The 66,043-nt window shown below is 36.1% G+C and overlaps 14 protein-coding genes across 16 annotated transcripts; 7 read left to right on the top strand and 7 right to left on the bottom strand.

The window, feature by feature from the left end:
* Nucleotides 1-5,607: 5,607 nt before the first annotated feature.
* On the bottom strand, nucleotides 5,608-6,096 carry BDBG_16668 (uncharacterized protein; the record flags this gene model as incomplete). Its single annotated transcript, XM_031724571.1, has 1 exon — nucleotides 5,608-6,096. The coding sequence occupies exon 1, from the start codon at nucleotides 6,028-6,030 to the stop codon at nucleotides 5,608-5,610; it is 423 nt and encodes a 140-aa protein (XP_031577360.1). The 5' UTR covers nucleotides 6,031-6,096.
* Nucleotides 6,097-14,973: 8,877 nt separating this feature from the next.
* Nucleotides 14,974-16,749, top strand: BDBG_02873 (mitochondrial protein Fmp25; the record flags this gene model as incomplete). The annotated part of the gene is made up of 1 exon (XM_002626650.2): nucleotides 14,974-16,749. One exon carries the CDS (start codon nucleotides 14,974-14,976, stop codon nucleotides 16,747-16,749), a length of 1,776 nt encoding a protein of 591 aa, XP_002626696.1.
* A 430-nt stretch (nucleotides 16,750-17,179) lies between these two features.
* On the top strand, nucleotides 17,180-19,228 carry BDBG_02872 (rRNA processing protein Nop9; the record flags this gene model as incomplete). Its single annotated transcript, XM_002626649.1, has 1 exon — nucleotides 17,180-19,228. One exon carries the CDS (start codon nucleotides 17,180-17,182, stop codon nucleotides 19,226-19,228), a length of 2,049 nt encoding a protein of 682 aa, XP_002626695.1.
* A 1,611-nt stretch (nucleotides 19,229-20,839) lies between these two features.
* Nucleotides 20,840-22,708, top strand: BDBG_02871 (glutamate decarboxylase; the record flags this gene model as incomplete). Its single annotated transcript, XM_031720997.1, has 3 exons — nucleotides 20,840-20,908; nucleotides 21,039-21,518; nucleotides 21,608-22,708. 3 exons carry the CDS (start codon nucleotides 20,840-20,842, stop codon nucleotides 22,706-22,708), a joined length of 1,650 nt encoding a protein of 549 aa, XP_031577359.1.
* A 56-nt stretch (nucleotides 22,709-22,764) lies between these two features.
* BDBG_02870 lies at nucleotides 22,765-25,995 on the bottom strand. 2 transcript variants are annotated; one of them, XM_031720995.1, is made up of 5 exons: nucleotides 25,742-25,995; nucleotides 25,438-25,685; nucleotides 25,076-25,381; nucleotides 24,867-25,020; nucleotides 22,765-24,807 (listed from the first exon to the last, which is right to left on the bottom strand). In XM_031720995.1, the coding sequence occupies exons 1-5, from the start codon at nucleotides 25,889-25,891 to the stop codon at nucleotides 23,194-23,196; spliced, it is 2,472 nt and encodes an 823-aa protein (XP_031577357.1). In that variant the 5' UTR covers nucleotides 25,892-25,995; the 3' UTR covers nucleotides 22,765-23,193. The 2 variants fall into 2 exon arrangements, with proteins under 2 accessions (XP_031577357.1, XP_031577358.1); XM_031720996.1 differs by having other exon boundaries at nucleotides 22,836-24,807; nucleotides 24,867-25,012; nucleotides 25,742-25,938.
* Nucleotides 25,996-26,100: 105 nt separating this feature from the next.
* On the top strand, nucleotides 26,101-28,686 carry BDBG_02869 (DNA ligase 1; the record flags this gene model as incomplete). The annotated part of the gene is made up of 1 exon (XM_002626646.1): nucleotides 26,101-28,686. One exon carries the CDS (start codon nucleotides 26,101-26,103, stop codon nucleotides 28,684-28,686), a length of 2,586 nt encoding a protein of 861 aa, XP_002626692.1.
* Nucleotides 28,687-29,229: 543 nt separating this feature from the next.
* On the top strand, nucleotides 29,230-29,964 carry BDBG_02868 (macrophage binding protein; the record flags this gene model as incomplete). Its single annotated transcript, XM_002626645.1, has 1 exon — nucleotides 29,230-29,964. One exon carries the CDS (start codon nucleotides 29,230-29,232, stop codon nucleotides 29,962-29,964), a length of 735 nt encoding a protein of 244 aa, XP_002626691.1.
* Nucleotides 29,965-29,973: 9 nt separating this feature from the next.
* Nucleotides 29,974-31,797, bottom strand: BDBG_02867 (uncharacterized protein). The gene is made up of 3 exons (XM_031720994.1): nucleotides 31,725-31,797; nucleotides 31,000-31,631; nucleotides 29,974-30,925 (listed from the first exon to the last, which is right to left on the bottom strand). The coding sequence occupies exon 3, from the start codon at nucleotides 30,740-30,742 to the stop codon at nucleotides 30,278-30,280; it is 465 nt and encodes a 154-aa protein (XP_031577356.1). The 5' UTR covers nucleotides 30,743-30,925; nucleotides 31,000-31,631; nucleotides 31,725-31,797; the 3' UTR covers nucleotides 29,974-30,277.
* Nucleotides 31,798-32,228: 431 nt separating this feature from the next.
* Nucleotides 32,229-32,675, top strand: BDBG_02866 (uncharacterized protein; the record flags this gene model as incomplete). The annotated part of the gene is made up of 3 exons (XM_031720993.1): nucleotides 32,229-32,253; nucleotides 32,277-32,389; nucleotides 32,412-32,675. The coding sequence occupies 3 exons, from the start codon at nucleotides 32,229-32,231 to the stop codon at nucleotides 32,673-32,675; spliced, it is 402 nt and encodes a 133-aa protein (XP_031577355.1).
* Nucleotides 32,676-32,765: 90 nt separating this feature from the next.
* Nucleotides 32,766-35,147, bottom strand: BDBG_02865 (transmembrane transporter; the record flags this gene model as incomplete). Its single annotated transcript, XM_031720992.1, has 8 exons — nucleotides 32,766-33,026; nucleotides 33,514-33,755; nucleotides 33,856-34,004; nucleotides 34,070-34,282; nucleotides 34,341-34,399; nucleotides 34,472-34,572; nucleotides 34,636-34,731; nucleotides 34,790-35,147. The coding sequence occupies 8 exons, from the start codon at nucleotides 35,145-35,147 to the stop codon at nucleotides 32,766-32,768; spliced, it is 1,479 nt and encodes a 492-aa protein (XP_031577354.1).
* A 733-nt stretch (nucleotides 35,148-35,880) lies between these two features.
* Nucleotides 35,881-37,024, bottom strand: BDBG_02864 (glutamine amidotransferase subunit pdxT; the record flags this gene model as incomplete). The annotated part of the gene is made up of 4 exons (XM_002626641.2): nucleotides 35,881-36,111; nucleotides 36,306-36,722; nucleotides 36,804-36,880; nucleotides 36,964-37,024. 4 exons carry the CDS (start codon nucleotides 37,022-37,024, stop codon nucleotides 35,881-35,883), a joined length of 786 nt encoding a protein of 261 aa, XP_002626687.1.
* Nucleotides 37,025-37,337: 313 nt separating this feature from the next.
* On the bottom strand, nucleotides 37,338-41,993 carry BDBG_02863. 2 transcript variants are annotated; one of them, XM_031720991.1, is made up of 3 exons: nucleotides 41,266-41,993; nucleotides 39,588-41,105; nucleotides 37,569-39,521 (listed from the first exon to the last, which is right to left on the bottom strand). In XM_031720991.1, exons 2-3 carry the CDS (start codon nucleotides 39,648-39,650, stop codon nucleotides 38,496-38,498), a joined length of 1,089 nt encoding a protein of 362 aa, XP_031577353.1. In that variant the 5' UTR covers nucleotides 39,651-41,105; nucleotides 41,266-41,993; the 3' UTR covers nucleotides 37,569-38,495. The 2 variants fall into 2 exon arrangements, with proteins under 2 accessions (XP_002626686.1, XP_031577353.1); XM_002626640.2 differs by having other exon boundaries at nucleotides 37,338-39,521; nucleotides 39,588-41,730.
* A 236-nt stretch (nucleotides 41,994-42,229) lies between these two features.
* BDBG_16667 (uncharacterized protein) lies at nucleotides 42,230-42,421 on the top strand (the record flags this gene model as incomplete). Its single annotated transcript, XM_031724570.1, has 1 exon — nucleotides 42,230-42,421. One exon carries the CDS (start codon nucleotides 42,230-42,232, stop codon nucleotides 42,419-42,421), a length of 192 nt encoding a protein of 63 aa, XP_031577352.1.
* An 11,507-nt stretch (nucleotides 42,422-53,928) lies between these two features.
* Nucleotides 53,929-54,491, bottom strand: BDBG_16666 (uncharacterized protein; the record flags this gene model as incomplete). The annotated part of the gene is made up of 2 exons (XM_031724569.1): nucleotides 53,929-53,976; nucleotides 54,282-54,491. The coding sequence occupies 2 exons, from the start codon at nucleotides 54,489-54,491 to the stop codon at nucleotides 53,929-53,931; spliced, it is 258 nt and encodes an 85-aa protein (XP_031577351.1).
* Nucleotides 54,492-66,043: the final 11,552 nt, after the last annotated feature.

The following is a 66,043-nucleotide window of genomic DNA, read 5'->3' as shown; positions in this document are numbered from 1 at the left end:
ATTTTCCAAGTTTTTTGAACTGTGTTTGAAATTCTAAGTTTGAACTTGATCACTTTCTGTAGTTGTCTAGCCTGAGTATGAAGAATTAACAGAACTTCTTCATTCATCTCACTCAGACACTGCTTTCCAAGAATTTTACTTGCTTTTTCAAGTTTCTGTATTTCAAGAACTTGTTATTTCTCTATTTCTTCTTTCTTTCTTCTCTTCAGAATTTCAATCTCAGAAATAGCATTTGAGAAAGCATCTTTTTCCACATTAACTGAGTGTACTTTTGAACTCATTGTTCTTACTCAATGAAAAGTTGGTCAGACTAATTCAATTGAGATATTTATTAAACTCTTTTGAATTGAAAAGTTGATCAGACTGTTTCAATTAAGAGATTTCTAAGCCTGTTTTCAATTGAAAAGTTGGTCAGACTATTTCAAAAGAAGACTAGCAGACTTTTATGTATAAACACCTGATTTTTTTCACACTAGTTCAGTAACTAGGTTAGATTTTTGAAGAGAATCTAATAAACTAAAATTGATTTTTAAGATAAATTAATAAAATCTTTACAATCTCTTTCTTGGGATACAGTGAGGAAAAGTATGATATCAATTGATAGTAAATCAGATAATATGACAGTTTTTGAGAGAAAAACTGACAAAAAATAAATCAATTTTTTGCAGAGAAATTGATTAAAACTATTCAATTTTATTCTAAATTATTCAATTCTCCTCACACAACAAGTGTGCAACTCAAATCAGTTAATAAAGAGTGTAAAAAAGAATTAAGTATTAATAAAAGCTCTTCAGCCACTGAAAAAGTAATTCTTACTTAAAAGAATATGAAATTATGACAGAAAACAACTCTGTTTTTAATTCTTTGTAAGAATATTGTGTAAAACCCAGAGAAAAACACCTTACTTTTTTAAGAGAAGTAAAAAACTATTTCTAAGATCTTTTTTTTTTTTTTTTGCATTAACTGCTGCAGAAGAATGAGATAGAAACTGCTAAGATATGCACTACTGTATACTCTCTATCAAGACTTTCTCTCTTCAGAGTCTTGATATTATAGAGAATATAAGTCTGTTTCTATATGATAATGTAAATATTGCCAGCAGAATGTAGAGGAACTGGTTATTTATATCTCAAAATAGAAGACTTTGTCAATGATTATATCAATATAGAGTTAATTCTCAAATTCAATAGAAATCTAGTGTTGCTGTTCTCAATCCCTTGCAGAATCTATTGAATATTGAGATATTAAAACTAGATTTAATATATCTCACTGTGCAGGGATCAAAGGCTCAGTCAGATCTTGAGATATACTGATTTTATAGTTGTTGGTGTGCTGTTGACTCGTTGTCCATTGATTATGTGCTTGATATTATCGCCGAGGTATCTTTTTGTATTTTTCTGCTGAGGATGGGCCAGATTGGGAAGGGCGGTACGAGGGTGGGACTTGGCGTTGGTGTTTTGGAACATCAAAGATGGACAGGGTTTTCGCGGAGGTCGCTCCTCAGATATCTCCACAACTACAGATCGGGGATCTTCCAAAATCGAGAAGATTGGTGCATACGGCTAGGTCTCTTCACCTTACAATTTGTATGGCAATTTGGCCCGGGGTTGTGGTGTGATAGGGGAGAATGGGGGATAATCCCACACAGGAGCTTCGAACAACGTCCGGTTCACGTTTGGCTGGATAACTCCACCACCACACGGGGTATGCGGTCAGCGATGGGGTCAAAATGCTCGTATGATCGAGGGCTTTTCGATGGATCTATCGGCGGGTTCTTATTCGAAAAATCGAGCGAGTTCGTGGTGGAGCGGTTGATATCTCTGGAGAAAGATTCTAGTTATCACTCACTGAGCTTCTTACACAGTCTTATTGTCTTGATATTCTTTACTGAAAGTAGCACTTGATTCTCTATCAAGAACTTCATTGAAAGATGTTTTCAATTATAGTATTTTATCTACTACTTGAGCTCAGTAGATGCTTTTCATCATCTTCTTATGAATTTTATTTAAAAGTTTCAATCTCACTTTTACTTCTGACACTGAGAGATACTCTGTTCTCTATATCTATTCAACATTCTAACTGTCTATCTCTCTCTTTAAAATGTCATCTGTGATGTCACTGAGTAATAAAGAATTATATTTATAATAAGTATAGAAAGAAGATATCTTTAAGATTACATTCTTTATATTATTATATATGAATTCAGTAGTTAGAAGATGTTTGAGTCAATCATTCTAATAATATAAACAGAATACTTAAAGATACTATTTTAGTATCTGATTCTAATATTCAGTCTGATCATCTGTCTGCAGATGAAATACAGTACTGAGAAGATGTCTTATTATAAGATAATAGTAAAAAGTCAATTAGTATTTACTGATGAAGAGGGATTCTTAATCTATTATTAATGATTTCAGAGCACTGTGATCACAAATGATAGTATCTAAAAATAGATCAGTTAATTCAGAGACTTTAATCTTTTTATAAGTAGAGATATATCTAGTCATCTTCATGAAGCAGTTAACAATGATTAAAATTAAGTCATATTCTTTGACTCTTATTAACTTCAGCAGATCAACTATGAAATTTATTAATAGATTCTATTATAAGCTCTTTGAAACAGACAGTGATATCAACTCACTGTATTACTTATATTACAGAATCTTTATTCTTTAACAGATATTATAAGTCTTAATATACTCTTTGACATCTGTCTGAAGCTTGTCTCAAATATATTTATATTTTAGAAGCTTCTCAGTCTTCTCTAATCTGAAGTGTCTTATATAAGAATTATTATAATAAATTCTCAATAACTCCTGATACATCACTCTACTATAAGAGATAAAGACTGAATTATTCAGCAGTAGAAGTTTATATTCTTCTAGTTATCAGTAACTTGATTTCTTAGCAGTATTACTCTACTCAGAGTCTGTCTCTTTCAAGTTTAAACTGAATTCTTTCTTCTTCAACTTCTGAATTCAAGCTGTAGTAGAGATATCTCTCTTCTATAACTTATTAATAAATTTCAAAAATAGTCAGATTAAAAGATTGTAGACTGTTTCATTCTTTACTAATTCAATGATTGTAAGATATAATATAAGAAGCTTATAATCTTCAGTGTCAGTTCTCTACAGAGATCTGAGTTTTCTTTTATCTTCTATACTAGATCACATAGCTGTCTTTCTGATACTGTTCTCAAGCTTCAGAGAATCTTAATTCTCTGCAGTCAGCTTCTTCTACAGTGATGACAGAGATTCTTTTATAGAATTCTTCTTCATATCAATAATATTATAATCAGATTATTTAAATAGTATATTAGCAGAGTTAAGCTAATCTGAATAATATCAGATATAGAAATTATACTCTGAAAGCAGCTTCACTTATCTGACTTAACATTCTATCAAGCTCTTTGTTATTAAGAAGTAACACAGATTTGTATAATCAGTGAGAACTTACACTGAGTACTTACTACTCTGAAGATAATATTATCAAATCTTAAAGAATTCAACAATTATTAATATCTTCTGATTATAATTATCATATCTTCTCTGCATGAGTAATAACTTCTTGAAGAAGAAGATCACTAATCTTTATTCACAGTGTCTTATAGACTTTATAAAAAAGTCTTCTCTTATAGATAATTTATTGTCTGTTTTCTCAGAAGTGATTATTCTCTAATTCTTTCAATATTGAAAGATCTTCAGTGTCAACTGTGAAAAGATTTCACAGACTTCATTCTTAGATACATCAGTCTCATACTAACTGAGTAAGTCAGAGTTAAAGTGATTTAATATTATAATATCTATAAAAGCTTATTTCAATTCTACAAACATTTATACAGTGTCTTGAGTGAGAGTAAATAATCTTATTTTTCTGTCTTTCACACTTCTCTTTAACAGATCTGTAAGAAGAGCAGTAATCTGTGAATATATATAGATGAATTATCTGTAGAAATTTACAAATTCTAGAAATATCTACATCTCACAGTACATCTGCAGCATCAGTCAGTTCTTAATAACAGAGACTCAGCTTCTATTCATTAAAATGCTATTCATCTCAATAATATAATCTAAGAAATCAATCTTCTGTATGTAGAATGAGTATTTTTCAGTATTTATATAAAGTTAATACTGTCTCAAGTAACTCAACACTTCTTGAACATGAGTATCATATTCTTTCTCTGGTTTTAAGAAGATTAGAATGTCATTCAGATATACTATATAAAAGATATTAATAAAATCTTACAGTGTTTTATTTATATAGATCTGAAAGATGACTGAAGCATTACAAAGATTAAAAGATAAAACAAGATATTCAAAATTACTATACTTAATATAAAAAGCTGTTTTTTAAATATTATCTTTATTAACTCTGATTCTATGATAGATATTCTGTATATTAATCTTTGAGAATATTTTTACTTCAGATAATTAATCAATTATCTTGTTAATTAGTAGTAATGAATAGTGATTCTTAATCATCATCTTATTAAGATCTCTGTAGTCTATGTATAGATATAGTCTATTATTCTTCTTAAGTATAAAGAGTATAAATGTCTCTGCTGAACTCTTTAATAAATATATTCAGTTCTTTGATTACACTTCTTCAAGATATTTGTACAGAACATTTAATTTCTTTATAAACAAGTTATAAAGAGATCTGTACAGCACTGTTACACTGTCTTTAAGATGAATCTTATATTATATCTTAATATTAGAAAACTTCACTGCTTCTCTTTCTGAAAAGATATTCTTAAAATCTGTAAAAAGATGTTATATATATTTATCTTTAATAACAGATACTGCTGCTAATCTTATAGTAAGAATAATAGCTTCTTTATCTGTTTTCAAGTCTTAATCATCTGCTATACAGTATATTAACTCAATCTTTTTCTTAAGATTCTTTCAATAAAACTCTTCAGATTTCTTTATCACTGTCTCTTTATTAGTAAGATAATACTATCATATCTAAGTAACTCAGTCAATGAGAGAATTGTTTTCTCTTAACTATAAAAGATCTAAAATGATATTCTTATCTATGATATTAACTGTATGAAGAAGCAGACTGCTTTTCTTGAAGATTTCTTTGAAATCTGTGATTATATACTTTGCTTAAATTATGTTAAAATGATGATATTTCATTTTATCAGTAAATTTTATATAGTCTGACAGATCTATCTTCTTTTAACTCTTCATTAAAGAAAAGAAATAGAATATAAAGTTAGTATTCACTCTGAAGTTGAGTAGATATCTCACTAATATCTTCTTATTTGAAGTATATATTATAATTGTAACATAAACTCAGAGATATAAGAATTATTAATTCTATATTTCTTTCTCTTCTTTATCTTTCATGAGTACATTTATCAGAAGAGAAGTTAACTTTAAGAAGATATCTTCTTAGTTTCTTCTCTTCTTCAGCTTCTTATAATTACTAATATAGTAATTATCAGCTTCACAGTTGAAATAGAGATCTTTATTAAATCTTTTTTAACATTTCTTCACAGTGAGTGAAGAATTAAAATACTTGAAATTCTTCTTTACTTTCTTTACACTGAAGTTATCATAGTACTGTTCATCTTTTTAATTTCTTCTCTTGTTCAGCTTCTTATGGTATTATATACAACCGCTCCACCACGAACTCGCTCGATTTTTCGAATAAGAACCCGCCGATAGATCCATCGAAAAGCCCTCGATCATACGAGCATTCTGACCCCATCGCCGACCGCATACCCTGTGTGGTGGTGGAGTTATCCAGCCAAACATGAACCGGACGTTGTTCGAAGCTCCTGTGTGGGATTATCCCCCGTTCTCCCCTACCACACCACAACCCCGGGCCAGAGTGCCATACAAATTGTAAGGTGAAGTGACCTAGCCATATGCACCAATCTTCTCGATTTTGGAAGATCCCCGACCTGTAGTTGTGGAGATATCTGAGGAGCGACCTCCGCGAAAACCCTGTCCATCTTTGATGTTCCAAAACACCAACGCCAAGTCTCACCCTCGTACCGCCCTTCCCAATCTGGCCCATCCCCGGCAGAAAAATACAAAAAGATACCTCAGCAATAATATCAAGCACATAATCAACAGACTCTTCTGAAGTGCAACCTCCACGGTCCGTCGCCTGTGTATCTAGACTTCAACACCAAGTCTCACCCTTGTACTACCCCTCTCAATCTGGCCCATTCTCAGCAGAATGATACAAAAAGATACCTCAGCAACAGCATTCAATACATAATCAGTGAATAATGAGTCAACAGCACACCAACAACTATAAAATCAGTATATTCTAAGATCTGACTGAGCCTTTGATCCCTGCACAGTGAGATATATTAAATCTAGTTTTAATATCTCAATATTCAATAGATTCTGTAAGAAATTGAGAACAGCAACACTAGATTTCTATTGAATTTGAGAATTAACTCTATATTAATATAATCATTAACAAAGTCTTCTATTTTAAGATATAAATAACCAGTTTCTCTACATTCTGCTGACAATATTTACATTATTATATAGAAACAGACTTATATTCTCTATAATATCAAGACTCTGAAGAGGGAAAGTCTTGATAAAGAGTATACAGTAGTGCATATCTTAGCAGTTTCTATCTCATTCTTCTGCAGCAGTTAATGCAAAAAAAAAAGATCTTAGAAATAGTTTTTTACTTCTCTTGAAAAAGTAAGGTGTTTTTCTCTGAGTTTTATACAATATTCTTACAAAGAATTAAAAACAGAGTTGTTTTCTATCATAATTTCATATTCTTTTAAGTAAGAATTACTTTTTCAGTGACTGAAGAGCTTTCATTAATACTTAATTCTCTTTTACACTCTTTATTAACTGATTTGAGTTGCATACTTGTTGTGTGAGAAGAATTGAATGATTTAGAATAAAATTAAATAGTTTTAATCAATTTCTCTGCAAAAAATTGACTTATTTTTTGTCAGTTTTTCTCTCAAAAACTGTCATATTATCTGATTTATTATCAATTGATATCATACTTTTCCTCACTGTATCCCAAGAAAGAGTTTGTAAAGATTTTATTGATTTATCTTAAAAATCACTTTTAGTTTATTAGATTCTCTTCAAAAATCTAACCTAGTTACTGAACTAGTGTGAAAAAAAAAATCAGGTGTTTTATACACAAAAGTCTTTCATTCTTCTTTTGAAACAGTCTGACCAACTTTTCAATTGAAAATAGACTAATAAATCTCTCAACTGAAACAGTCTGATCAACTTTTCATTTGAAAATAGATTAATAAACCTCTCAATTGAAACAGTCTGACCAACTTTTCATTTGAAAATAAACTGATAAATCTCTCAATTGAAACAGTCTGATCAACTTTTCATTCAGTGAGTAAAATGAGTTCAAGAGTACACTCAGTTGATGTGAAAAAAGATGTTTTCCCAGATGCCATTTCTGAGATTGAAATTCTAAAGAGAAGAAAGAAGGAAGAAATAGAGAAATAACAAGTTCTTGAAATACAGGAACTGGAAAAAGCAAGCAAAATTCTTGGAAAACAGTGTCTGAGTGAGAAGAATGAAGAAGTTCTGTTAATTCTTCATACTCAGGCTAGACAACTACAAGAAGTGATCAAGTTCAAACTTGGAATTTCAAACACAATTCAAAAAACATTGAATTCTTTCAGTACAGTCACTGACTCTTTTTCATCTTCTACTTCTTCATCTTCTTCTTCAAATCAGAAGAAAACATATGCTCAAGTAGCAGAATCTGCTGTCTTCAAACCTGCTAGTTCAAAATCTGCTCAAAATTCTGAGAAAACTGAGAAGAATATTTCTCAGATCTCTGTTCATAGAAAGGAAAAAAAAGAAATGTAAAAAGAGAAGAACTTTCAAATCTTCAGAAACAGAAGACTTATTCTCAAAGTCTCAAATCAGGAGAGCTTGCAAAAAAACAAGCTAAACTCAAATCTCATTTTCAGAATTAGAAATGAAATTAATCAGCAGTTCTTTTCTCAGTTAATGACTGATATTGAAGTTCAAAAACCAGTCATAGCTTTAATTGAGTCATCTTTCTTTGAAAACTCTATTATTTTGACTACAATGTCTGAATTCAGTGCAGAATTCCTCATTCAGAATAAGAATCTCTGAAAATCAGTAATAGAATCTCTACTGAATACAACAATTCTATCTGAAAGAGATGAAAAGTGAGATAAATTCATTCTTCATGATATTTCAGTTGAAATTTTTGACTGTGAGGAAGAAATGCTGCTTCTCAAAAATGAATTAGAAGAATACAATTCTATTCAACTGAGAAAAGAGTCTGTATGACTTAATTCAATTGAGTTCAGACAGAGCAGAAGAAATGCCTCTGTTCTAGTATATACAAAGACACTTGAACAATCAAGAATCTCTGAAGTAAGAGTAGCAGGTTTGAAAATGAGAGTTCATGAATACAAAGATTCAAGAATGAATCTCAAAGCTCAAACACAGTGTTCAAACTGTCAAAGATATGAACACTTTACAATCTCTTATTTCAGAGACTCAAAATGCGCATTCTGTGCTAGAGATCACAAAACTAGTGAGTATAAATGTGAAACATGCTCAAAAAGAGATGAAATATGTTAACATACTCTGCTTAAGTGCTTCAATTGCAAAGAAAAACATGCATCTAGCTCAAAAGAATGTGTATTTACTTCAAGAACTCAGAAGAACTGGAGAAAAGATGAAGCTCAAAGTGAATCTAAAACTGAAGAGAAAAGTCAAGCTAGTAAATTCACAACTGCAAGCTTAAAAAGAAGAAACTCTCAACTATCTAGGTCTTCAAACTCCAATTCTCCAGCTAAATGTAAACAGAATTTGAATTCTCAAACACCTGTTAAGATTAGAGAATTGAGAAATGACTCTGATAATAAACTAGATAGAATGCAAGCAGTTGAGATTCCTGCTTTTCAAAATAGTTATAATCTACTATCTGATGATAGTGATTAGATTCTACTATATCTTCACTCTCTTTTAGTATGAATGTACAACAAAAACAACAAAAAAAGTTTAAAAACTCTTCAAAAATCACATTTATTCAAAATAATGTGAATAGAAACTTAAATTGCATTTATTCTTGTCTTCAGATTGTATTTGAATAAAAAGTTGACTTTGTACTTCTTCAAGAACCAAATTTTGATACTGAGTAAAAGTATATCATTTCTCATTCAAGCTATTACTGCTTTCTTCCTGAAAAATCTGAGATAAAATCAAGAGTAGTAATCTATAGAAGAAAAAGATCAAGATATCAATTTAATCTGAGATTTGATATCATATCTGACTCTGACATTCTAGTGAGTGATATTATAGATAAAGATAATGAGTTTGATACTATTCAACTTATAAATATCTATAATGAAAAATCATTGAAAGAAAACAATAATACCTGGACAATTGATAGAGGATTTTTGAATATAACTCTCTTAAAAAACTCTATAATTGCAGAAGACTTCAATGCACATCATCTCTGATGAAACTCAGAGTGTATAAGAGCAGTAAGAGCAGATAAACTGATTGAATGAACTTTTGAGCATTTAATAGATTTAGTTAACAAGTCTGATCAACAAACATTCTTTAGAAAAGACATGAAACAGAAATCTATTATAGATCTAACTTTCATATCACAAAATCTAATTGAAAAAAGACTTATAAACTGATTTATTGATTCAAATGAAACCTCAGGATCAGATCATGAGATCATTCAATTTGATATTGAACTGAGTGAAAAACAAAGAAGTGAAAATCCTCTTCTCTCTAATCAGTATAACTTTGAAAAAGCTGATTGAAAAGCAGTTGAAGAAAGAGTAAAACAGCTGAAATCTGAAAGACAGAATAAGCTCTATTGAAATCAAAGTCAAGATATATCAAATGAAATGCTTGAGAATAGAGCAAAGCTGATTACATCTATTCTTCTAACAAGTATTGAAGAAAATATTCCAAAGAAAAAGTCTTCTGAGTATTTCAAATCTTGGTGAAATGAGAATATTACTTCTAAAAGAAAGCAATTAGTCACTGCTAAGAGAGATTGAAAGAATCACTTAATATCTGATGAAGAGTTCAAAGCTATTTGAAATGAATATTTTTCAGATATTAAAAAAGCCAAAACAGATTGCTGGAACAAATTTCTTAAAGAAGCATAAGAAAAAGAAGTTTTCAAAGCCTTCAACTATACTAAAACAAGAAGTGTAGCAAAGCTTTCAACCTTAGAATATGAATTTCAGAATGAATTATATACAGTAAATTCTTTTGAGAAAAAATATCAAGCTTTTATGAGAATTCTCTTTCAAAACTCATCATCACATTTAGAAGAGGAGAATATGTCATTTCATGAATATATTGATGAAAATAACTGGGAATGACCTGAGCTTACATATGATGAACTAGAGTCAGCAATATTCTCAAGTTCAATTAAAACTGCTGCAGGGCCTGATTCAATTAATCACTCAATTATTCAAAACACATATTCCTACTTAAAGAATGAATATTTTGAGCTCTTTTTCAATCTCTTAAAAAATGGTTATCATTCTGAATGCTGGAGAGAAGCTACTGAAGTAATCCTTGTAAAACCTAATAGAAAGACTTCAATTCCTAAGTTATATAGAGTAATATCTCTGTTGAACTGTTTAGAAAAAATTCTAGAAAAGATAATAGCTACTAGATTATCTTTTATAAGCTCTATTAGTGATTCTCTTCTATTTAATGAACAAATGAGAGATAGAAAACAATGTTCTGCAATTGATACTGTTCTCTCAGTTGTTCATGATGTTCAAGTAGCAAAGTATGAAGATCTGGTCTCAACTGCAGTTTTTATTGATATAAAAGATGCATTTGATCATGTATCAAAGTCTAAGATGATTCAAACTTTGAAGATGTTAAAACTGTCACTTTCTCTAATAAAATGAGTCAATTGTTTCATGTCTAAAAGAATTATACAACTATTCTTTGATGGAAGAAAACAAGATAAAACTGAGATAAAAATAGAAGTATCACAAGAATCTCCAATCTCACCTGTTTTATTTGCAATATACACTGCATATCTATTCAAGAATAGAGAGATGAAAATAGTGAGATCTTCAAGTTATGTAGATGATATTGATCTACTCTACAGTTCAAAGACAATCAAAGAGAACTTAGAAGTGATTGAGAAAGCAGTAAAGAAAATCTTTGTTAGAGCAGATATCAATCTAATTCAATTTGATATGAATAAAACTGAGTTAATTCACTTTTTTCCCAGGTTTAATGAGAAAGAACTAAGTCTAACTCTTTTGAATAAAGAGATTAAACCCGGTTTAAATGTCAAATGGCTAGGAGTATGGTTAAACTCCAAGCTGAATTTTAAATATCATATTCAACAAAGAATCATCAAGACAGAGAGACTACTGAATAGTATAATCAGACTATCAAATACTGAGAGAGGTCTATTCTTTCAGGCTATGAGACAGTTATACATAGCCTGTATTATCTCAGTAGCTGATTATGAAGTTCAAGTTTAATGAAACAATCAAGAAAACTTCACTGAACTCTTTCAAAGTCTACAAAACAGAGCTTTGAGAAGAATTCTGAATGCATTCAAGTCATCTTCTATTAAAGCAATGGAAATTGAAGCTTCAATTTCACCTCCTGCTATTTGATTTGAAAAGGCCTGTATGAACTATGCTCTGAGAGTCATGAAGATGAGCTTAAATCATATAATTAGAGAAAGAGTCTCTTCTTCATTTTCATCAGTTAACTCAGGAAATGAACTGGATTGAAATAGATTTCTTGATTGAAATGAGAATAATACTTTAAAGAAAATGCCCTCTCAACTGTATAGACTATGTTCACTTATTAAGAATCAATTTTCTTCATTAAATGTTGAGAAAATTGATTATGAGAAGATATCTCTCTGAAGAGAAAAGCTGGAATCTCTCATAGACTTACAAATAAGTGAACTATCTAAAGAGAGAGAATATGAACAGCATTTGAAGAAGATCTCTACAATTAATATAAAAGACTCTATTCTGATCTACTCAGATGGCTCAAAAAATGAGAATTTGAATAGATTAGGCGCAGGCATTGCTTATACTGAAGATAATATTAATTTTATCTCAGATTTCTGGAATTTAGACTGTGAATCTGAAGTCTTTGATACTGAACTATTTACAATAGTGAAAGCTTTCAAACTCATTGAAATAAAATCTTATAAAAGAGGAAATGATTTGAAAGAGACATGAATATTCTCTGATAGTCAAGCTGCTTTAAAAAGACTTAGAAATAGTCAGATTCATAATGATCAAATGAATCTTGAACTGATTTTAAACTCTGTTTTGAAAATTCAAAAGAGAAGAATATCAAAACTGATAATTCATCTACATTGAGTTCCTGCTTATATGAATATTCATAACAATGAATTGACTGATTCAGCTGCAAAAAAGGGTTCAGAATTAAGCAGATCTATTTAAAAAACAGTGTCCTGGTCTTTCATAAAGAGAAAGATAAAAGAATCTTGTTTAAACAAGTGAAATGAAAGCTGACAGAAACAAAAGAAGAGTATACATTATTCAAGATTTGAGACAAAACCAAAGTGGAAATCTTGTTCAATTAAATGTAAAAAGAAAATATTCTCATCTATAATTCAGCTGAAACTAGGACATGATTATTTCAAATCTTATATACAAAGATTTGATGATAGATTTGATTCAACAGAGTACTCATTCTGCAATGTGAATGAAAATCCTGAGCATATTGTAATGCATTGTGCATTATACAATAGTCTCAGAGTCAGATTAAAGAAGAAGTATGATTTAAATCAATTAAATATGAGGTTCTTATTCTCAACTGAGACAGGAACTAAATACTTAATAGACTTTCTATCAGAAACTAGAGCAGCTACAAGAAAATGGCTGAATTCAGAAGTATCTGAATATGAAGAGGTGGAAATTGACTAGATATAGTCTGTTAAAACAGCTATATATCATCTTTTAATAATTTTGTTTTGTTATAGTCTCTCTTTACTGTACTTGTTTCCTTCTGTTCTTTTCTCTACCTATTTAATGTGTCTATCTTTAAGACTATGTTCTCTTTTCTTTTGTCATAATATTTTCAAATGGTTTCAAACTATCAGAAGGTGTTGAAATACTGCAATTTGTAAACAGTTTTTGTATTCTGAGCTGGAATTTTCTGATTTTACATATTTGAAATTGATAAATGTATAATAGTTGACTCTATAGATATAGGAAAAACCCTGAGAACTAAAGATTCTCAGGTAAATGTCATAGTCTCTGACTGCATACATCTATAATTGAAGAATAATAATAATAATAATAATAATAATAATAATATCATAGTACTGTTTAGATTCTATTATTAATTACTTAGAAAAGATCTTATTAATCTTTTTCTCAGAGAATTAATTATTTAAATAGATCTAAGAAGTCAGATTAATAAGCTCAGTATAATTAATTAATAAACTCTGATATTATAATATTATTATTCATATCTTATAAGTCAGCTTTGTAAGATAAAGCTGTATTTTTAATTAATTTAAATTATTAGTTAATTTCTCTTAACATTCTTCAAATCTTATATTGAAATTAGAAGAATTCTTATTATCTTATTAATATAATAAGTTAAATCACTGTACTATTATAAAGCTGCAGTTATAGTAGTCTTTAATTTAATTCAGTAGAAAGTTCTTAAATTCTTCTTAAATTATAATAGTATTAATACACTCAAGCTCTCTCTTCTTAATAACTCAAGTAGTCACAGAGATGTCTTCAAGAAGATTGACAGCATATATTACTTATATCTTATAAGTATTATACTGACTCAGATTAAGGTGAAATTTCTGTTCAAGAATACAGATAAAGCTGTGAAATTCAGATAAGATATTTCTCTTATATCTTAGAAAATCTCTGATTTTAATCTCTCTATCTTTATAATAGATATAGATGTATAGAGGCTGCAGTAGTAACAGAGTAATTAAAAAGTCTATATTAAAATATACAGCAGATTTAGAAATCTCAGATTTCTATCAGAATAGAGATGTACATACTTTAAAGAATAATATAGTATTTTCTTCAGAGAGTGAGATCAGATCAGTTTTAATATAAATATATAAGATTATATCAGTCTGTTAAAACTTAACTGATTCAAACTTATAATCAGATTAAGTAATTCAAATTATAATATAATAGAGTCAAAGCAGTGACTAGTCAGTGATATTATATAGAGATAGTTATTTAAGAAGTTATATAAGTAAGCTTAACTATTTTATTTGAATAATAAGCTTATAGACTATAGAGTTATTGTAAGAATATCACAGATGTGATACTTAGTATACTAAGAAGATTATATGAGATATACAGTAACTCTTATATATATTTCAGTAGAAGAAAAACAAATCACTGACTTCTTTAATAAGAAGTCAGCATCTAGCTATTCTATATAGATAATGAGTGAATACTTTTCTCTTATTTCATAAGTAAGAATAGCTGAAGTAATACCTCAGCAGCATCTCATTATCAAGGAAGAGTAATCTGCTGACCTCATATAGAAGTGGGGTTCTCATATCCATCAATCGGATCTTCCTATGATATATCCAAATGATGTCATAGGGTGGTTGGAAACCAGTTCAGACGGGATGGAATCATCCGCATGGGATCGATGGGCCGTGTGGAACCGCAACGGGGCCTTGGCGCGGCCGGGAGCGTGACAGTTTATTAAATTGATTATGAATCAGCTATACATGCTTTGATTGATTGATGAGCTGAATGAATGAGTGAATTGAAAGATTGAAAGTCAATTATCAACTGATTATTACTGTATTGTGCGAGGTCAGGGTCATGATTATGTAACAAGGTCAAGTGGCGCACTTAGCGAGGTCAAGTTTTCTGTATACACCGGACTCCACGATTTGCATCCGGTTATCGCAAAGCCCATAAAACCCCGGTCATCACTCGATGGATGGGGAAGCATCCGGAAAACACGCATAATGTCGTTTACTCGAGGGAGTAAGCGACTTGCCTCGCAGCGCTTTTCGGCCCTGTCTAAAAGATCGCCTCTTTTTGCCCCACGATTACGCCCTTACTCTACCGCCGGGCCTCTGCAGTCCCAGAAAGAGCCTCGGGTGCCACCACGTATTCGTTCTTACATTGCCGTGGCAGGGTTGACGGCTGTTATATCCTTTGGATATTACTACATCAGGGATAGACCGGGAAGTCTTGGAGAAAAATCGCGGTATCTACAACCAGAAGTCATTGTGCAGGAGGCCAAGACCAGGCAGAATCTATCAGCGGAGGAAAACCGGGAGTCACTAAGCCCCCAGCATGTCCAGGTGAAGAGGAGTTGGGAGCGGCCAGGGCTGTATGCATGGGGTTCGAATACAGGGTTAGTCGCAAACCCGGACTCGAATGAATTCGTCGTGAAGACCCCAAGAAGAATACCATACTTCGATGGTATGGTTCTTCGTGATGTTAAGCTTGATCAGAATTTTGGTGCCGCCATCACGGAAAACGGAGATTTGATCCAATGGGGCAAAGGCTATTCGAAAACAGATTACAAACCAACGAAGACACTCAAGGGCAAAAATCTCGTGTCACTTTGTATTTCGTCAAACAGGATCATTGCGCTATCCTCCGGCGGAAACGTTTATTCACTGCCCGTATCAAAATCCGATCAAGAGAATGGGTTGAAACCTTCCGAAAACTCCTGGATTCCATTCTGGCGAACGCGCGCTGAATTGAGTTATCGCCCTCTGCAACCCCAGCTTGGGTTGGGCGAAAAGGTTACCGCGATCAGTGGCGGCCTCGAACATGTACTTTTATTAACGACTTCTGGACGTATATTTTCTGCTGCTATCGGCACGGAACATTTTCCTTCCCGCGGTCAACTCGGAATTCCTGGCCTGACGTGGAACAATCGGCCTAAGGGACCATATGACTTGTGTCATGAAGTTAGCGAGTTGCGCGGGGTCCGGATTACAAATATCGCAGCTGGAGATTACCATTCTCTGGCGCTTGATAAAGCTGGACAAGTCTTCGTGTTCGGCGACAATGCTTCGGGTCAGCTAGGGCTACAAACCAATGTCGCCTCTTCTTCCATTGATACCCCAACAATGCTTCCTCTCGGCAATCTCTACCCCGCCGATGGCTATGAAGTTAAAGCATCAAGTATTGCTGCCGGAGGCACAAACAGCTTTTTCACCGTCAGCGCCAAAAGGATACTTAGCCCGATGGAAGTTCCGACCACCGTTAGGGACCTTGGCCGAGTCACAACGGATGTCTGGAGCTGCGGGAAAGGGTTGTTTGGTGCCCTTGGGACTGGGAAGTGGACTCATGCCCAAGACAAACCTACAAAAATAAAGACTCTTAGTGGCTTGTTTGAGTACAGCGATACCGCGCAAAAGGTTGTCCCCATAGGGATAAGCCGTATTTCTGTCGGAGCAACCCATGCCGCTGCTGTACTGGGAAACTTAACCAATGTTTCTGCTTCGAAGGACGGCCCCCAAACAGACACCAATTGGGGCTCAGACGTTTTCTGGTGGGGTGGGAATGAATTCTATCAATTAGGCACGGGGAAGAGAAATAATATTGCGTCCCCCACGCACATCCGCCCTCCTGCCGATGTTGTTCCCCGCGAACATCAGCGAGAGGACAGTAGACTCCAAATTACGCCTCGCCGCACTGTTCAATTGGATGGGAGAACAGTGAGCCTGGAGCAGCGAGTCGAGTGCGGGAGATATGTCACTGCAGTGTATTCTGGTGTTTGATCAACTTTAATTGCTGTTGTGCTATGAAGCGAAATTTATCCTGTAATATATTGTCTGTACAGACCCCGATATGAGATATGAGAGGTAGGTTAGCTAATTTAACTCTATTCAATCACTATGTTTTTGCGATAGTACATGTATTTACTCCGAGTTGATATTCTGAAGCCCTTTCATCACATAGGTCTGATCTTTTGAGCTTACCCTTTTCCCGCTTGATTTGATCTCATGTTTGCATTGTTTGTTCCTATGATAACGTAAGCTACTCAGGGGCGCTTGGACGAACCACCACTAGGGAAAAAATTACTCGTGGGTGAAATCCTGGAAAGGTACGCGGGATTTTTTTCTGTTTATCCGCACAGTTACTCTTGTTCTTTTTGTTTTTATCTTTGTATTTGGTTAATTCGAATCCTACAAGAGCGTGGGCTTTACCATGCCTCGAGAAAGGCAAAAACGAGGCCGGAGAGCGGAGGCCAAACGAAAGCGCGATGATGAAGTAGGAGACCGCACAGCGCCAAAACGACAGAAAGCCTCGGAAGGCGACAATGACTTTAATCCTTTGCATAGCCAAGCAAAAATTGGAGATGACTATATTCCACTTGAGGAGGAGCCGGCGAGCTCCATGGACACGCCATTCTACGGCCTTCTCGACCCGGACGAACAGGAATACTTCTCCCACGCAAGTGGGCTCCTCGAACTTAACCAGTTTGAGACCGAGGAAGAAAAGAGCATTTTCATAGAAAGAGTTTATGAGGAGGCCGACGGGAAGGAATTAAAAATTGCCTGCAGCCAGTCATGTTCGAGGTTAATGGAAAAATTAATATCGGCCTCTACTGTTAGTCAGATAAAATCCTTGTTTAACAAATTTGTCGGCCAATTCCTCAATCTCGTCCAACATCGATTCGCGAGCCACTGTTGCGAGAGCTTGTTCCTTCGAGCTGCACCATATGTGACGCTGGAAATGAAGAAAAATTCTGCCGAGAAGAACGACAATGAGTGCGAAGATTCAAGCGCGAATTTACGACTCGAGGATTTATTCCTGGCTGTACTTTCTGAGCTGGAGGGAAACTGGGGCTATTTGTTAACCGAAAGGTTCGCATCGCATACAATAAGGGTACTTCTGTTGATACTAGCTGGCGAGCAACTAGACAACCCGTCTAAAGCAACCGTCATCGCGAGTCGCAAAAAGGAGAACTTGGATAAACCCAAAGTGACACAACGCGATAAGTCGGCGTCAGATAGGCGAGCTGTTCCGCCCTCATTCAACGCTGCCTTGGAGAAAATGATGAATGATTTGGTTACTGGACTTGATAATACCTATCTACGAGCACTGGCGACCCATCCTGTTGGAAATCCCGTTCTACAGGTCCTCCTCTCAGTCGAGCTCACCCATTTGGGGAAATCAAAAGCTAGGGATCCAGACTCGGTTTTTCGAAGACTTGTCCCGGATGAGAACCTGGAAGAGGGCAGTGAGAGTGCGGCATTCATAAAGGGCCTCTTTTATGACCCCGTTGGTTCGCGGTTATTGGAAACAATGGTACAATTAGCTCCGGGAAAGTTTTTCAAGACATTCTACAAGGCCCTTGTGCTGGAACGCATTGGATCGCTATCAAGGAACGAAATCGCAGGACATGTAGTAGCTCGGATTTTGGAAAGACTGAGCAAAGAAGATCTGAAGAGCTCCATGGACTTGATTTTGCCGGAAGTTCTGTCCTTGGTGAAACGCTCAAGGTTTACCGTTATTAAAACGTTGATTGAGCGAGGGGTCATCCGTGGTGTAGACCTAAGGCCGCTAGCAGATTCTCTTTTGTTGGCCTTTGGCACAGACCCTATCGCAAGGATTAATAACGTCCTAAAACTCCATCACCTCAACGAAGAAAACGACGATACAAAGCGGTCCTCTAAAAACTCGACTCCAGAACAGTTACATGGTTCTCTTCTTGCCCAGACCATGCTTAAGGCTCCCGGGCCCCTCAGCGAACTAATACAATCAAGTCTTCTCGCAGTTACGCTGGAGACTTTAATAGCAATTGCTAAGGACCCAGTTGCATCCCACGTCCTTCAGGACGCATTAACGCTCCCAACTTCTACTATTCAGTTCCGCCGTCAAATAACCTCGAGATTTTCAGGAAAGATGGCTGAACTCGCTCTGGATTCGAGCGGATCGCATGTTGTCGATGCTGTCTGGTCGGCGACGGAGAATTTAATTTTTATCAAACAGCGATTCGCCGAAGAGCTCTTGGCAAACGAACGACCCCTTCGTGACTCATTTGTCGGACGAGCTGTATGGAAGAATTGGTCAATGGATTTATACAAAAGGAGGAGAGGCCACTGGATTGCAGTAGCTAAAGGCCTAGAGAGCGTAAATCCGAGTAACTCCGAGAACCGACAGCCTCCGAAATCAAACCTTGATTTAGCGAGAGCTCGATTTGCTGAAAAGTCAAACACCAGCACACCGAAAAAGATATCTGCAACGTTCTAAAAAACCCGAGAAAAATGTTGCTCCGGACTGCAGTCACGTGTCCCATATTCTATTAGGTAGAGAACCTCGCTATCTTTGGTGGTGAGCGGCCTGGGAGTCGGGAGGGATAAGTATGACATCACTTTGAGCCAATGGGTTCAACTTGAGTTCTGCCTAGAAGATATAGAAAATGAAAATCTCATTCGCTAACCATGGTAACCAGTTACAAATCATCTACGCAGTAGTTGCCCGGTTATACGCAGAAGGGCCTGTTCTGGTGCATTGCATGGTGCAGTACATGTATGTACAGTACAGAGTACATGTAGGGAGGATTAAAGTTTTGATTAGTGCTAAGAATTTAAGCTATAATACTATTGTTACCATTTCATTCTCAAGCCCCTGGAATTTTACACTAGCTTTAGTTAAGCTGTAGCTGGTTATTCAGGTGCCAGAGACATTAATCTCTCTTAAAACTCTGATTAAAAGAGGGGATGAAAATACTTTATAGTAACAAAGTTACATCTTAAATTCTCTGTACACAGTCAGTGACAGTCACATATTTCAGTCAAAAATACACTTATTCAGTAAAATATACATTAATTCAATAATTGTAAATAAAAATACAGATAATATAAAAATAATTAAATAATTAAAATTTGATTTTTCTAGTATTTTTAATATTAATTAAAGTGAAAAGTGAAACTTTTTAATTAAGTAAAATAAAAAATAGCTTTATATAAAACTTTATTAATAAGAATAAACTATTTAAAGTTTATTTAATATACAGTGTAATATTTCTTTTATATACAGTTAATTTAATTTATAATATACTTATTCAGAAAATATATTTATTTTAATTAATTAATAAATAAATTAATTAATATTTTTTATTTAATTTATTTTTTATAAGTACTGACTGTAACTACTGTTAAAACTTCATTTAAAGAAAAAATTATTATTATTAAAATTTAATTAAAATAGTAATATTTACTTATTTTATAAAATATATTAAATAGATTTAATAGTTAGTTTATTCTTTTTTAAATGAAGTTTTTAACTATTTAAAAAGAATAAATAAAATAGAGCTACTTTTTATTTTATTTAATTTAAAGAGTGTTACTTTTCACTCTTAATTAATACTAAAAAAAATATGAGAAAAATCAAATCTTGATTATTCATTTATTTATATTTTTGTTTGTAATCAGAGTATTTTTTGCTGAATAAATCTGGGATCATAAAAATAATAAGTATCACAAGGTACGCTGCGTAAGTGTCAGCTATCTATTAAGCGCAATCTTTTTGAAGAATGTGTTCAGTATCTAAGTTCATGAATGTAGTGATAGCTTATTTCTAATTGCAAATTTGAACATGCTTACAAGACAGGTTCGGAAAAACTTACACAAGAGGATATGAATCAACTCATGGCATGATTGAATAAATGATTTTTTTCTAACCATGTTCAACTCCCCGGTTCAACTTTAGTGCGGCAAAATTATCATGCCGGACTCGTGTCCATCGATTTTTCATAGTCAAACCTTGTTATTTTTTTGCCGGCTATTTATTGTCCCAACTACCCCACAAGATGGAGGCTAGAATTGATAGATACGCCGTTTTGCAAAACTCACCTACAATATGTCTTCGAATAACCCTCCAGCGACTCCAGGGAATCAATGCCTAGAGCAAAGTGAGGAAGTACGAAATGTAAGTGAAGCAAGCCGCCTTATCATCAATAATAGACAAACCCGATCCTCCTCTCTGAGCCGAATCATATTCGGCGTTAAGTCATATTGTAAAGCAGTTAACTGATCGCTGTTAAATGCTTCTAATGTAGTTACTAAGTGCTGTCCAAGAGCGCCTCATAGCCTTTATCCGATCTGCAGATCAAGATGACTTTAGCTCTGCAAAAGTTGAGGACGCCCCAACACACAGGTCGGCATTGGTTCAGCCCATGAAACCAGACGAGCTGCAAGCCGCTCTGAATCTCGAAATTCCTTCTTCCGGCCAAGGTCAGGACGGCCTCCTTCGAATACTCGACCAGCTGCTACAGTACTCGGTAAACACATGGCACCAAGGGTTTATGGACAAACTGTATGCATCCACCAATGCTCCGGGTCTCGCAGCCGAATTGATTATCGCTTCGCTGAATACAAATGTTCATGTATATCCAGTGTCCCCTGCACTTACAGTTATTGAAAAGTATACTGCAAAGCAACTGGCAGCACTTTTTGATTTGAATGGGCCTCGGGCCGGAGGCATATCGGCTCAGGGAGGCTCAGCTTCCAATACCACCTCCATAGTCATCGCTCGAAATGTCCTTTTCCCAGAGACCAAGAAGACGGCAATTACGGATACAGATTTGTTTTATTTTCTAGTGCACACGGGCATTATTCTGTAGAAAAGGCAGCGCAGATGCTCGGGTTTGGAAGTAATGCTGTTTGGAACGTGCCAGTCGACCGAAAAGGCCAAATGATCCCCAAATCTCTAGAGGATCTGATTGTCAAAGCAAAGAGCGAGGGCATGACACCGTTCTACGTTAATGCCACTGCTGGGACGACAGTTCTCGGATCATTTGATCCCTTGGAGCAAATTGCGACCATTTGTCGGAACCACAACCTTTGGTTTCATGTTGACGCTTCCTGGGGAGGTTCATTTGCATTCTCTAGAAAGCAAAGAGCAAAACTTGCCGGCGCACATCTGGCAGACAGCATCACGGTTAACCCGCACAAAATGCTAGGTGTACCAGTGACTTGCTCATTCCTACTGGGTGCAGATATGACCAAATTCCACCGTGCAAATACTCTACCAGCGGGTTATCTGTTCCATAACGATTATTCAGCCGCCGACGTGAATGGCAATGCAACTATACCCAAACTGGAGTGCGAGCCTCCCGAAGTCTGGGATCTGGCTGATTTGACATTGCAGTGTGGCCGCCGAGCCGACTCACTAAAGCTCTTTTTGAGTTGGACTTACTATGGCTCGGAGGGGTATGAACGTCAAATTGATTCCGCCTGTAATCTGGCCGCTTACCTTGCAGCTGCCGTGTCTGATTGCCCAAACTTGCTCCTCATCAGCGAGAACCCACCCCCCTGTCTCCAGGTTTGTTTCTACTATGCTCCTAACAAACAACCCGTCTTCCGCCGTGGCCAGGAAATTGAGGGTAAACAAATTGACGAGGAAGAACGAAGCAAGCGAAACAGCAAAATAACCGAAGAAGTAGTGCAAAAGCTAGTCCGTCGCGGGTTTATGGTTGACTTCGCGCCACCAGCTGGAGACCATCCGCTAGCTGGCGATGGGAAATTCCTCAGGTGTGTGCTAAATTTACAGACAAAGAAAGAAACAGTTCATGCCTTGTTGGATGCTGTTTTGGCCGTTGGGTCAGAGGTTGTTGGACAATGTGAGCGTGAGAATGCAATCAATGTCCCGGAAACCTTTGCAGGAGCGAAGCCATTCCGTATGGGAAATCAAGGAGAGCGTGGACATGGGCCGGTCGTTCATCATTGAAACCCCATTCACGCGGATATTTCCCCCCTATTCTACTCTGACATGGAAAATTGTGTGTTATGGATGGTGGATACAGAATAGACGTTTGTTTATTGGATGAAGGAGGCGCCGTCATGACTCGACTATCCTTTCATCTTGGAATTACACCTGGATTATGATGTACATAAATGTACCATACATACCTATAGAGAAAAAAAAAGATAAAATCTATCTTATTTTATTGATATGATATCTGCCTCTGTGGGCTGAGCATGGAGCCTTGAGCTATTACAAGTCCTTTATATCAACATTGAATGACATCTCGTGCTAGGATGCTGCTATCAAATTCAATTTCGGGTATCGAGTACAGAAGTGTGAGCTAATACATTGGGTAGGAATTAATGTTTAGATCAAAGGAGCGAAGTAAATTTAGAGATGCACGAAAGCCGCTCATGAGATATGTTTCCCTTAAACAGGATATGGAGGCAACTTCAGGGGTGATCATCTCAACATCGTACTTCTACTCTCCGCTCCAACACTGCCCTCGCCTCCGCCTCCGTCAAAGTTTCAATGTTCAATTCGGCCAACAATGATCTCGCACTTTCGTTACTCGCAAAAATTCTCTTTTCAGCCTCCCACAGTGATAGATTAGGTGTTTTATCCCCAGCGCCAGTAGAGGCACCGTGATCTTTCTGTGTAGGCTTAATTTTTAAATTGAGAAGTAGCAAACCGTCTTCGAGTTTCCGCATCACGTTTCTGGACCCCATTCCGTCCTCTGTCGCAACATCAACGACTTTGCAGATATTATCGACATCAGCAGCAAATTGGGATGCACCAGTTGTCGAAAAGGTATTTCTCATTAATACGTTGTCCCATATATATGACTGTATGGAGAGAAGGAGTTGGCGAGTGATTCGCTGTAGTGGAGCCATCGCTAGTAGCCGATGGAGGAACGAGATCTCGGTAGGGAGCTCTCTAAGTATTGTGGCCAATTCGATAGATGGATGTGAGAACTGGCCGCTGGGATTCGTTGGAGGTGAAAGTGAAGACCAAGTCGATATCCGAGTGTATCCTCGAAGCGCTGACTGGGCACTTGATATCAAAACCGAGATTATGATTGACTCTGATCTCGTTTTTAGCCCGCGATAAGCGGATGCCGTTTCGTCAAAAAGAGCCCCTTCAGTTGGGTTTCCCCCGTCTTCATTGTGGTTCGCCACAGCGGACGAAGTCCGGGCAGCAACATCAGAAACACTCATTGGTCCTGCCACGGGTCTTCCTGTACGACTGTTTTGCTTGATGCGCTCTTGAAGTTCGGACCAGAGTTCCAAGAAAAATACATCGTCGCTCCAATCCTGCATTTTCCGTTCCAGATATTCTGCGCTCCCATACACTCTACAAAGCCGCTCCAGACCAGCCACGCCTTCAAGGTTAGCATCCGCACCCGTGGAGCCTTGGACCGTGCGGCCAATTGTAGATGTCATCGCAAGATATGCCTCTAGTCCTGATCGTAGCCTCTCATGAAACTGATCAAAAATAGTGATTTGAATGTCAATGAGAAAGCGCAGCTTCTGGCTGAAAGACGATAAAGGACGGTACCGCTCCGTTATTGTTTCAAGAAGATCATTGACCCGAATCGCAGCTTTGGTCGGCTTTGTGGCCGATGGCTCAACGCAGTAATAATCTATTTCTCCGCTGTCTGCACTTTCGATGATATCCTGATAGCGTGACAATGCAAAATCTTTCTCCACTTTCAGCCAGTGGTTGAACCAGCCTTGTTTAACAAGAGCCTCCCAAGTTAATCCTTTCCAGGTCTCTGACGAATATCTGTCCTGGGAATAATCCCACACGTCTCGGATTTCGGTATCAAAACTCATTAATTCATGAATAAAATGGCTTAGAAGCTGGGGATGATCAGCAATTCTGGGAAGAATAGAGCTCATCTTTTGGCGTAACATCGGGAAAAGAGAGGTAATGAAGGATGACACTGCATCAGAATATGACCAACGGAGATTGTAGTCAACAAGTTCAGCTCGTCTGTCGAGTATCGGCTGTAGATATATTGCAAAAAAGTCGCTATGTGTGTTGATGAGGTCGATAACGTGGGACAAAAAGTATTCAGGCTGCCAAAGTTAGAGGATTCCCCACATAGGATAAATATTGCGTAATGAAGGGCAGATACCTTGTCTAATCTATTTGTCGACCTATCACCACTGAAGTGGTATTTAAACCGGAGCTCAAGCGGACGGGCCATCACCACGAGAGGGAGAAGAACAGGAGGTTCCCATCGACGGGCAGACTCAGGGCTAGTAACTAATGCGCTATTCTCTAGTTCCCTAAATCAAAGGTTAGAGTAAATATGTTCCATAGCGCAATAATGGGATTCCTTACGGCGCTTGTAGCTCCAGTAATAATTCAACCGCATCCGACCACTCATTGATCAGGTCATCCGAAGTATTGAGCTCGTTACCCGGCCATTTCATTTTCGTGAGGACAGTTTCCAGGTTGTCATCTAGTACTTTGGTCATTTGATCTCGTAGGTTTTTCGCTATTTGCGAAGTGTAGGAGACTATGTGAGGCGCTGCTCCTTCCGCTGCAGGCTGGGCCAACTTGAGGCCAGACGAGATGTTTCGTAATCGTGTATAAGGTCGCAGTGCTAGGCGAGGCGATGTTGCAAGTAAATTAAGAGTTTCCTTGCTGCGCTGCCTAAGTAAAAATGGCCAATAAAGATCGCAAAGATCCCGTTCACTAACCTGAGCCCGTCTACTTCACACAATGTGCCCATATACCCCTTCGCAATTTCTAACCTGCGAAGACGTTCCATACTCATTTCGAATGATTTAGCCGCTTGCTCACTGGTATCTGACTTGGTTACCATCATGAGTCGTTTATCCAAATTCTGCTGTTGCTGCTTGAAGGCAGTCGCCTGTTTGCGCACACTTTCGCTATGCTCCTTTGACGCTGCGGTGGCATGGGCAAGGATATTTTTCGCTTCACGAAGCTGCGACGTGTTAATACTTGTTGAATGAAAAAGCCATAAGGTTAAGAGGTCTATACTTGTTTTCTTTGAAGTTCCTGCTGGGTCTGTAAATTCTGAAGGATGGTATCTAAGTTGCGTAAGTCCTGTCCGGTTTGGATCATATCATTCAAATAATCCTCAACCCGGACTGACTCCAGAAAATTATGCCGTATCAGTTCTTCCGCCATGGCTGCAATCCGAATTATAGCGAGATGTTAGGTAAATTGAAGTTGAACGGTTGTATCTGGAGAGCCAAAACAACCAAGCTCCAAGTGGCCGCAAGCAAGTTAAGACGCTCGGACCAAGCGAAGAATCCCACGTGCTTTCCCGTAGGTCCCCTGAACCTACAACATCCCCGATTCAAATATATCTCACTCTCAGCCTATGGAGACCAGTCATGCCTAGTCCCGCTAAGAAGCGCAAGACAAATGATGCTGGACCTGTGCCTCAACGAGTTCGGGGAATCAAATCATTCTTTCGACCTCAAAATTCCCCACCCACGACAGCGACCAATGCCGAAGCGCCCTCGTTGACTGACGAAGAACTCGCGCGTAAATTGCAAGCAGAATGGAATGAAGAAGCTAGTTCAGGCCTCCAGAACCCTAGTGTAGCTAGAGATTCTCTGGGTTCAGTTTCAAAGGAGGCCAAACTTGAAGATCGAGATCCTAAATTTGGCCTAGAACCACAACCGCAACCTCTGTCGCCCACCGATTTTACTATAGATAAGGCGAAAAGTGTACTGTCGCTACAAACCTCGTCTAATGATGAGGATATTATTTCCCAATCTATACCCTTTGACCAAAGCCCACTTACCTTTGATCCATCTGACTACCTTGATCAATTACGGACACACTGGGAGGTTGACGGGGGACAAGCGCCATATGCCATTCTGACCAGAACATTCGTCCTTGTCAATAACACCCAAAGCCGGAATCAGATCATTGACAGCTTGGTCAACTTCTTGAGAGTGATCATAGAAGCCGACCCTGACAGCCTTGCTCCCGCCGTATGGCTTGCAACAAATGCGATTGCGCCTCCCTACGTTCCTTTGGAGTTGGGGTTAGGCGGGTCTGCTATATCCAAGGCGCTTAAAAACGCATATGGATTAAACAACCAAGGATTGAAAATTCTATATGACAAGCATGGCGATGCTGGGGATGTCGCCTTCGAGGCTAAGAAGAGGCAAAAATTTACTTTGAGGAAGCCAAAACCATTATCGATAAGAGGGGTCTACGAATCGCTCTTGAAAATCTCCAAAAGCAAGGGCCCAGGAAGCCAGGAGACCAAGCAACGAATAATTGAGAAACTTCTCCAGGATACAAGAGGCGCAGAGGAAAGCAGATTTCTCGTGCGAACGCTTGTGCAACATCTTCGCATTGGAGCAGTAAGAACAACAATGCTTATTGCTCTTGCCAGAGCATTCCTGTACTCGAGACCTGCCACGAGCAGTTTCACTGTTCATCACCGAAGGGATCTCGCAAAACTCAAAAAGGAGGAACTCACAGGTATCTACAGTAGGGCAGAGGAAACTGTGAAAGCTTGTTTTGCTCGACACCCAAACTACGACGATTTAGTACCATGCCTTCTGGAGATTGGAATATCAGATGAACTTATTGTAAGATGTGGGCTCACTCTCCATATTCCACTATGCCCAATGTTGGGAAGCATAACGAGGGATCTTACCCAAATGCTCACCAAGCTCCAAGGGAGAGCATTCACTTGTGAGTACAAGTATGACGGCCAGCGGGCTCAGGTCCACTGCGATTCCTCAGGCACGGTGTCTATCTTTTCCCGCCATCTCGAGCTAATGACGGACAAATATCCTGACTTGGTTGCTCTAATCCCCAAAATCCGGGGTGAAGGTGTGTCGAGTTTTATTTTGGAAGGAGAAATCGTCGCGGTAAACCAGGAAACTGGAGAAATATTGGCGTTTCAAACTCTTACCAACCGTGCTAAAAAGAATGTGGGCATCGATAGTATTAAAATCAGCGTATGCTTGTTTGCGTTTGATCTCATGTTTTTGAATGGTGAACCGTTGCTGGAGAGACCACTTCGGGAGAGGCGAGAGCTACTACGAGGGCTATTCATCGAGGTTCCACATCATTTTACATGGGTGAAAAATATCGACGTGACTTCGTCTGATTCGGAAGCTGTGCTGAGCTTTTTCAAGGATGCCACTGATGCCAAATGCGAAGGTCTCATGGTTAAGCTGCTTGATGACGATGTTGTTAAACCCGACTTGTCCAAAGAAGAGTCAACTGCGGCACCGGCTTCCACTAGCAAGCTACCACCAACTCTTACCACTGTTGAGCCGAGTGGGAACGCCAAAAGCAGGGGTCGACGCTCACTTCTCTCTACTTATGAACCTGATAAACGACTTGAGTCGTGGCTCAAAGTGAAAAAAGACTACAGTGCAGCATCTGATACTCTGGACTTAATTCCCATAGCTGCTTGGCATGGGCAAGGTCGGAAAGCCAAATGGTGGTCTCCGATCCTTCTTGCAGTTCGAAACCCAGAAACTGGCTTGCTGGAGGCTGTTACAAAGTGCATATCTGGATTTACAGATAAGTTCTATCAAGCTAACAAGGAGAAATATGCCGAGGGGAGCGATAATATAATTACGAGACCAGCCTACGTGGAATATAGGAATGAGCCGGAAGTATGGTTTGAACCACAAGAGGTCTGGGAGGTGGCATTCGCTGATGTTACTCTCAGCCCTACCTACACAGCCGCGATTGGCTTGGTTAGTGAAGAGCGCGGACTGAGCCTTCGCTTTCCGAGATTTATTAGGGTCCGCGAGGATAAGGGAATCGAAGAAGCAAGTAGCTCCGAGTATCTTGCGAGTTTATGGAGGAAACAAACGAAACGACTTCAGGAAGAAGGAGCACTAACCAATCCAGAAGCAGAAAATGACGACTTCGGCTCGGAGGACGCGGAGGATGAAAGAACCAACATTTTGCAAGGTTTGGATTTTAGGGGTTGAATCTAGAATTGTATGTAGCCTCCCCCCAGAGATTTACGGGGGAAAATGTCAATATTTAATTGAGATAACTGGCTCACGCGACTTAAGTACCTAGGCATATATATATAATATGCCTCTCCTATGTCCCAAGTTGTCGTCATTGAGACGACCAACATCCCTGCCATTTAGAGTTGCATTTACAATTCTCGTGAGCTTGAGTCGCAAAGCACGACTAAATGCGTCATCCAAAATGAATATGCACCAATCCAATTCTCGCCTGCCTCATTTATCTCTAAGTAATGATATTGGACGACGAAGGATTGAGTTTGACCCCATCATCCGAAACAGGAAAAACAAACGTTTTTGTATTAAGTTCCTCTTTGGCCAAAAGCTTCTACCTGTGACGACACGCCGAGCTTCTATTTGCCTCACCCCCCAAATATTGCTGATAAGAAGGCTGAGGCTCCCGTGCTCTCCCCACCCAGCTCCTGTTGATTGGCGTCGTCCACTTTGATCGATACATTTTGATTTATACAAGTGTCATTAACATCCCTGTTAAACAAGATGCATGATCTCCCACGAAAGGCTTTGATTGCTGTCAGCAGCGCCCATCCTCCATTCTACCTGGATGGGAAAAAAACTGGACTCTCATTCCCCGAGGCTTTGCACGCGTTCAACGAACTAGTGGAAGCGGGCTTCGATATCGATATTGCGTCAGAGACAGGCACGTTTGCCTACGATGACCATTCACTAAATTCGCACAATTTATCCCATGAAGATCAGCGGATCCTTCAAAGTTTCGATTACCCCTTTCATCACAAGATGAAAAACCAGGTATTCAGAGCTGGTGATTTATCCGCACACGAATATGGACTTTTCTTCGCAGCTGGGGGTCACGGCGTAATGTATGACTTCCCGCATGCTCGCCATTTGCAGGCCATCGCGGAAGATATTTACGATCGCGGCGGCGTGCTTGGTGCGGTAGACCAAGCGCCGGTTATTCTCGCAGGCATAAGCACTCGGGATGGCGAACCGATCCTTAAGGGTAAGGAGATTACGGGCTTTCCAACGAAGGGCGAGGTTGAGTTGAAAGTCATAGACAAAATCAGAGACGACAATCTCAAAACCGTAGAGGAGATGGCTCAAGCTGTCAATGCTCATTACTTACCGCCGGCGCACAACTTCGATGACTTTAGCCATATTGATTCGAGGATTGTTACTGGAGCGAATGCCACGAGCGCCACAAGCGCTGTGAGGAATGCTATTAAAGTGTTTGAGGGGGCTGTGGGCGAGTTTTAATATATATTTCATGGAATCTCTACCAAACAAAAATGTCAAAAAACTCGATTGCTACGTCGATTAATGGTATGGGGCTATCTTCACATAATTTGTACTGTACGTAATTCATTGGAAGCCATTCGCTTTGACTGGAAAAGTAGCTTCACCTGCTCCTTGACAATGGCGTTTCCCGTTGTCTTCCCTCTGGCATATCCGGTGGCAAAATTCTTTTATCCTACCATTTCACAATACCGCGATTTGAGAGGATGGGTATGTAGTTCCATTATACTAGTGCACTGATCAATCAATCGTTTCGAAAATAATCACACGATAGTTAAAGAGCCGTCTGCTTCGTGCTTTCCTGAAGGGTCACAGTCGAGCGCTTGCCGTATTCCAAGTCACCTGGAGTTTCAACTTCACTGCATTCACTTTTTCCCTGACAGTTTTCTCCGGCTACCGTACTGCCGTTTGAAATCGTAAAGGTATCGCCACCTTTCCCGGCTTCGAAACTACTACTGCTTCCATTGCCCATTCGTTTTGCCCAAAGCTCCAACTTCTCCACTACCAGCTCCCACCCGATAAACCTGGGCATGGTAAGGCTATAAAAGGGCACTTTCACTACTGGCGCTTGACTACGATGTACAAATGCGCCGAGATACGAATCGTCCTTCGATTCCCGACCGCCTCTAGCGCTATAGAAGGAGTCGAAAGCCCGAGGAAAGATTTTGGAAATAGGCGCTTTGAATGTCGGCATACAGGCGCATATGATTGCAATGTTCGTTTCGAAGATAGTCCACATTGAAGAGTCGATCGAGGACCCTACAATTCACGGAAAGCATTGCTCGGTCTGTGCATAAGTCTCCGTGCAGCAAACGGGTGGGGATAGGAGAGAAAATGAGCAGCTTTGCACGCACATGTTACGTCGAAATTTTTAGTTGCAACATCTAATTTCATGGATCTGAGCACGCTCGTGATACAAACGCTGAACGAATCAAACAGCGTTAGCCATTGCCTACACTTCCTAAATGCAGCAGGGAAAGGGGTTGGGTACCATACAAAATACCAACCGCAAATATTGACATCAACCCAATCTTTTCCTTTTTGGGTAATAGGAGAGATTTTATAACTGGCATGGGCAATATCAATATAGCCAGATCACTTAATATGCTGAAGGCCGCGTTTGAATACCAGCTGATTGTGAGATTGATGCAGGTTCCGGGGACTTGTCTTTGCCAGGCACGGTGAATCGGAGTACACTGAAAGACAGTGGCTGTTGACGACCCAATCGTATAACAGATAACAATCCAGATAAGAGACCAACACGTTCGACGGAAGATTTTACCAACGAATATACGTAGATACAGAAAAATGATCGATATTTTGGATAGAGCAATTGTCACCTTATATACGACTTGGGCTCCTACATAAAGCTATGTTTATGTTAATAGAGCGTTTTATCAGCATAAATTTGTTGACACGCACAACACTTCGAGGGTATGATGTCTAGAAAATGTGAAACGCACCTTCAATGACTTCTGAACAAGAAGAAGATCTTGCTGTTTCATATGTTTCCCAAATGCCCATTTGCAAACTGAAGTGGAGTTAACACAACTGGACAGCTGAAAAGATTCTTAGGCTCAAAGGAGCGTACCAATAATCATGGTTATCGAGAGTATCACCGAGAACAACTGTATGAATTGATATCCCATTTTTCAGCAATAACTCGGACCGGAAAAGCGAAACAGAGCGCATATCGCATTCTTCACATTGAGACAACTTACGCAGGAGATGAGAATGGTCCAGTCATCCCTTCCCAGTCGCTTTGTAAAATGCAGCCTGCTGGCTACTCTCAGCCCCACGAACAAGGGAGTTACAAAGCAGAACACAATCGAAGGGTTCATCAATCGACTAGATATGTCTGGTATCGGTTCTCCTGAAGGCGAAGACATATTGGAGGCGCCTGCCACTTACACGCAAACTTGTTATTGCAAAAATCAAAGAGTGACGGAGTGGTGTCTGCGGGCAGGAAACGCAGTAGACATATACACAAGAAGCATTCACGATGGGACTTGAGAGAACTTGATATACACCGAAGCGAAGAATCTTCTGGTTTGAATTGAGTAATATATCTGCAGCATGAACCAAACCAGATCGTATTTGAAAATGAGTCGCTTTTGCAAGGGGCGCGCTGTCAGCATGAGTACAGCAACCAACCATGGCAAAGCTTTTAACATGAGAACTTAAAAAATAAAGGCATTGGTTTTGTGAAGGCGTAGTCTGGGAATATGTGCATTCCTTTCATATGCATTGGTAAGCTTTATCTTGTGGTTCAGGGCGCCAAATTGCGCTGCGCGTTGCTGGGAATAGCGAGGCCTTTAGCGGAACAGCAAAGAGATCTTCTCCAGAGAGAATTGCAGACCCCAAAACGAGCAATTTGCAAATCATGGTATGCAAAGCAAGTTAAATAGCAGAGGCAGGCTGAGAGCATTGACTTGCTTCATCACCCTGCCTCTTGCAAGGGTCTGGTTCAGGAAGCAAACATCGAAACAAAGAATTTGGAAAATGGACATGTCCGGGAAGATGTTGATCCCAAGGACCCAAATCGTTGGAAGATGAGCCCAGCAACCAATCCCACGATATTATTCCAAATTCTAAGGCATTGCTGTCTGGACAAGCACATGCTAGAGTGTCCTGTTAGCGGGAGTCCACTGGCAACAAACGGTCTCCAATGACACAAGCGTATATGAGATCTAACATGACGTTAATCAAGTTTCGGTAGACAACAAAAAGTTTTGAATTTGGGCATGACACAACATAGATAATCACTGTTCGATCGACGATGGTTCGTTGAATTCGACAATCCTCCCATCGGATAATGGGCTACCCCATAAACTCAGTGACGGATATCGCAAAGATTGACCGACACTCCGTTGGAAACATACAGTTGATGCTTCTGAGGCTGCATATTTATCTGGCAGCTGGTTCTTGGCACTCCATTGTGAGAACTTTGCTTGGGCGGAGAAAGCCCATTGATCTGATACCACGGCTGCAATACCAGAGACTTCGTTATTTTGGATGTTAATCTGATGAGTGAAGGAGAAGTCGGGGGATTTTCTCTCTTGATCAGTCAAAGAATCAATCAATTGATATGGAGGTCTATGCTGCCAGAATATCAGGGTTGAATTGACAGCACATTAATTTTCTCGTTGGCTGGTTCGTGGCGCTACAAAATGATAAGGAAAATTGGATAAAGATTATCAGGCTCATCATGTCCATGGAGATGACCGACCGACAAATCAATAACAAAGAATGATGACAGACGCCCATACACGCAATCCAACATAATTTATGCACGCGGACGTAATCATTATTTTAATGGGAGACGAATGCTCCGTAGTTAGTGACCCATTCATTCATTTTGTGTACCGAAAATCTGGGTGGTCATCCCCGAGGTTCTCCAACTCGTCTCGACATATTTAAATTGAACCGATAATCTCGGCATCCAGAGTCCCGCTTCTTATTTTCTCGCTCCAGTCCAAGCATAAATACCGTAGACAAGAGAGCACACACAAATATCAAAGCCAGAGCGCTCCCATATCCTGCTTTGAAGAGAGGCGCAGCATTCGGGGCGAACATATTACTGGCCACGAGACCACCAATATTACCAACAGAAATTTGGAAAGCGATCCCGAATGCACGTTTGTAGTGACCGGCTAAGTTGTTAGAGACCCATACGACGACAACAGGTTGAGCGACGTATACACCAATATTGACGATGAAGAGTGCCATGTGTTTGACTCTTATGGATACGTCTTGTTGGCAGAGCAGCAGTATATATCCAATGCTAGCGAACAGACAGCCAAACAAAATGAAACCACAGCGATGGCGCATTCTGTCGCTGAGGTAGCCTACAAGAATGGTCGCGGCCCGCGGATGCCACCCAAATAGGTATACTATGGACTTGTGATTGTGAGGCGTCATACCCAAACGGATTTAAAATAGTAGGGTTGAAGAGAGCTGTCGAATACCTAGAGGTATTGATGGTGAAGTATATGAACGCCCTAACCGGAGAATTCGTCAAGGATTTATATATGGACGATTTGCGTTGAAAGAACGGGTTCCATACCCCATATATATTTTCCAGTCCTTGACAATGATTTGCAAAGATTCTCGGTTAAGCTTGTCCATTTTTGCGGAACCCATATCCTCCTTTAAGCGTGCTGCAACCATGACTCGCTCCTCTTCCGAGAGAAACGATGCTTTAGAAGGCCAATCCACGATGAGGAACTTCGTAAGAAAGCTCAGTGAAATCGTCATAAGGCCTTCAACAATGAATATGCTACCATGGTATTAATATTTTCCATCTCCCTGTTTGGGCCACGCGCAGAGAATCTTACCATCGCCATCCTGAGTATCCTCCCACACCATCGAGTTTGGCGAATGAAAACGCTAGAAGCTGAAGAATAAGATAGTGTCAGACTTTGGCAAAGAAATAGACGTTGCTGGACAAAGGAAATCAAAATCATACTCCCCCGACAGCACCTGCAACCATTCCAGACGTAAAAAGAACAGCGAATCTTTTCTGGAATTCGTGCCCCTTGTAGTACGTACTCATAAGATAGCTGAATCCTAAACCATCCTCCCCAACGTCAGATGGAGCCGGATTAACATCCATGCGGTGGTATTTGTTACCTGGGAGAAGGCCAGCTTCAAAAACACCCAGGAGAAATCGGCAAACGGTGAGCCCCTTCGGGCATTTCACGAATCCTTGACACACAGTCACAAGACCTTCGCATCGCGTTAACATGGCAAGGGATATGAATTTCAAAGCTTAGGGCCAGCTTACCGAAGAAAAAAGTGAGAATAGTAATCCAAGTCGAGGGAGCAACTCGCTTAAGAAGAATGTTGCTAGGAACTTCCAAAATGATATATGGAACGAAGAAGATCAGCAGGGCAAGGCGAATATCACTAGTGCTATTCATATTCAATTCCTCTATGAGGCCTTCGATCAAGGCTTTGCCGACATTGATTCTGTCCATGAAGGCACAGAAATACACAATAAATAGGATAGGGACAATGTGGAGGTCAAATTTCCATAGCAATCGCTGCTCAGCTTTAGGATCAAGCTGTTCACTAGCATTCGTATGTTTTTCAGCCGATTCTATGGAAGTAGCGGTTGAGTTTGGTGTTTTCTCCCCTTCCATATTTGCTTGTGGAAAGGGTTGCAAGTCTCAAGGGTGTGAATTTGCCTCAAAATCATGGATCAGGGTGAAAACTTAAGAAAGGCGAGAGAAGCTGGGGAGGGCAGATCATATATGATCTCTGAGGCTTTCTTATTGCTTCGAAGCAACCCATGAGAAACAGAAAATATCAAGGCAAATAGACCGTAATTGGAGTGCCATAGGCATGGTATGAGGGAGCCATGCATGCAGGAGCGGGAACTAGCACATGCATTAGTGGGGTTGTTAGGGATAGTTATGTGAAGAAGGAGCACAAAGAGCATCCCCCCACCGACTCGGACAGCCAGTTTTGTTCGATCTCGGACCCCTGAAATGCACCTTTGAAATACTGAGAACCTTCACCGGCAAGATGTCTTAAAAGTGCCGCTATCATTCCCTTAGGAAGAGGTAACAGCAACTCAATCAGCCAAATTTCTTAAGAAGATAGCTTTTCGTTCGGTTATAAAATGTGCCCGCTGTTAGCGGCATAAAGAGAAGGAAACACTCTCCATTATGAAAAGAAATGTCTTATGATAGTAAAATGGAAAATTTGGAAGAAAGCACATATCGATTTTGTTTGGCCGACAGACTGCTATAGTAGCTATGGACGTGCATCATATAGATTAACAAAGAAGAACACCCGCATAGGATATATTGGTTTCGCGTTTGGATAAATAACTGACAACCGGTAGATTCAATCTTCCTGCATTGGGAAATTCTATTTGGGTTCCACAAATTCCCATCCCTCTGTGAAAGCCCCGTACTCAATATCTGAATATTCAGTTTTGAATATGTCTTCATACTTCGGTATGATCGTTTCGGGATCTTCAGCCTGGCGAAAGTAGTCTGAAATCAATGACTTGAGAGTAGGATCATTCCACATTTTCTTCATCCAACCGACCGCTTCAGGGGTTGCGTATGTGAGAGGAAGGTTGTAAGTCCGGAATCGCTAATACAAACGGCAGTTATCGTTAATAATTAGTAATCCTGATCAATAGTTATGCACAGCTGACTTTCCATTGACGTTTCCAAGGTTCGCACAGCAGCTTGCTTGTCAAGAACATACGTCGACCGCTCTGGCGGACAATTCTAGAAAAGTTCCACAAAAGTAGAGAAAATGAAGAGAGAAAATAGTTAACATACCCATAGGACAGGCCAATAAAACGAATCCGCAATCCCAAATTTGCCAAACAGAAACCCATCATCCGCCTTCCCCAGTGCCTTCAACTGTACTGTCGTCTGCCGCCTCGCATTTGTCCATATCGCCAGGATTCGCTCTATCTCCTTCTTTGCATCCTGAGACACTGGGATATTTCCCGTATACTTTCCTATGAAGTTAGAATGGTAGGTGCTTCTAACGGCGGTGAAGCCGGAATGCATCTGTGCAACCGCGCTCCTCGCCAGGGCGCGGAGGTAGCGGTCTTTTGGCCATAGGGGGAGGTCCGGGTGAGACTCAGCTAGGAATTCACAGATAGAGAGGCTGTCGGTGATCTGTGTGTGAGCGGGCAAGGAGCGGGCGGTGAGGACGGGCACGAGGCCAGATTCAGAATGTTCTTTGACCTTCCGGGATTTTGTTCATTAGGGGTCAAGCTGGAAGATGGTAGAGAGGCTAATAACTTAGAAGTTGGGAATATTTCTCACTTCTGAAAGCTTGATAAATGTTTTCTTGTACGGAATCTGGTAATATTCCAAGAGTGTTTCCACGCGCGTTGTCCAACCTGTATGTATGCAACGAGTAGTCAAGTTAGGGATATACCTAGGAAGTTTAAGCATCAAATATTAGCAAATCGATTCGTCATACTGGAATACCGCGTGTGGGTTCCGATGAGTTGAAATTCGGGCTCTTCCTTCTGCGAAGCCATGTTTAATAATATTTGGCTTGAGAGTTATCAGTTTGCTTTTCGCTTTTCGTCCGGCTTTTTGTTACTTTCGTAGACGGCCATTCAGAGACGTCTAAGGTTCCAATCAGTGGAGTTTTTATATCCTCCCTTCCTTCACTTCACATTTTCAATTATTAAGCAACGCCCTGCGACTCATACTTACTCCCCGTATTGATTCTGAGTCACGTCCTAGCCGCTGGCGCTCGTTTTCAATTGCACATGGATATTAATTTTTAGTAAGTTAGTGTGGTCAAGCGTCCCGGGATTTCTTACAAATAGATTACATAGATTACAACAAAACACCTCAATACAGGCAATCTCTTAGATTAGCCAGTTTACGCGTATTTAATACACTAATGTACACGCTAACAGCCCACGTTAATCGTTGGTCTCACGGCCAGACGAGGAGATAACTTTAAATCTAAAAATAGAGCCAAAAATTGCGAGTCAATGAAAAGAAAACATGTAGCCAATCATCACGCTACACCCTAATCCGCTAACACAAAGCTATACTAGTCTTGTTCTTCATTTCCTAAAGTGGTAGGTACGAGGCCAAAAATCCAAGCAGCGCGTCACACGCGTCTTTTCGCGATTTTGTATAATTTTTGTTCGATTGTCATGGCTCATACGATAACAAATGTCAATTCTCTACTCAGTATTTCATGATCATTCACCAAAATAGGCAGGATAGATAAATAGATGAGAATGTTGGTGGCTAATATTGTCTGCCAATCCTTTTCATATTATTTTCATGATGTCCTTTCTTAAGTGGGTCCAAAGTACCCATTCGAATGGGACTCACGTGCATTAGTATTAGACGGACGTGTAGTTGGGTCGAGTAAAGAAATGCAAACAGGCAAGTAGAAAAGAGCTTGCGGGCATATACATGACAAAGCAAGGAACATCAACTTTCAGCGTTGGAGCAAAAAGGGGAAAAAATAAGGAAAAATAAGCAAAAGTTGCATAATTTGCGTGGTGAAATCGTACATTTCTTCCTGTAATTGATGGGCAAAGGGGGGAAGGGGAAGGGAAAAAGCTCGTTTGGTTGTCGCTATCCATAACTCGTTGGAAAAGGGCAAATATCAGAAAGCTGAGCAAGTCATATGTGATCGTTTGGTGTACAAATATCCGTTGAAATATGGAAGCGAAATGACAAAGGAAGTTGACATAAGAGAAATTTTAGTCGTGTACATTCGAGACAATAAAAGAGAACGGAGAAAGCAAAAAACGTAGGTCGAGGAAGAAAGAATTTATGAAAAGGCCGGGGCCAGTGTGGGAATTGGTCTTGGGAAAGGGGACAAATGACCGGCGGATAGAAGAGAAAATCGATATGCCGTATCGTTGAACCTAGAAAAAGTTTATTGTCGGTGTCGTATGTGCCTTATGCAAGTATTGTTAAGTGCTATGTTCTTGCCAGGTGAATCTGAAAAAAAATGGATGTACAGTAGTTTTATCACGGTCGTAGCTCCTCTCCTAGCTGTAAAGACAACGCTCCTCTTTTCTCACGTGTTGTCGAAGGGCTTCCGGCCAATGGAGGAGCGAGAGAATCGAAATTAAGGCGTTTTCTCAATTCCTTTGGAGGACGTGGGGTCCTCGACAAGGTGCCTGGCGTTCGTCCTCCCCATGGTAACTGTGCTGGGCTTGGGGTAACGTTTACGAAGTCTGCGAAATTGAACTGCTGGGTTGGGGTTCCAAAATTGGCGGTAACGCCTCCGCCAGGTGTGGTGGTCAATGAAGGGAGGACAGCTTGTTGGCTTGGGGGGGTTGAAGGGGGGAAATCCTGTGGGCTGGCTCTTCCTCGAAAAGTTGCTGGAGTAGGGGAATTGGCAAGGAACAACAAAAGATCTGCACCATCTTCCCCATTTTCAGCCTCTCTGTTATTCCGTGCAGTGTGATTTCGGTTCGGAGGTGGAGTGCGAGGTGGTGAGGAGCTGATCCTTGACGAAGTAATATTATGTACTTTGACAGTTGGAAGTTCGGGTTCCTTGGCTTCGTGATAAACAGGTGAGTGTTTCCCGTCAGGGATCGTGTCCGACTCCGAAACAAATGAACTGGGATCGTCATGATATGTAGGATGTGGGCGATTGAAGACGGGAGACGATTGCGGAAGCCCATTCTCGGCGTTCCACGAGATTCGTGTCGCCTTGGAAGGTTGCTCTGTTGTAGGGCTGGAAAGGCCACGCTTGCGTGAACGGCCGATGGTGTCAATGGAACTGGGGAAGAAAATTGCCGCATGTTTGCTCCGTGACGACCTGGGGAGCTCGTTTGGAAGCATTGGCGTTGGAAGAGGGGACGAGGTAAAAGGGGTTTCGTAGCGGCTATCACACATTTCTGAAGAAGAATCTGATATAACTTCACCATCACTAGGACCTCTTCTCCCACCCTGTTGGATTTGTTGTAGCGGCTCGACACGGCGGCAACGAGTTCGTTCGTAGCGGACCTTTGCCAGGCCTAGACGATCCTGGAGGTTGAGGGATATCTGTAGGGAAACCCAAGTTAAAACCACTGATACCGTTGAGGCAGACATAATAAGAAACCGACGTACCTGGGCAACATCAAGCTTAGGAACTTTCCGCTTTACGGAACCAGTAGGCTGCGTGGCGGACATTTTGTATTGATAGCTAGTTATTTTCGCCAGTCATTTGCCAGACTTCGTGATAGGTCGGTTGGAGTGGTTGGCTCAAAGGACAAAAATTGCTCTGGCGGAGGAAATTGGTGACTATGGGTGTGGATTGCAAGATTTTGAGCAAAGTTCAATTATGTGTAAAGAATGATGAAAAGGGGAATACGAATGCAGGGACAAAGGGATAAAACTATTACAGGAGCTAGAGTTCAAATCCTGCCTGCACCCGGAGACCTGTTCGTGGGAGGGTGGGACGGAGGAGTGGGCGGTTGTGTGCTTGTACAAGCTTAGCTTGGGTCTGTGGAAGGTTTCGTTTTGAGGTGTTTTTTGCAGGGAAGCAGGGCAGCCCCAGTTTGACTGCCACGCGACCAAAAAAATGACAGCGTCTTGTACTGGTTGAAAGCTTCCCACCCATGTTGCTAACCTCCATCTTTATTCTAAATACTATAGATGGATAGCTAGCTATCCAAGCACTTGGGTAGTTGGTTATGCTCGCGTTATTCACCAGACGATCCAAACCTGTCATTTTGAAGCTGGGTTATGAACGACGCGACCACCTATGTATGTACATGAAAACACTTGGATATCTCATATTGAGGACCGAGCGTCTCTTCTCTCTTAATGATCGTGAACCACATTTGAATCATATCACATCAATATTCTCTATCCCAAACCGCTTCACATATTGCTGTCATTCGAAGTTGCAAGATAGGGAAAGATACTGGCACCGGAAGCATGCAGAATGCAGATCCATATCTAATTCCTCACAAGTTTAACTCACATTGCAATATGCCCTTCTAAACTTGCTTCGACGGCTTGAAGGGATTCAAGTTAGTCCTCCCTATCACTGTTTGCGACCGAGCCTGCCGGGATTCGAAACCTATTCGTTGGCAGTATCAGCATATGTCCCATCCGCCGTTGTTTCCATGAGAAAGAGCTTGGGCACTCCCAGGTCTCTAATCTTCCACGTCTTGCACCAGCATAATTAGCTGACTTTCGCGTACAAAACGCAAACCATAACCCAGTCATATCTTCCCATCGAAGGTATATCTGCAATGGATGACCGCGCGCAAGCCAACTTGTCTGTCCGATACAGTCTTGTGTATACATACGGCTGTGACCTCGATACGTGGTGATGAAGCCACCAGCGGTAGATTCACGAGACAATGACAGGAAACTTCTCAGTCATGGCAACATTGGTGTCGAGCTGCTCATGATAAATTCACGCCAGGATGCGGCGCCCTCGGTTTCTATCCTTTACTCAAAATATCCTGCATTACCAATTCTTCGCGTATCGCCCCCCTTCCAAAATCCCATCTCACTCTGAGGAGACTGGGACAATTCAGTCGATATGTATGTCCGGTAGTTCATTATAGTTTGATATGCGAGGTCGCATAAGGAACGACCCCTTTAATGGTCTTCTGGCCTTTGCCTAGGTCTCTTGATCCTAACATTAGCGAGACGTAATTCAGTGGATACTGCATTGAAGACTTTCCTGAAACTCAAATCGGATTTTATATACAGAGTAATTAGAATCCCTAAATAATTCCTATCGTCGCTGCACGGCGCACGTGTATATGTACTAACGTAGCGCACTTACACTTGATTAAGATATGGGAAACGTAGTTGAAGTATTTATTATAGTTATGTATGCTTTATGTCTATGACGGTGCAAAAAAAAAGGAGGGAAAAAAAGGGCGAGGAGCAAGATAGGCAACGATGTATGCTAGCTTTGCCAGGATTTGCTGTGGTTATGATTTCTTCCTTTGAGTTTCACATTAAAGAAACTCCAGTCAATCTTTCGTACTGCGTAGGATCACCGCGGTACTTTCGTGGGATGTGTTCAAAAAGGCCATTTTTCAGCATCGGATTCGAGACGGGAACGGAGGTTATTCTATGTTTAAACAGGAGATCTTTGTGTGCTTTGTGTTCCAGGCTGTGTCTGTTGGGTGTGGGGTTGGTCGGTAGCAGCTTTGACCGCATGTTTGGGTTTTCAAAAGGTACACAGAGTATATTCTCCAAGCAAGTTTATAAACTCTTCTGGGTTAGTTAAAGGAGCCGTCAAATTCTATAACTTTCGAGCCAGGCTGTATCATAATATCTGGTGGCTGGGCGTTGGGCAAACTTGGTTTGGATGCGGGAGATCTACGGAGGATATAAACTAACTACCACCCCGCTGGTTGGTGGTTAACTACCAATGGTTTTGATTTGATTTGATTTTCTTTTTCTTTTTCTTTTTCTTTTTACTTTTTCTTTTTCCTTTGCGGGCATGATCGGTCGGTTTATTTAGTTTAACCTTTTTAATGGCAGAAAGAAACACAATATTTTCTGTTTGGGATTTTCCCTAGTATTGTGGCGGACATATTACTTGCGAAAACAGAATTTTCCCAGCCCCCCCTGAAAATTAGTAGCAAAACACCACCAAAAAATCAAAATATCTGCATTTCTCTAGAATCATTCAATATCATCCAATACACGTCTTTTTCAATCAAATATCATCCAAATACGCGTCTTTCTTACCTTTATCATCAAATCCACATATATCAATCAACCCTTTTTTCAATATGCCTCACAATGCCCGCCGTCCTGCTGCTTTGCAAGCCCATACAAAGACTCCTACCCTGTGCCTCAGTCTCCCCAAACTACCTGTTCCAGAAGTTCCGGATAATGAAGAGAATTCAGTCAATGATGAGATGGAGAAGCAGATGAATAAGGAGGATATAGAGACTCAGTCTGAGAATTCTCAATATCTGTGAATCTCTACACCTGAGTCTGACATCTTATACAGATTGTATGAACAGATGATTATCAATGAGATAAAGAATTCTGTCAAGATCAAATACTGAACTATCTCAGCAAATGATCCAACTATCAGCTTCTTTCATATTCAATATACTGCAGAAAAGATAGCTGAGAAGTATATTATAAAATAAATCTATAAGAAGATGAAAGTTGTAGATCATACAGCTGTTATCATATTATATAAATATGAATTTCAGATCAATAAAATCATTATTGAGAAGAAGAAGAATTGAAAGAAGATAATTGATCTTTTGAAGAAGTTGTATAAGAAGAAGATGAGTGATCTTATCATTGAAGTTATCTCTTCTTTCAATCTTCTTAATATCTTAACACTATTTTCAAACACATCTGTAATACACAGTTCTGCAGCTTTTATTAAAGTGTCAGATTCACAATTAATAACTCAGGTATTAATATTAAAAAGAGCTCTTGATATTAAAGAAGATATAATCTCACTATTCTGCAATTCTCATTATTATCTTGTTAAATTCTCTCAAATTCATAAAATATCTGATGATGAAAAGTTATCTATATATTTAAGAATCACAGTTATCAGTCAATAACTAAAGAAGGTTTAAAATTAATAATCAAAGAAATGAGATTCTTTATAGATTGAATATAAGATAACTACTCAGTGATATTATTAAAAGATAAATTATTATAACTTTAAGTAGAGTACTTGCTGAATAGTATATAATAATACTTATATTCAACTTCTGAGTAGTGAGATTGTAAGTTGAATAGATGATATTGAATATGATAAAGCAATAATTGAGACTTCTTTAAGAAAGATAATAAAATGATTAATAAGTAGAAAGAAGAAGAAGAGTTAGAAGAATAAATCTATAACTTCTACATTTAATTCTTCTATACAGATTTCTTAATTATCAGTAGTTATATTCTCTTCTTCAGCTTCAGCAGCTTCAACTTCATTAAATATGATATTTTCAAGTGAGATAATCAATGTGATGATGATGAAATATATGATGAAAGAAATAGAAGAACTGAATTCACAATCTTATTATCATTCATATTCAGATCTGTTATTAAATCTTTTATTAAATTCTTTATTAAATTCACTGTTGAATTCTTTATTGAATTCTTTATTAAATTCACTATTGAATTCATTATTAAATCTGCTGTTAAATTCTTCATTGATTTCACTGTTGACTTCATTAAATTCATCTTTAATTCAAAGCAGTTCAATATCTTAATTTAATGAATAAGCAGATTTATTCTTTGATAAATACTTTAAATGATTGATAATCTGAAGATCTAATAAAGCTTCTAATTTATTAGATACTAAGTTCATTCTTCAGAAGAAAGAATTTGAATTGAATCATCTACAGATGTTGATAAGAGAACAGTTACTTGATATGAATATTAAGAAGAATATATTTCAAATTATAAGAGATGGATTAAAAAGTTCATTATAGCAGATAAGATTGCAGGAATTCTGTGATTCAAAGATGCTTAAGCCAGCGTACGATTACAGGCGTACACCGGCTTCTTATATATTGTAATATCATACGCTAAATTAATTAGCGGCTGCTATGGCCCCTTTACACTCATACGCGTATGCTAGTAGTTCAGAAGCGGCCGCGTTATTATCCAACAGTCGTACATTCTTCTGAACCACATTCTCCCTCACCAGATTCGGTCACGCCCATGTGATCATATCATACATCCTAGCTTCATGCAGATTAGCTCACCACTAGCATTTCATGATTGTGTGATCTTATCCCTGATTCAGCTAGCATTCTGTGTACACTCTTACAAAGAAACTTTCACTATATTACATCACTCATTCACTAACTTTTCTCATTCTTTAATCATTTTCTTTATCATCATTATTATCAAACATTACTATCTCATTCAAGATTTCTATCTCTTCTTCTGTTCAACTCTTTTCATTTGTTCATCTATTACATCATACATGTTTCTGATAATGACTTCTTGTTCTCATAACAAGTATTATTGTAGTGCTCATATCAGACAGTTTATTAGCAGTAAGTGTAATATGTTGTGAAACATACATGATCAGAACTTGTTTATCTTCTAACAATTGTCAGAACATACTATCATGAATGACACATCTTCTTCATCTTTTCATACACTCTCAATCATTTCTTCTTCTCAGTGAGTTTCTAATCATGTTTTCTAGCACAATTTTATATGAACACAGATGCTGATATATTTGTTTTTATTTACATAGAATCTTCATATATTGACAGATTCATATTCACTGATGATAGTGAACTCAATATTGAATCATTGATTGAGAACTTGAAGAATGTAATAATGAAGAAATTATCTATATTATGTATAACTGAGTCTTCTACATTCTCTCTTATCTCTTCTGTCACTTCTTTCTCTACTACTTCTCTCTCTGTCTCTTTCTCTGTCACTTCTCAATCTTCTACACTTGTCTCTGTGTCTGGTTCTCCTGCTTCTACTACCTCTGTTCTCACAACTCTTACTCTCACTACTCCTGGTTTTGCTATCTCTGCTTTTGTTATCAGCTCTCCCTGTTTCAAGAAGATGTTGTATAGACTTAATGAATTATATTTATCAGTATATACACTTCTGTCTTTCTTACTGACTTCTAGAATAATTTATTATACAAAGACTGTATATAATACAACTATCTGAAGCTCAGTCACAGACATCAATTATTACATTCATTTTAAATATTCATGATAAAGTAATTATTTATTCATTTCAGAGAATCATCTTCTCTCTCAACAGTGTTAAAATTATAAGTCTTTTTCTTTTTCATCTTTTCTTTCTGACACTGATTTCCTGTTTTTAGAAGAAATTATTATGAGTTTTACTATGTATAAAGTTATGATATTCACAGACATTAAGAAGCTTTTCATAACTGTAAAGTTCAATATTACAGAGACATTCACTCTAATGAATTCCTTCAGAATAATAGATCTGTATCAGCTTATTCTCTAGTATCTGTCATCTGACTTCATGATACAGATGAAAGATATCTGTGTTTTCAAGAATGAGAATGCAGATGTTGTACTCTTTTACACTTATAAGTGTGAGACTCATACATCTTGTCTGAAATGTCATTGTGAGAATGAGCTGTTCACATACTGTGTTCTGCTTTCTGCATTTCTCTGTGTCTCTCTCTCTCTTTCTGAGAAGTCTTGTATGTGTTGTAATTACATGTACAACTCTAAGATCAGTGAGTGTTCATTCAGTAACTGTTCTCATCTCTGATTTTGTGATTTTTATATACTAATAATGATTCTTAGTTGCTTCAGCATCAGAGATCATTCTGATCAAAGATAATAACACTGCTGAGACTACTCTCTTTCACTCTCAAGCTTCTTCTATCACTTTCTCTTTCTTCTCTATAGGAAAGGTTGTGCACACACCTAGACTGACCGCCGGGACCATGAATTTCACGTTTGATTCCATTTGGTCTGATCTTATACATTTCTTGGCGTGAATCCCGCTGGGACTGGCTATCAAAAAAACATGTAAAGTGACTATATATCAGATCTTAAAATGGAACCATGGCTTGAAAAAAATGAGAAAGTGGTCTCATTTGATCTCATTTAGTTTCATTCTTGGCATAAAGTTACTATTTTTAGACATTTTAAGGTTTTTTTTAGACAATTTTTAATTTTTTAAAAAGTAACGCTTTTTGGTAATGCTCAAATGAGATTTAAAGTCATTTAAAGCAATAAAAATAATTTAAATTGAGAAGTGGAAATCATGGTCTCATTTGAAAAATGTGACAAGAGTAGACAGTAAGTCTCACTGGGACAGTATGAAACTACTATCTAATGTTAAAACTGTGTAATGGGATCAGTTGAATTGGTAATGAGACTATCAAAAAATCTGGTCCTGGTCCCAGACACGGTCACACGGTCAGTCTACACACACCAGATTATAAGCATTTGACCTCAGATGACTCTCACTATTGTTTATTCAGTTCTGTGTCTTCTTCTTCTTCTGTTTCTTTCACCTCTGCTTCCTCTGCCCTGGCTTCTGATTCTGTGAGTCTCACACTCTTCTTCAATTTCTTTACATGTACATGTGCGTATTTCTATATTAGTATTCCAGTCAATCTTGTGATAAATGACATTAATGTTATATACAGAGCAGTAGAGGAATCAGAGATATGTACAGCATTGTTATAAGAGCAGCTTGCAGCTCTCAAATCTCTTACAGATCTCAAGTTTTGAGATTTCCTTTGTTTTTGACATTTTTCAGATGACATGACATTGAAAATAGATTAAACATGTGATGTATGAAAATGAATGAGATGTGTATGATAACATTTGTTTTTTACAGCTAACTCTTACAGTTGATAATCAATTCATTATCTCTTTTCTTTTCTTATACTTTTTCTTTATCTGCTAGTCACTACTCTTACATGACCTCTATATAGTACAGTATTCAGTGACTAGATTCAGCAGCTTTCATCTTTTGTGATTCTGTCTCATGCATTATACTGTCTCTCTTCGCCTGCTCAGATCACTACAGTGAATGACTCATTGAAACTAATCTCACCTGATCTCTGAGCATTCTCAGAGATTGAGATGACTTGGTCTCACATATCTGCAGATGTTTCAGATAGTTCATTCTCTATAATCTCTGTAATTGAACTGGTATAAACAGTTGAATTCAACTCTGAATTTCTTTTTCTTCTGTGATCTGACTCATATACAAGTCTGTCACTTTAAGACTGCTCTTTGTCATGTTACACTCACTGTCTGCAGTATATTATCATATAACTGGCTACAGTCTCATCACTTATTGAAGTGTGATGTTCATCTGATTTCTTCATTTCTTCTCATTCTTTTCTTATAATTATGAAAAGATTGAAATAAGTGAGATCATCTGATTCATAAGTGTCTATGATTTCTCTTACTTCATGAGGCTTTTCAATTGTAAGTCTCTTCTTTTTCAACACTGATAATAGTGCTGTAGATGATTATAATTCACTCAGATCTTACATCTTTGCTTTCATAAGTTATGAATTATTGATTAAGTTGTATAAGATCTGTTCCTCTGATTCTTTCAATGCATACATTTCCAGAGAATGTGATTTGAGTATTTTATATGACTCAAATCACCTAGGTTGGAACTTCTCAGAACTCTCATTGTGTATGAGAATTCACATTCTCATCTTAAGACTTGATTTCTTAACAAGTGAGTCTTGTATTCTTTTTGATTGAATTGCTCAGTTCAGAAGTAACTTGTTAGCTTTTACATGTGTGTGACTGATCTCTTTCAATCTTGATTTCATGTTCACAACTGTTGTTTTCTCCTTCATCTTTTTCAAAGCATTCTTCAGAATGCGCGGATGCAATCCATACAACAGGTAGAATGATGAATACTTGATGACTGCATGCTGTCAGATTTGTGTGACTAATAGTGCCTGATCAAGATATTCATCTCATAATCTCATAGACTTGCTCACTAGGTATTTCATCAGCATGTTGCTCAAGATTTCATTCAAGTGTTTCATCTTCCTGTTCATCCGCAAATAATATGATATTGTTCTACAATGTCTTGTCTGTAACTGACTTACAAAATGCCTCATCACTTCTTCTATGAGGTTTGCACTGTTATCAGTTAGAATCTCATGCAGCATTTCATAGTTAACATTAGACTGGCCGCCGGGACCATGAATTTCACATTTGGTCCCATTTGGTCTGGTCCCATACATTTCTTGGCGTGAATCCCGCTGGGACTGGCCATCAAAAAAACATGTAAAGTGACTATATATCAGATCTTAAAATGAAACCATGACTTGAAAAAAATAAGAAAGTGGTCTCATTTGGTCTCATTTAGTCCCATTCTTGGCATAAAGTTACTATTTTTAGACATTTTAAGGTTTTTTTTAGACTATTTTTAATTTTTTAAAAAGTAACACTTTTTGATAACACTTAAATGAGATTTAAAGTCATTTAAAGCAATAAAAATAATTTAAATTGAGAAGTGAAAATCATGATCTTATTTGAAAAATGTGACAAGAGTAGACAGTAAGTCTCACTGAGACAGTATGAGACTACTATCTAATGTTAAAACCATGTAATGGGATCAGTCGAATTGGTAATGAGACTATCAAAAAATCTGGTCCTGGTCTCAGACACGGTCACACGGTCAGTCTAGTTGACATAGATCTCATCATGTAGAAACTTCATCATCACCTTCTCTGTCATCTCTGAAACTGCTTTTATAACTGGCCAGTCAGTAGTGTAATCAATAGCAGTGATTATTCATCAATTTTCATTTGACATCCGCGGTAATATGCCTATGAGGTTCATCTCTCATTATTCAAACAGTTATATCATACACTTTATCTGATATTGTACTTTCTCACATTCTAACCCTTTCTTAGATTCTTTCACAACCTGGCAATTCAGGCACTTGTGAGTGTACATCTGAATGTTCTCAGCCATGCTTGGTCAGTATGCTCTTGATTTCAGTACACTCATGAGTTCAGGGCTTTTCAAGTGACTGAATTCCTTGTGCATGTGAGTTATCAAGTCACATTAAAATGAAGATTCTAGATAGAGAGCTTCTGCATATTCTAGATCATAGTAAAGCATAATATCATTTTTCAATTTTCTCAGCTTGAAGTTCAAAAGTATCTCTTCTACTACTTTCATAAGATACTTGTCATCTGACATCTTATCATTCTTCAAGTGAGAGATCATGATGTTCACTCATTCTGATTCCTTGCATTCTCTCAGTGTGTTTAACACAAACATCTCTTGTACCTGGTTCACAGAACTCTCACTCATGAAATCAGGTCTGTAACTGATTGCATCAGATATTACAATGTTCAATTCCTTTCAGTATTTGATATGAAGATTATACACTTGAAACTTCAAGATTCAACATGCTAAGTGTTTGAAAGGTTTTATCATTGATTGTAGATAGATGAGGCTTTCATGATCTGTGATCATCATTGTTATATGCCTGTTGTCAATATATCTATCTCACAATGCCAGTGTGTGCTTAATCACTAGTAATTTCTTTTCATATACTGAGTAATTGAGCTCAGTGTCTGATAGTTTTTTACCATTATACATTATCAGATGCAGCTTGTCATTCTTACTCATCTGTAGAAGAGTGTCTCTAATAGCTCATTTAGATGCATCTGTCTTGATGTAGAAAGGTTTATCACAATCTGATTGAATAAGTACTGAGAATGTTATTATACATTTTCTCAGTGTGAGAAAAGCCTCTTCACATACAGTATTTCAGATAATTGAACAAAACTTCTTCTTTCACAGATTTGTATCTATTTCTCTTAAGAGATCTGAGAGTGATACAGATATTCATATGAAATCCTTGATAAATCTAGAGTAATATAAGACCAACTCAAGAAACTATTGTATATAGTGTATATTTCTCAGTCACAGTCAATTTGCTATAACATTCAATTTCTCTGAGATGAGGTGTATACAGTCATCACTCACTACATGTTCTATGAACTTCAACTCTTCTGTTTCAAACACACACTTGATTGATTTGATGTAGAGCTTATACTCTGTCAGAGTTGTAAGCACTTTATCAAGATACTTCAGATATTCATTATATGAGTTTGAAAAGACTAGAATGTCATTGAGATATATGAGATATAAGGTTTCATTCTGTTTATGAAGAATTGTATTCATCATCATTTGAAAGATAATGAGCATATTTGTCAGACTGAATGACATTGTCAGGAATTCAAACTTCTCTCATTATGTATTAAACATAGTTTGCAGAACTGACAGTTCATCTACACAGATCTGTCAGTATTCTGAGAGAAGATTAATCTTCAATAGATATCAGATGTTTTCAACTGTATTCAACTGTTGTTGAATCTGTGACAGTGAATATTCATTCTTGATCATAAGCTTGTTGAGTACTCAGTAATTAATACATATTTATCACTTCTCACTCATCTTTTTCACAAATAGAACTGGAAAGCCTCACATGCTTGATAAGAATTATATAAGATTATATTCTAGAAGGTCTGTGATCTGACACTTCTGTTCTTCAAGATGCATTTATGACAGAGAGTACACATTCTGATTGACAGGTTTTGCATCTCTTATATCAATCTCATGTATGAATTCTCATTTCAGCAGCAATTCTGATGAAAGATCTATTCAGAAGATCTTTTCATACTTCTTCAGAAGCTTCTTTATACACTTGTTCTTCTGTATATCTTTTATCTTGATTTTCTTCACTTTCAGATTCTGTATGACATACAGAATGCTTTCAGATGAGGTCTTATAAATTGTTCTCTTTACTTGTTAATGTGTAAGCAGATTTAATTCTTCTATATCAGAGACATGAAATGTCCTTCTCATATCAGTTAATAGAATTGTATGAATCATTTTCTTTCTATCAGTCAACTGTATATAGCATGTACATCATTGAATCTGCAGATTGAACCTTTGAAATCAATCAAGTTTAAGAATAAGGTTGTATTTCACATTCTGCAGCTCTCATGCTTAAATATAGCAAGATCATTCTCTGAAGTGCAAGAAAACTCTTACTCTTGCAGATAATATCAAATATTAATTATCAGATAATCTTATATGTCAGAGATTCTTCACTCAGCAGACCTCTTTCAATCTTCAGATTATATAATCATCAATATATTGTATAGAAGCTTCTATATCTGCTAACACTTTTACAGCCATCTCTCAATTCTTACTCAAGTATCCTCTATACATTAACATTTCAGGCCTTAAGATATTGAGATGAGTGTTTACTTCATTCTCATCTGTATCTCATTCAGAAGCCTGCTTCTTCTTTGCATTTACAGAATTTAAAGAATTATCTAACATGAGCATCTCTTTCACTTTGAAGGCTTTTCATAGAATATCAGTGAGTGTCTCTGAGCTCACTGATTCTGCTAGTTTTTTAACTCTCTTGCTTCTCTTGACTGTGTATGCTGAGTGTAATCTTTTATATCATGATTTTAGCATCTGCAGTTGAAGCAAGCTCAATGCTTGTGATATCAAGATTTTCACTCAGAGAATCTCTTTTTCAGAGGATTTAATACTTTAGTAATAGCATTCAGATCTAGATTCATCACATTCAGATATGTGACTTATATCATAGAAGTCTGATTATCTGTTCTCTGCTAAGACATACTCAATTGCAGTATTTTCTGTTACAATTGACTTGCTTATTCTCATACAATGAGAATGTTATATGCTTTTTCTATCATATCTGATTGTGAGATTAAGTATTTTCATTTCACTCTCAACTCAGGTGTAAGATCATGAATGAAGATCTGTAAATAGAAAGATGTTAAAAGCTCTTCATTCAATACAAGATAGTATAAGCTGAAGTGTATGAAGTATAATATAAGATCACTTACTTATCTACACTCAGTGAAGTGTTTATAACACTTATCTTACATGTTCACTTTCTCAAAGTTGTGCAAGATTCATTTGAAAAACTCATTCTATATTTGTAGAAATGAATATCACTTCAGATCTATGAGATTCATCTTTTCATCAGTTATTCATAATAACTTCACTTTTTCATGTAGAAATGTAGCAGATCTTAAAACTTGTTGAAATTCTGTTGACTGTCTATCTGTGAGTTCATATTCAATCTGATAATATGATCATATCTGACTTAGTCAGCTGATTGCAGCATTATTTTTTCAGTTGTTATTGAAGCTTGATAACTTCAGTAGATCTCTCAGCTTGATATATCTCATGCTTGAATTCTCATTCTATGCAGTGATCTCTGATGATATATATGCTTCTGAAGAGATCATGAACAATCATAGTAAGATCTTCAGATTTAATATAGTTATCTATCTGTATAAATGTTCAATCTTCTGCTGCAGGCCTAAGATCTGATTTTCTCTATTTTTATTAATGATGACAATTGCATCAGTGAAGCTCTTCATAGTGAATACTTGATCTGCAGTGAATGCTAATTGTTGTTTAGCTTCTGTCTCAGCCTGTCACTGTGTACACAAGATCTCAATCTCATTTAGAATTCTTGTACATGTACAGAGCTTCAATTCTGATTCAGTGATTTCAGCTGCTTTTCTTACTGCTTTGAGTAAATCCTCTGAGAGATTCTGCATATCTTTCAGTTCAGATAGCAGAGAAGAGTGTTATTTATATCAGCTAGAAAAGATATTCATTTCAGTAATTTCTCATTGATTATACAATGTCTATTATTATATCACTGTATTATTATATCACTATATCACTGTATCATTATATTACTATATTATTCTATCACTATATTGTTATATAATTTCTGTTATCATTGTACAACTTCAGTGATGATCACTCTCTTCTTTTATCTCTTTGAGTGAAGAGCAGTCTTCTTTGAATCTGATTTATTACTCTCATCTCTTTTCTCACATCTCATCTGTTCACATACATGGCATTCATCTGAATGTGAAGTTTTCCCTTAATAAGTGAAGTAGTATTAATTGAATGCTCTTTCACTCACTGCTCTTTATATGCTATCTTTTGAGGCATTCTAGAACCACACTGACATGATAACTATGAATCACTTTGTAGATGAAATTATCATGCCCTGGAGAAGCCTGCACTTCTCACTGATTTTTAGACATGCTATCAGATGTGATTCAAAGGTGCTTAAGCCAGCATACAATTACAGATGTACACCGGCTTCTTATATATTGTAATATTATACACTAAATTAATTAGCAGCCGCTATGGCCCCTTTACACTCATACGCGTACGCTAGTAGTTCGGAAGCGGCCGCGTTATTATCCGACGGTTGTACGTTCTTCCGAACCACAATTCAAATCATCTCTATCAACTGCTTATAGTGATGAGAGCAGATCTCATACTGCTTCAACCTCTAAATCTGTATTATAGTTGAATGAATTGCAATCTGAATTTTTCTGATTATTATAATACTATTCTATATAAGCAGATCTGAAATATTCTTTTACATCTTTTTCTCTCATAAAGTTCTCAACTGCATAATGTAAAAAAGCTTTAAAATCTTCATTAAACTGAGTATCTAACTGATCTCTATATCTTCTAATTTATTTCTTCAACATGTGAAAAGACTTCTCTATAGAATTATAGTCAGATAAATATAATAATAAGAATAATAGTTTAATATCTGTATCTCTGCAAAGATTCTTCAATTCTTGAGATTGATAAGTATTGCAATTATTCATCACTAAGTAGTGATAACTCTGTTGATATTTGAGTAGTATTCAGATATATACAAACTTATTAAACCTCTCTACATTGTAGAACCTCTGATATATATCATAATTAATATATTCATTGACAGTTATCACAGATAAGATTAATTATCTTTGAGATTATTTACAGAGCCTTCTAACATGATAAGAGAATTCTCTGCTTGATTATTCATATTGTTGATCTGCTGTACATTTATTTACAGCACTCTCATTCAAAAAGATCAGTTAATCAGAAAGATACTGAGTGAGTTGAATACATTATTCAGCTTGAAGTTCTTCATTGTGTTGAGTGGCTATGGGTTCAACCTATATTATAGAACTAATGAATTAGTAGGTTCTATACATCAAGTGATATTTGATTGCAATATTGATCACTTTCTTTCATGTCAAATTCAGTTTCTTCAACACTCAACCGCTTCACCACGAACTCGCTCGATTTTTCGAATAAGAACCTGCCAATAGATCCATCGAAAAGCCCTTGATCATACAAGCATTTTGACCCCATCGCTGACCGCATACCCCGTGTGGTGGTGAAGTTATCCAGCCAAACGCGAATCAGATGTTGTTTGAAACTCCTGTGTGGGAGTATCCCTCATTCTCCCCTACCATACCACAACCCCGGGCCAGATTGCCATACAAATTGTAAGGTGAAGAGACCTAGTCATATGTGCCAATCTTCTCGATTTTGGAAGATCTCTGATCTGTGATTGTGGAGATATCTGAGGAGCAACCTCCGCGAAAACCCTGTTCATCTTTGATGTTGTCACGCTCCCGGCCGCGCCAAGGCCCCGTTGCGGTTCCACACGGCCCATCGCTTCCATGCGGATGATTCCATCCCGTCTGAACCGGTTTCCAATCACTCTATGACATCATTCAGATATATCATAGAAAGATCTGATTGATAAATATAAGAACTCTGCTTCTATATAAGATCAGCAGATTACTCTTTCTTGATAATAAGATGCTGCTGAGGTATCACTTCAGCTATTCTCACTCATGAAATGAAAGAAGAGTATTCACTCATTATCTATATAGAATAGCTAGATGCTGACTTCTTATTAAAGAAGTCAGTGATTTGTTTTTCTCTGACTGAAATATATATAAGAGTTACTGTATATCTTATACAATCTTCTTAATATACTAAGTATTATATCTATAATATTCTTATAATAACTCTGTAGTCTACAAGCTTACTATTTAAGTAAGATAGTTAAGCTTATTTATACAGCTTCTTAAATAACTATCTTTATATAATACTACTAACTAGTCACTGCTTCAGTTCTATTATATTATAATTTAAATCACTTAATCTGATTATAAGTTTAAATCAGTTAAGCTCTAATAGACTGATATAATCTTATACATCTATACTGAAACTGATTTAATCTCATTCTCTGAGAGAAACTTTATATTATTCTCTAGAGTGTGTACATCTCTACTTTAACAGAAATCTGAGATTTCTGAATTCACTATATATTTTAATATAAGCTTTTTAATTACTCTATCACTGCTGCAGTCTCTACACATCTATATCTATTATAAAGATAGAGAGATTAAGATCAGAGATTCTCTGAGATATAAGAAAAACATCTTATCTGAATTTCACAGCTTTATCTGTACTTTTAAATGAAAATTTCATCTTAATCTGAGTCAGTATAATACTTATAAGATATAAGTAATATACACTGTTAACCTTCTTAAAGACATCTCTGTAACTACTTAAGTTATTAAAAAGAGAGAACTTGAGTATATTAGTACTATTATAACTTAAGAAGAATTTAAGAACTTTCTACTGAATAAAATTAAAGATTATTATAATCACAGCTTTACAGCAGTATAGCAGTTTAACTTATTATATTAATAAGATAATAAGAATTCTTTTAATTTTAATACAAAATTTGAAGAATATTGAGAGAAATTAACTGATAATTTAAATTAATTAAAAATATAGCTTTATTTTATAAAGCTGACTTATAAGATGCAGATAATAATATTATAATATCAGAGTCTATTAATTAATTATACTAAGCTTATTAATCTAACTTCTTAGATTTATTTAAATAATTAATTCTTTAAGAAAAAGATTAATAAGACTTTTTCTAAGTAATTAATAATGAAATCTAAATGACACTGTAATAACTTCAGTATGAAGAAAGTAAAGAAGAATTTCAAGTATTCTAATTCTTCACTCACTATAAAGAAATATTAAAAAAGATTTAATAAAAATCTCTGTTTCAACTGCAGAGCTGATAATTACTATATTAGTAATTATAAAAAGTTAAAGAAGAAAAGAAACTGAGAAGATATCTTCTTAAAGTTAACTTCTCTTCTGATAAATATATCTGTAAAAGATAAAGAAGAGAAAGAAATGAAGAATTAATAATTCTTATATCTCTGAGTTTATATTATAATTATAATATATACTCTGAATAAGAAAATATTAGTAAGATGTCTACTTAACTTCAGAGTAAATACTAACTTTATATTCTATTTCTTTTTTTTAATGAAGAATTGAAAGAAGATAGATCTGTCAGATTATATAAAATTTACTGATGAAATGAAATATCATTATTTTAACATAATTTAAGTGAAGTATGTAATTACAGACTTAGAAGAAATCTTTAAGAAGAGCAGTCTGCTTCTTCATATAGTTAATATTATAGATAAGAACATTATTCTAAATCTTCTATAATTGAGAGAAAATAATTCTCTCATTAACTGAGTCACTCAGATGTAACAGTATTATCTCACTAATGAAGAGATAGTAATAGAGAAATCTGAAGAGTTTTATCAGAAGAATCTTGAGAAAAAAATAGAGTCAATATACTATGTAACAGATGATTAAGACTTGAGAACAGATGAAGAAGTCATCACTCTCACTGTAAGATTAGCAGCAGTATCTGTTATTAAAGACAGATGTATATAACATCTCTTTATAGAATATAAAAATGTCTTTTTAGAAAGAGATGTAGTGAAGTTTTCTGATATCAAGATATAATATAAGATTTATCTTGAAAACAGTGTAATAATACTGTACAGATCTCTTTATAACTTATCTGTAAAGAAATTGAATGTTCTGTGTAAATATCTTGAAGAAGTGTAATTAAAGAACTGAATATATTTATTAAAGAGTTCAGCAGAGATATCTATACTCTTTATACTTAAGAAGAATAATAGACTACATCTATACATAGACTACAGAGGTCTTAATAAAGTGATGATTAAGAATCACTATTCATTACTATTAATTAATAAGATGATCAATCAATTATCTGAAGTAAAAATTTTCTCAAAGATTGATATATAAAATGTCTATTATAGAATCAGAGTTAATAAAGATAATATTTAAAAAATGACTTTTCATATTAAGTACAGTAATTTTAAATATCTTGTTTTATCTTTTAATCTTTGTAATACTTCAGTCATCTTTCAGATCTATATAAATGAGATACTGTGAGATCTTGTTAATATCTTCTGTATAGTATATCTGAACAACATTCTAATCTTCTCAAAATCAGAGAAAGAATATGATACTCATGTTCAAGAAGTATTAAGTCACTTGAGATAGTATTAACTCTATATAAATACTGAAAAATGCTCATTCTACATGCAGAAGATTGATTTCTTAGATTATATTATTAAGATAAACAGTATTTCAATGAATAGAAGTCAGGTCTCTGTCATTGAGAACTGACTGACACTGCAGATATATCATGAGATATAGATGTTTCTAGAATTTATGAATTTCTACAGATAATTCATCTATATATATTCACAGATTACTATCTCTCTTACAGATCTGTTAAAGAGAAGTATGAAAGATAGAAAAATGAAACTGTTTATTCTCACTCAAGACACTGTACAGATATTTATAGAATTGAAATAAGCTTTTATAGATATTATAATACTGAATCACTTTAATTCTGACTTACTCATCAGTATGAGACTGATATATCTGAAAATGAGATCTATGAAATCTTTTCACAGTTGACACTGAAGGCCTTTCAATATTGAAAGAATTAGAGAATAATCATCTCTGAGAAAATAGATAATGAATTATCTATGAGAGAAGACTTTTTTACAGAGTCTATAAGATATTGTGAATAAAGATCAGTGATCTTCTTCTTCAAGAAGTTATTACTCATGCAGAGAAGATATAATACTTATAATCAGAAGATATTAACAATTGTCAAATTCTTTAAGATCTGATGATATTATCTTCAGAGTAGTAAGTACTCAGTGTAAGTTCTCACTGATTATACAAATCTGTGTTACTTCTTGATAATAAAGAGCTTGACAGAATGTCAAGTCAGATAAGCAAAGCTGCTTTCAGAGTATAATTTCTATATCTGATACTGTTCAGATCAGCTTAATCTCACTGATACACTGTCTAAGCAGTCTGATTATAATATCATTGATACAGAGAAGAATTCTATAAAAGAATCTCTGTTATCACTGTAGAAGAAGCTAACTGCAGAGGATTAAAATTCTCTGAAGCTCAGAAACAGTGTCAGTAAGACAGCTGTGTAACTCAGTATAAAAGATGAAAGAAAACTCAGATCTCTGCAGAGAACTGACACTGAAGATTATGAGCTTCTTGTATCATGTCTTACTATTATTGAATTGATAAAGAATAAAATGATCTACAATCTTTCAATCTGACTACTTTTAAAATTCATTAATAAGTTATAGAAGAGAAACATCTCTACTGCAGCTTAAATTCAGAAGTTGAAGAAGAAAGAATTCAGTTTAAACTTGAAAGAGACAGACTCTAAGTAAGATGATACTGCTAAGAAATCAAGTTACTGATAACTAGAAGAATGTGAACTTCTACTGCTAAATAATTCAGTCTTCATCTCTTATAGTAGAGCAGTGTGTTAGAAGTTATTGAGAATTCATTATAATGATTTTTATACAGAGCACTTTAGATTAGAGAAGACTGAGAAGCTTCTAAAATATAAATATATTTAAAACAAGCTCTGAGTAGATGTCAAAGAGTATATTAAGACTTATAATATCTATTAAAGAATAAAGATTTCACAGTATAAGTAATACAGTGAGTTAATATTACTGCCTGTTTCAAAGAGCTTATAATAGAATCTATCAATGAATTTCATAGTTGACCTGCTGAAGTCAATAAGAGTCAAAGAATATGACTCAATTTTAATTATTATTAACTACTTTATAAAGATGACTAGATATATTTCTATTCATAAAAAGATTAAAGCCTCTGAATTGACTGATCTGTTTTTAAATACTATCATTTATAATTATAGTGCTCTGAAATCATTAATAACAGATTAAGAATTCCTCTTCATCAGTAAATACTGATCAGCTTTTTACTATTATCTTATAATAAAATATCTTCTCAGTATTATATTTCATTCACAGACAGATAATCAGACTGAATGTCAGAATCAGACACTAGAACAGCATCTTTAAGTATTCTATTCATATTATCAGAATAATTGACTCAAACATTCTCTAACTGCTGAATTCATATATAATAATATAAAAAATGCAATCTTAAAAGTATCTTCTTTCTATACTTATTATAAATACAATTCTTCATTACTCAGTGATGTTATGAATAATATTTTAAAGAGAGAAATATACAGTCAGAATATTAAATAGATACAGAGAATAGAGTATCTCTCAGTATCAGAAGTAAAAGTGAGATTGAAACTTTTAAATAAAATTCATAAGAAGATAGTGAAAAGCATTTATCACACTTAGAAGTGATAGATAGAATACTATAATTGAAAACATCTTTCAATGAAGTTCTTAATAGAGAATCAAGTACTACTTTCAGTAAAGAATATCAAGATAACAAGATTATATAAGAAGCTTAGTAAGTAGTGACTAGAATCTTTCTCAGTAACAAGAGTAATGAGTAAGTAGATATATAAGTTAAAATTACTTATAGAATTGAAATCAATTTATTCTGTTTTTCACATTTTCTATTTAAAGCTCTATAAGTAATATCTCAGAGTGAAGCTGTCTCAGCTGAATAATATTGAGATTAAGAATGATACTGAATATCTTATAGAGAAAATATTGAATAAGTAAATATATTACAGCAAGCTTCAATATCTTATGAAATGAGAAGATTATTCATTATCAGAGAATTTATAAGAACTGCTTAAGTATTTGAAAAATGCTGAGAAAGAGATTGTAAGTTATAAGACAGCTAGTAGAAACTACTCTGTTATATATCAGAGATATTAAATAAGAAATACTGCTTAAGACTTCTTATTTTTTCTTAAAGAGTTTTTTAAAGATAATTTTACAGTGATGAGCTGATATTGTATAAGCTCTGTAACACTCTTCTTCTATTTTCTCTTAAAGGATTTTTTAGAAGTTTAATAAGACTACACAAGTGTAAAATTCCTGAAATAGTTAAAAGAAAAGAAATATTTGAAATTAATAAAAAGATTAATATTATTGATTCACAGATCACTGCTATTCTAATGAGACTGCAGCTCACTGAAAAAGTAAAAAGAGAGATCAGAGTCTACTTATCAATAATCACATTCTTATCAAACTCATTCTTCACTGTTGAAGTCTCTGATATCAGTATCTTTATCTGCTGAGAAGTTAGTACTACAGCACTGCAGAAGAGTATAAGAAATACATAAAAATATCAATTTATTAACTTATAAAGCATCTCAGTTATCTGCTTCAATTAAAATGAAATTCTCTTCAATTAGTGATTGATTTTCATAGTACTTTCAATAGCAGTATTAACTGATCTCTTCTTAAAATCAGTTATTCTAAGATGTTTTTTCATCTTGAAGATTCACACTTTCATCTTCTTTTACAGATAAGCAAGAGAGATCTTCTCAGTCTTGATAGAATCTGTTAACACTTAAAGCTTCAAGATTCTTACTCTGTACTGCTTAAGTATCTAGACTTCTTATCAGAGCTGATACAACATCTTTCTGTGAGATAATACTTATAGAAAGATAGAAGTTATTATTACAGATATAACAGAAACAACAGAAGTAAGAGAAGAGATAAGTATATAAAATCCTCTTCTTCTTCAGCTGCTTAATACAGTGTAGACAAGTAGTAATACTGATTAGAGACTACACTGAAGTCTTCTTATAGAGAGAAGATGAAGAAATTACAGAACTCTGCAGATCTAACTCAGCAGTATTCTGAGCAGAGCTCAGACATACTGTGAGAGAGAAATTACAGATTAAGCTTCTCAGAGTCACTGTTTCTGAAATCAAGCTCTCTCTGAGTTTCTCTCTAAATGATTACATAGAGTCATATATCACTGTGTTGACTGAGAAGAGAGATAGTGTCACAACAGTGATAGAGAGAGTAGAGAAAGAACTGAATATAAATGAACTGATCAGCAGAAGAGATGACATCTCACTGCAAGGCATGATAACTATTATCACAGCTGCAAGAGAAGCAGAAGAAGAAGAAGAAGAAGAAGATGTGATAATGAAAGTGATGCTTCTGCAGTCTGTTAATATCACTGTCTTCATCTTCAACTGAGCTTTCTTAACAGTCATGAAGACCACAGCCACACCATAAAGACATTTACTCACTAGAAAACATCAGAATAAGCTCTTTATTATTCTTTAAGAATAATACTCTCATGCACTCACTGTTGCAATTGAGAAAGAGAAAAGAAAAATATTTCACAGAGAGAGAGATCTTTTTAAAAAATTCTATCACTACTGTTAGCTTTGTCTCTAAAAACATATCACTTTTACAGGGAATTTTATATATAGAATGAAATATATTAAGAGATCTGTAAGTCACTTATTAACTACATTTTTCACATTTTAAATTGATATATAAGAAACTCACTTATTATACATTTGATTTGAATGAAGATGAGAAAAGAAAGATCTATACAGTCAGCAGAAAAACTCATCTATTTCTTTGTATTATGCACAGTATATACACTGTCAATCAGTTGATAACTGTTGTTATATAATAAAGATAACTTCTAATCTGATAATCTTGAGAACATAGAGACTATACTCTTAAAGAGAAGAGTATTATTATACTCTCAGTTATGTCAAGACTCTGTTACAGTTTCACACAGCTCATTACTTTTATACAGATGATTTTATCTCATCTGAACCAGTTTTCAATCACTCTATAATATTATTCAGATATATTATAAAAAGATCTAATTGATGAATATAAGAATCTTACTTTTATACAAGGTCAGCAGATTACTCTTTCTTAGTAATAAGGTATTACTGAGGTATTACTTCAGCTATTCTTGCTCATGAAATAAGAGAAGAGTATTCACTCATTGTCTATATAAAATAGCTAGATACTAGCTTCTCATCAAAGAGGTCAGTGATTCATTTTTCTTCAACTGAAATATATATAAGAGTTACTATGTGTCTCATACAATCTTCTTAGTATACTAAGTATCATATCTGTGATATTCTTGCAATGACTCTGTAGTCTATGAGCTTGCTATTCAAGCAAGATAGTCAAGCTCACTCATACAGCTTCCTAAACAACTATTCCTACATGACGCCGCTGACTAGTCACCGCTTCGGTTCCGCCATGTTACAGATGTTCCAAAACACCAACGCCAAGTCTCACCCTTGTACCGCCCTTCTCAATCTGGCCCATCCCTGGCAGAAAAATACAAAAAGATATCTCAGTGATAATATCAAGTATATAATCAACAGTTACTTCTGAAGTGCAATCTTCACAGTCTGTCTTCAGTGTATCTAGACATCAATGCCAAGTCTCACCCTTGTATCACTTCTCTTAATCTGGCTCATCCTCAGCAGAAAAGTACAAAAAGATACCTCAGCAACTGTATTTAATACATAATCAGCAGACACAACAACTATAAAATCAGTATATCTTAAGATCTGACTGAGTCTTTGATCTCTGCACAGTGAGATATATTAAATCTAGTTTTAATATCTTAATATTCAATAGATTCTGCAAGGGATTGAGAACAGCAACACTAGATTTCTATTGAATTTGAGAATTAACTCTATATTAATATAATCATTGACAAAGTCTTCTATTTTAAGATATAAATAACTAGTTTCTCTACATCTCACTGATAATATTTATATTATTATATAGAAACAGACTTATATTCTCTATAATATTAAAACTCTGAAGAGAAAAAGTCTTGATAGAGAGTATACAGTAGTGTATATCTTAGCAGTTTCTATCTCATTCTTCTGCAGCAGTTAATGTAAAAAAAAAAGATCTTAGAAATAGTTTTTTACTTCTCTTAAAAAAGTAAGATGTTTTTCTCTGAGTTTTACACAATATTCTTACAAAGAATTAAAAACAGAGCTGTTTTCTGTCATAATTTCATATTCTTTTAAGTAAGAATTACTTTTTCAGTGACTGAAGAGCTTTTATTAATACTTAATTCTTTTTTACACTCTTTATTAACTGATTTAAGTTGCACACTTGTTGTGTGAGAAGAATTGAATGATTTAGAATAAAATTAAATAGTTTTAATCAATTTCTATGCAAAAAATTGATTTATTTTTTATCAGTTTTTCTCTCAAAAACTGTTATATTATCTGATTTATTATCAATTGATATCATACTTTTCCTCACTGTATCTCAAGAAAGAGATTGTAAAGATTTTATTGATTTATTTCAAAAATTAATTTTAGTTTATTAGATTCTCTTCAAAAATCTAACCTAGTTACTAAACTAGTGTGAAAAAAAATCAGGTATTTTGTATATAAAAGTCTTTTATTCTTCTTTTGAAACAGTCTAACCAACTTTTCAATTGAAAACAGACTTAGAAATCTCTTAATTAAAACAGTCTGATTAACTTTTCAAAAGATTTTAGTACATATCTCAATTGAAACAGTCTGATCAACTTTTCATTGAGTGAGAACAATGAGTTCAAAAATACACTCAGTTGATGTGAAAAAAGATGCTTTCTCAAATACTATTTCTGAGATTAAAATTCTGAAGAGAAGAAAGAAAGAGAAAATAGAGAAATAATAAGTTCTTAAAATACAGAAACTTGAAAAAGTAAGCAAGATTCTTGAAAAGCAGTATCTAAGTGAGATAAATGAAGAAGTTCTGTTAATTCTTCATGCTCAGACTAGACAACTACAGAAGATAATCAAGTTCAAACTTGAAATTTCAAACACAGTTCAAAAAACATTGAAAATTTCTAGTATAATCACTGACTTCTCATCTTACTCTTCTTTCTTCTTTTCTACTTCTTCTTCTTCTTTGAATCAGAAGAAAACATATGCTCAAGCAGCTGAATCTGCTGTCTCTAAATCTGCTATCTTAAAACATGCTCAAAATCCTGAGAAAACTGAGAAGAATAATACTCATACTTCTATTGATAGAAAAATGAAGAAAAAAATGTAAAAGAAGAAAAACTTTCAAATCTTCAGAAATAGAAGACTTATTCTCAAAGTCTCAAACCAGAATATCTTACAAAGAAACAAGCTAAACTTAAATCTCATTTTCAGAATCAGAAATGAAATTAATCAGCAGTTCTTTTCTCAGTTAATAACTGATATTAAAGTTCAAAAACCAGTTATAGCTTCAATTGAGTTATTCTTCTTTGAAAACTCTATTATTCTGACTACAATACCTGAATTTAGTGCAGAATTCCTTATTCAGAATGAGAATCTCTGAAAATCAGCAGTAGAATCTTTGTTAAACATAATAATTCTATCTGAGAGAGATAAAAAGTGAGACAAATTCATTCTTCATGATATTTCAGTTGAAATTTTTGACTATGAAGAAGAAATACTACTTCTCAAAAATGAATTAGAAGAATATAACTCTATTCAACTGAGAAAAGAGTCTGTATGATTAAATTCAATTAAGTTCAGACAAAGTAGAAGAAATGCCTCTGTTCTAGTATATATAAAGACACTTGAACAGTCAAAGATCTCTGAAGTAAGAGTAGCAGGTTTGAAAATGAGAGTTTATGAATACAAAGACTTAAGAATGAATCTCAAAGCTCAAACACAGTGTTTAAACTGTTAAAGATATAAATACTTTATAATCTTCTATTTCAGAGACTTAAAATATGCATTCTATGCCAGAGATTATAAAACTAGTGAGTATAAATGTGAAACATGCTTAAAAAGAGATAAAATATATTAACATACTATGCTTAAATGCTCTAATTGCAAAGAAAAACATGTATCTAGCTTAAAAGAATGTACATTTACTTCAAGAACTCAAAAGAACTGAAGAAAAGATAAAGCTCAAAGCAAATCTAGAACTGAAGAGAATAGTTAAATCAATAAACTTACAACTATAAGCTTAAAAAGAAGAAACTCTTAACTATCTAAATCTTCAAACTTTAATTCTTCAGCTAAATGTAAATAGAATTTGAATTCTCAAACTTCTGTTAAGATTAGAGAATTGAGAAATAACTCTGATAATAAACTAGATATAATATAAGCAGTTGAGATTTCTACTTTTCAGAATAGTTATAATCTACTATCTGATAATAGTGATTAGATTCTACTCTACTCTCTTTTAGTATAAATATACAATAAAAATAATAAAAAAAGTTTAAAAACTCTTCAAAAATCATATTTATTCAAAATAATGTGAATAGAAACTTAAATTGTATTTATTCTTATCTTCAAATTGTATTTGAATAAAAAGTTAATTTTATACTACTTCAGAAGCTGAATTTTAATACTGAGTAAAAATATATCATTTCTTATTTAAGCTACTACTACTTTTTATCTCAAAAGTCTAAGATAAAGTCAAGAGTAGTAATCTATGAAAGAAAGAGATCAAGATATTAATTTAATCTAAGATTTAATATCATATCTAACTCTGATATTCTGATGAGTGATATTATAGATAAAGAGAATGAGTTTAATACTATACAGCTTATAAATATCTATAATGAAAAGTTATTGAAGAAAAATAATAACATCTGAATAATTAATAGAGAATTTCTGAACATAACTTTATCAAGAAACTCTATAATTATAGAAGATTTCAATACATATTATCTCTGATGAAATTCAGAATATAAAAGAGTAGTAAGAGCTGATAATCTGATTAAATGAATCTTTGAGTATTCAATAGATTTAGTTAACAAGTCTGATCAACAAACATTCTTTAGAAAAGATATGAAACAGAAATCTATTATAGATCTAATCTTCATATTATAAAATCTAATAGAAAAAAGACTTATAAACTGATTTATTAATTCAAATGAGACATCAGAATCAGATCATGAGATTATTTAATTTAATATTGAACTGAGTGAGAAATAAATAAGTGAAAACTCTCTTCTCTCTAATCAGTTTAACTTTGAAAAAGCTGACTAAAAGACAGTTGAAGAAAGTATAAAACTGTTAAAATCTGAAAGACAGAGTGAACTGTATTGAAATTCTGATTA

This window comes from Blastomyces gilchristii (genome assembly GCF_000003855.2).
Source record: "Blastomyces gilchristii SLH14081 genomic scaffold supercont1.4, whole genome shotgun sequence".
Classification (NCBI taxonomy): Eukaryota; Fungi; Ascomycota; class Eurotiomycetes; order Onygenales; family Ajellomycetaceae; genus Blastomyces; species Blastomyces gilchristii.
The sequence above is the reverse complement of the archived record's forward strand: the minus strand, read 5'-3'. Positions and strand labels throughout refer to the sequence as shown.

What these genes read in the sequence shown, in the direction of transcription:
- BDBG_02867 (XM_031720994.1), bottom strand. Translation starts at nt 30,742, where the DNA reads ATGTGGACTATCTTCGAAACGAACATTGCAATCATATGCGCCTGTATG.
- BDBG_02870 (XM_031720995.1), bottom strand. Translation starts at nt 25,891, where the DNA reads ATGGCGGAAGAACTGATACGGCATAATTTTCTGGAGTCAGTCCGGGTT. An exon ending in AGGAACTTCAAAGAAAACAA is followed by an intron (nt 25,686 to 25,741) that starts GTATAGACCTCT and finishes AACACGTCGCAG; the next exon opens with CTTCGTGAAGCGAAAAATAT. An exon ending in TGTGAAGTAGACGGGCTCAG is followed by an intron (nt 25,382 to 25,437) that starts GTTAGTGAACGG and finishes TAGGCAGCGCAG; the next exon opens with CAAGGAAACTCTTAATTTAC.
- BDBG_02863 (XM_031720991.1), bottom strand. Translation starts at nt 39,650, where the DNA reads ATGTCCGCCACGCAGCCTACTGGTTCCGTAAAGCGGAAAGTTCCTAAG. An exon ending in CTAAGCTTGATGTTGCCCAG is followed by an intron (nt 39,522 to 39,587) that starts GTACGTCGGTTT and finishes GTTTCCCTACAG; the next exon opens with ATATCCCTCAACCTCCAGGA.